The sequence below is a fragment of the Petromyzon marinus genome, chromosome 68, assembly GCF_048934315.1.
Source record: "Petromyzon marinus isolate PM22_M1 ecotype Great Lakes invasive population chromosome 68, UKy_Petmar_22M1.pri1.0, whole genome shotgun sequence".
NCBI lineage: Eukaryota > Metazoa > Chordata > Hyperoartia > Petromyzontiformes > Petromyzontidae > Petromyzon > Petromyzon marinus.
This window is the reverse complement of record NC_133734.1, coordinates 5,037,345-5,109,433: the sequence shown is the minus strand read 5'-3', so window position 1 is coordinate 5,109,433 and position 72,089 is coordinate 5,037,345. Positions and strand designations below refer to the sequence as shown.

Below are 72,089 nucleotides of genomic sequence, written 5' to 3'. Positions count from 1 at the left end.
CCCTACAGGACAGGGCGTGTGGGTGACGGCCGATGGATGAGGTGACGTGAAGCCATGGCACTCTGGTTGACCCGGGAGGACACCGTGACCGGTTAGGTTGACAAAGGGGCCCCAAGTGGGGGCTGGGGGGAGGGGGGGTGGTGTCACGTGATTAGGACCCAGATCCTTCCCGAAGATTCTGGAAGGTGGTCGTGGCCAAGGGTGGAGCTGGACACGTCAGAAAGAATCGAAGCCGGGTCCCGAGAGGGACCGGGGTTGTTGTTGTTGTTCATCCTGGAAGAAACTCTTCGTCAACGTGCTACGTTCAACGAGTCTCCGACACGTGGATCTGGAACCAAGCTGTTGGAGCCGCTCCGTAGTAGCTAGTTACGTTGTAACTAGTGTAGTAACTAGTGTAGTAACTAGTGTAGTAACTAGTGTAGAAGTGTAGTAACTAATGTAGTTACTAGTGTAGTAGTGTAGTAAGTAGTGTAGTTACTAGTGTAGTAGTGTAGTAACTAGTGTAGTAACTAGTGTAGTAACTAGTGTAGTAGTGTAGTAACTAGTGTAGTAACTAGTGTAGTAGCTAGTGTAATAGTGTAGTAACTAGTGTAGTAACTAGTTTAGTAACTAGTGTAGTAACTAGTGTAGTAACTAGTGTAGGAGTGTAGTAACTAGTGTAGTAGTGTAGTAACTAGTGTAGTGACTAGTGTAGTAACTAGTTTAGTAACTAGTGTAGTAGCTAGTGTAGTAACTAGTGTAGTAGTGTAGTAACTAGTGTAGTAACTAGTGTAGTAGTGTAGTAAGTAGTGTAGTTACTAGTGTAGTAGTGTAGTAACTAGTGTAGCAACTAGTTTATTAACTAGTGTAGTAACTAGTGTAGTAGTGTAGTAGCTAGGGTAGTGACTAGTGTAGTAGTGTAGTAACTAGTGTAGTAACTAGTGTAGTAACTAGTGTAATAATAGTGTAGTTACTAGTGTAGTAGTGTAGTAACTAGTGTAGCAACTAGTTTATTAACTAGTGTAGTAACTAATGTAGTAGTGTAGTAGCTAGGGTAGTAACTAGTGTAGTAACTAGTGTAGTAACTAGTGTAGTAGTGTAGTAACTAGTGTAGTAACTAGTTTAGTAACTATTGTAGTAACTAGTGTAGTAGTGTAGTAACTAGTGTAGTAGTGTAGTAACTAGTGTAGTAACTAGTGTAGTAGTGTAGTAGCTAGTGTAGTAACTAGTGTAGTAACAAGTGTAGTAGTGTAGTAGCTAGTGTAGTAACTAGTGTAGTAGTGTAGTATCTAGTGTAGTAACTAGTGTAGTAACTAGTGTAGTAACTAGTGTAGTAGTGTAGTAGCTAGTGTAGTAACTAGTGTAGTAACTAGTGTAGTAGTGTACTAGCTAGTGTAGTAACTAGTGTAGTAGTGTAGTAGCTAGTGTAGTAACTAGTGTAGTAGTGTAGTAACTAGTGTAGTAACTAGTTTAATAACTAGTGTAGTAACTAGTGTAGTAGTGTAGTAACTAGTGTAGTAACTAGTGTAGTAGTGTAGTAACTAGTGTAGTAACTAGTTTAGTAACTATTGTAGTAACTAGTGTAGTAACTAGTTTAGTAACTAGTGTAGTAACTAGTGTAGTAGTGTAGTAACTAGTGTAGTAGCTAGTGTAGTAGTGTAGTAACTAGTGTAGTAACTAGTGTAGTAACTATTGTAGTGACTAGTGTAATAACTAGTGTAGTAGTGTAATAACTAGTGTAGTAGCTAGTGTAGTAGATAGTGTAGTAGCTAGTGTAGTAACTAGTGTAGTAACTAGTGTAATAGTGTAGTAACTAGTGTAGTAGTGTAGTAACTAGTGTAGTAACTAGTGTAGTAGTGTAGTAACTAGTGTAGTAGTGTAGTAACTAGTGTAGTAACTAGTGTAGTAACTAGTGTAGTAGTGTAGTAACTAGTGTAGTAGTGTAGTAACTAGTGTAGTAACTAGTGTAGTAACTAGTGTAGTAGTGTAGTAACTAATGTAGTAACTAGTGTAGTAGTGTAGTAACTAGTGTAGTAACTAGTGTAGTAGTGTAGTAGCTAGTGTAGTAACTAATGTAGTAACTAGTGTAGTAGTGTAGTAACTAGTGTAGTAACTAGTGTAGTAGTGTAGTAACTAGTGTAGTAACTAGTGTAGTAGTGTAGTAACTAGTGTAGTTAGCCTGGTGGTCACCACCCGGTTATCTACACTAGCTACGTTGTGTCTGTGTAGGTGTATATCTGTGTGTTATGGCACAGTAGGGGGCACAGGTGGTGCATCAGCCAGTCATCTCAGTCATCTCAGTCAGTCGACCCGTGGTGGCACCTGGGTCTGCCCCGTGACCTCCTGTCAGCGGGCGTTCGACACTTCACGTGGCCTCAAGGTGCACATGGCCTGGCACAAGCGTCGTGGTGACGTCACCGCCACTTAGTGGCTATGGCGGTTGTTGTTGTTGTTTACTCTTTGGTTCTATTCGGCAAAGTCACGTAGGTTAAAATTAAAACAACAAAAATCACGACGTTTCGGCCACAACACAAGCGGCCTTCATCAGGTGAAGGGACGAGACTGTCTCCTCGACTGTCTCCTCGAGACAGTCTGGTCCCTTCACCTGATGAAGGCCGCTTGTGTTGTGGCCGAAACGTCGTGATTTTTGTTGTTTTATTTTTTTACCTACGTGACTTTACCCAATAGAACCAAAGAGTATGGATCCTTGCAGTCACGAAAGCTTCAAATCTAGGGTTGTTGTTATGTAGTAACTAGTGTAGTTAGCCTGGTGGTCACCACCACAGGTTGTTATGCTGTGAAGGGGAAAGCTACCCCGTGTGTTGGAACTTAATAAACGAGTTGCCGCCAAGTCTACGTCTGCGACTCAGTTGAACCCATTACAAATGTAACTTTAAAAAAAAAAAGCCGGTGCCGTAAAAACAAAACGTACACGGACAAACATCACGGGTCGCGGATCTCCCCGGACGGCGAGGGCAGCGGGGGCCGGTTGGACATTGCGAGCTGGCTGGGGGTATTTTTTGTTTGTTTTGTTTTAATACAACAGTAAAAGGTCGAAGCTTAGCTATAGCTTCGACCTCAGGTTATCCAAATGTAACTCGAGAATAGGAAGCACGGATCCCTGGCGATACAGACGGGGAACGGAGGTTAAGAAAACCCTGAGAATACCATTGGGAACAACTGTGGTATAGCACAAATCTTGGTTAAGCATAAACCGAGTAACAATAATGATGAAAGTATTAGACCTACGGGCATTCAGCTGTGCCAGGCTAGGTGCAGGTGGAAGAGGTCACGGGACAGACTCTGTAGGTGCCATGGGTCGACTGCTGCTGTGCCAGGCTAGGTGCAGGTAGAAGAGGTCACGGGACAGACCCTGCAGGTGCCATGAGTCGACTGCTGCTGTGCCAGGCTAGGTGCAGGTGGAAGAGGTCACGGGACAGACTCTGTAGGTGCTATGGGTTCACATGCTGTTGTGCCAGGCTAGGTGCAGGTGGAAGAGGTCACGGGACAGACCCTGTAGGTGCCATGCACCACCTGTGCCCCCTACTGTGCCAACTCGCTGTGTTTTAGCCGCCCGGCGATCCGCTCGTTGTTGTAGCTGAACGACGGCTGCCTCCAACTGCCCAGTGGCATCCTTCACGAGCCTCCTCCACAGAGGCCGATCTTGACACCGCTGGTACCAGTCATCGGCAAGTCCACTCAGCTCCACGTCCTCCTGTACCACATCACTCCATCTCTTCTCTAGCCCGTGCCGCGCCCGCTAAGCCCCCTCAATCCGGCCGAACAAAAGCTGTTTCGGCATGCGGTGGCTGGGCATGCGGGCTACATGACCCATGTAAGCAAACACCAATTGCCCGTAACGTAACACTATTGAATACCGGCCATACTTATACACTTAGTAACAAACAAAAAAATGTTCCTGGGTAGTAGGTTTTAGTTTCTAATCGCTTATGCCTCAAAAGTGCGTAAAATGGCTCTTTATTCACCACAAAATTTACTTTTGCGACCAGGACAGTGATATTTTGAAATGTTCCTATTTTCAATGAGGAAACGTGGTGTGCATTTGCGTCATTCCTTCACGTAAAGTCCTGGTCACAAAAGTAAAGTTTGTGGGGAATTATAGCCAATTAAAAAAATTACATTTACTACCCAGGAACAGAAATCGTGTTACATAGTGAATTATTTAACGGTTTGCTCAAAACGTGGAAACACAAACCAGGGCAACACGGATTTTTATTCGTCTTTACGAACGTTGGACTTCTTTAGCACCGTACATATCCAACCGTGGCTAATCGGAGGTGCAGTCTTAGTCTATGGGCAGTGTTGAATCTAATTGGGCAGTGTTGTCCTATGGGCAGTGTTGAATCTATATGGGTGGTGTTGGTCTATGCAAAGTGTTGAATCTATATGGGTGGTGTTAGTCTATGGGCAGTGTTGAATCTATATGGGTGGTGTTGGTCTATGCAAAGTGTTGAATCTATATGGGCAGTGTTAGTCTATGGTCAGTGTTGAATCTATATGGGTAGTGTTAATATATGGGCACACACTCACCCCTTCACACATTTATTCACTCGCTCACTCAAGCACTCACCCACTCACTCACCCAACTCATCCACTCATCTTTGTGGGTGTGTGAGCGGGATAGTGGGTGGGTGAGTTGGAGAGTGACAGACACACACACAGACACACATATACACACACACGCGTCTCACCCGTGCCACTTGAATGACGACTCACCGTCTTCACCACGCTCAGCCTGGTCCAGACAGACACAGAGACAGCCTCACACAGACACAAAGACACAGAGACAGCCTCAGACAGACACAGACACAGCCTCACACAGACACAGAGACAGCCTCACACAGACACAGAGGCAGCCTCAGACAGACACAGAGACAGCCTCACACAGACACAGACACAGAGACAGCTTCACACAGACACAGAGAGACAGCCTCACACAGACACAGACACACCCTCATACAGACACAGAGACAGTCTCACGCAGACACAGACACAGAGACAGCTTCACACAGACACAGACACAGAGACAGCTTCACACAGACACAGGGAGACAGCCTCACACAGACACAGACACAGAGACAGCTTCACACAGACACAGAGAGACAGCCTCAGACAGACACATACACAGAGACAGCCTCAGACAGACACAGACACAGACACAGCCTCAGACAGACACAGAGACAGCCTCACACAGACACAGAAACAGCCTCACACAGACACAGACACAGAGACAGCCTCAGACAGACACAGAGACAGCCTCACACAGACACAGAGAGACAGCCTCACACAGACACAGCCTCACGCAGACACAGAAACAGCCTCACACAGACACAGACACAGAGACAGCCTCACACAGACACAGAGACAGCTTCACACAGACACAGAGACAGCCTCAGACAGACACAGAAACAGCCTCACACGGACACAGAGACAGCCTCACACAGACACAGAAACAGCCTCACACAGACACAGACAGAGACAGCCTCACACAGACACAGAGACAGCTTCAGACAGACACAGACACAGAGACAGCCTCAGACAGACACAGAAACAGCCTCACACAGACACAGACACAGCTTCACACAGACACAAAGAGACAGCCTCACACAGACACAGAGAGACAGCCACAGACAGACATAGACACAGAGACAGCCTCACACAGACACAGAGAGACTGCCTCAGACACAGAGAGACAGCCACAGACAGACACAGACACAGAGACTGCCTCACACAGACACAGAGAGACTGCCTCACACAGACACAGAGAGACTGCCTCACACAGACACAGAGAGACTGCCTCAGACAGACACAGAGACTGCCTCGGTGTGTCTCTTAACAACCCCCAGAGGGCACCGAGCTCCATGCTCCCCGTTCGTGCAGGTCTCGAGATTTCCCTCTTCTGCGGCATCGGTTTAATGATCGCTGCTGATTCTCATCACTCTTGCTGCGAGCCTCTAGCCGGCAGGCGGTGACACTGATTGCCTTTTCGTGAGAGGAAGGATGTGGAAATGGCCCGAATGTTAACTCCCCCGCCAGGTCCACAGGAGGTCGTGGGTGCGATCCCGACCCTGACGATGCCTGTTTGTCTATGTGTAGAAGACGTAAAATGTTGTCTCTTTGTCTTTGTTTGTCCCTTGCGATGGGACTTTTGTAGCCTGAACGTTGAGATTTACAGTGAGGGGCACAGGCTGACCAATGACGTCTGAATTGGTCTGTAATAAGGTAGGGGCGCTGATAAGGGGTTGACAGGAATGCAAACCACACGCAGACCACAGACTCAACACACATGGACCCACAGACTCACCACACAGAGACCCATAGACTCACCCCAAAGAGACCCGCATACTCACCACACAGAGACCCATAGACTCAACACACAGAGACCCACAGACTCACCACACAGAGACACATAGACTCACCATACAGAGACCCATAGACTCACCACACAGAGACCCTTAGACTCACCACACAGACACCCACAGACTCACCACACAGAGACCCACAGACTCACCACACAGAGACCCATAGACTCACCACACAGAGACCCACAGACTCACCACACAGACACCCACAGACTCACCATACAGAGACCCATAGACTCACCACACAGAGACCCATAGACTCACCACACAAAGACCCACAGACTCACCACACAGACACCCACAGACTCACCATAGAGAGACCCATAGACTCACCACACAGAGGCCCACAGACTCACCATACAAAGACCCATAGACTCACCACACAGAGACCCATAGACTCACCACACAGAGACCCACAGACTCACCACACAGACACCCACAGACTCACCATACAGAGACCCATAGACTCACCACACAGAGACCCATAGACTCACCACACAGAGACCCACAGACTCACCACACAGACACCCACAGACTCACCATAGAGAGACACATAGACTCACCACACAGAGGCCCATAGACTCACCACATAGACACCCACAGACTCACCACACAAAGACCCATAGACTCACCACACAGAGACCCACAGACTCACCACACAGAGATCCACAGACTCACCACCCATGTTGTAGGGTGAATGCATCATGGTGGACGATGTTTATAACAATTGGTCGCGTGATGGAATCGTGTGAAGTGCGTACACAGAAGTATAGGGATCGATCGGTTGCCAGGCTGAGCCATAGACTCACCACACAGAGACCCATAGACTCACCACACAGAGACCCATAGACTCATCACACAGGCACCCATAGACTCACCACACACAGACTTACCACACAGAGACCCATAAACTCAACACACAGAGACTCACAGACTCACCACCCATGTGGTAGCGTGAATGCGTGATGTTGGATGATACTATTTGGTTCGATTGCTTGTGTTGCGGTTGAAACGTCATAATTAATTTTATTTCTACCTACGCGACTTTACCGAAAGAACCAAAGAGTATGGATTCCTGCAGTCACGAAAGCTTCAAATCAAGATGGTGGATGACGTTTAAAACAAACAATTGGTCGCGTGATGGAATCGTGTGAAGTGAGTACACAGAAGTATAGGGATCGATCGGTTGCCAGGCTGAGCCGTGAGAGGTAGCCAGGGGCGGTGGTGTCGTGGCCGGGCCACGTAGCATCTGGGTACACCAACTGCAACACTGGAGCAGTAAAGATTGCGGTGTGCGCTAGGCCACGTTGCTTCCATTCTGTAGGCTGGGGACACCACCACCACCACGACCACGTGGGCATAGCACTATACTGCCTTCAACTTTTATGAACAACCGGGTGTTTAAGGTTAGCGATTTGTCGTCTTATCTGGCCGTATAGCGAATGAAAAAAATACAATTACTATGCTTTGCAAGTTAAAAATGAGTGTTTTAATATTAATGTTTTTTTTTATATTTAGAGCTCCTTTTTAATAAATGCTATAGGCCACGCTCTAGCTTATTACTATAGTACTTTACTGCCTTCACTTTTACGAACTACCGCGTGTTTAAGGTTAGCTATTTGTCGTATTATATTATCTGGCCATATAGCAAATTAAAAAATACGATCACTTTACGATGCAAGTAAATAAAGAAATGTTTCAATATTCACGTGTTTCATTTTGTTATTAATACCCCTTCATAACAAATGCTGCAGGCCCCGCACCAGCTTCATCCGGCACTGTCGGGGGGGAGTCCTCGACGTGCGGCCCACGTGTTGGTTTCCCCGAGTACCCAGATCGCGACAACAAACAAACAACAACAAACAACAACAACAAACAACAACAACAAACAAACAACAACAAACAACAACAACAACAACGACGACGACGATTCACCGCCACGTACGAAAGGCCCAAATGCACGGCGCACATCAGTGAAAAGTTGCGGCCTTTGAACGGAAAGACGGGAGGGCGTTGTTTGAGGGGCTCGCGCGCGAGAGGAAATGTCGAAGACCTTCATGTGTAGGTCTACAGCGACTGACTCGAAGGCGCTAGGAGTAGGAGGCACCCTCTTTATTAACACGGCCTTCACAGTTCACGAGAGGCGACTACACCTCCCAGTCAGGACAGCCGGCAGACCCGGCTGACTGACGACGCCGAGAAGGTGAAGACGGTGGCGGTGACGAAGACCCCAGCCGCACGACGAGGGGATCCCACTCCGGACAACAGCTCCGAATCTTCGCTCGGGGGTGGGGGTCCCCTTCTATCTTCCCCGGCGTGGCCTCACTCCACCCCCCGGCCACGTCCCCCTTCTAGAACCTACTAAAACCTACTAGTAGCCCCCCCCCCCCCCCTTCTATCACCTTTGCCCTACATCCCTCTCTCTGGATTGTCACGTGGCCTGCTGACAGACAGGGCCGCTGCAACCGCGAGCAGCAGCAGCATCTGCATGCAAGACCACGTGACAGGTTGCTTCATTGACACCGATTGTTAACACTGATACATGAAACAGTTTTATTGTCTTGTGACATACTTTTTGCCTGTTTGTTTGTGCTTCTCCCTCGTGATGGGACTTTGTAGGATGAACGTTGAGATTTACAAGGGCACGGGGTGACCAGTAAGGTCTGAATTGGTCTGTAATAAGTTAGGGAGGGCACTGATAAGGGCTTAATAGGTTTGTGACTTTCCCGTACTTCGCACTCTAATCTCAAAGACTCTGCATCATGGGGTGATGGTGCGCAGCAGCACTACTACGGTTTCGACGCCTATGCATTTGAGAATTGGCGGACTGCTGAAGCCTTCAGGCCGGTGAATTACACGGTCCTTTCGCCAGATGGCACTGTGTATGTTTTCTGTTTTATTACCATAATTATTAGTCATGAAAAACGTATATATGTGCAAGATTTTCATTGTTCAAGTTGTCGTAATGTTGTATGTATAGGTCTTTTTCCAAAATTGATATTAAGAATAATTCTGCCAGTATTTTTTTTAATCAATCGTGGTGTCACACTCGGAACCAGGCAGCCGGAGACAAGCCATAAAAGATCATAAAAACCAAAACAAAAGAGAAGGGGGGGAATTACTAATGAGACTCGGGGGAAATCTACGTAGCTCAAAAGCCCCCGTTTTAATGCTACTCGGGGGAAATCTACGTAGCCTCAAAAGCCCCCGTTTTAATGAGACTCACGGGAAATCTACGTAGCCTCAAAGGTCCCCGTTTTAAGAGCACAGACAGCCAAGCGCCACAAAGGAACAGACGAATTCTACAATAATTTTCCTTTTCGTTTCTCTTAATGCAACGGTTAAAGTTCAAAACTTAGCGACAAAAATGAGTGTACATCATAGACTGCCAACACACTCACTCCGATTAAAAAACCAGACTACAATCTACATAGTGGGCTATTACTTCCCATTCATAGTATTAATACTAATGTTATTCACCTTAAATTCTATTCCATCTTGCCATCTACGTGACTTTACAAAAACCAAGGAATATGAATTCCTGCAGTCAAGAAGCTTAACTGAAACTTAGCTATACACAGAATCTGCCCGCGAATTCATTGAAGCCTTAGCCAATTGTTGAGTATTTGCTGAAGCAGGCATACTGCCACACACCATTGTTCCAAACATTTGGTCAATTACGTAATCTTGCCCATGAATTCATTGCCGTATACTTTTTGCCTTCGGGACATGTTTCTTTATTGCCTTCGTATGAATATCGTTGCATGAATGTTTAAGGACTTTTTTCCTTAAACGAGATCCCAGGTTCCCGTTAAAGATGACGTCACGGACGAAGGGAAAGAGAGGGCGGGGCATGAGAGAGAGGGAACGCCCACGAGGGGAGCCGTGACGTCACCGGATGAGGCGGGGCGATCGGGGGTGGCTTCCGGGTGGGATTTGGAGTGGAGTGGTCCACACGTGGTGTGACCTCGTGCGGAAAACAAAGAGGAGCTGTGCCGTCTCAACCTTCGTCTGGTGGACTCATTACACATGGAATGTTTTATCATTGCCTACTTTTAGAGGACAATTAGCCTTTGTTGTTATCGTGAATATCCTTTAAAAAAAAAGACAAAGGTTGAGCCAAATTGTACGGTTGAATTTTCGTCTATAATCAAAGCACTCGGAATATCTTCACGCGAGCATCTTTCCCGTCACGGTGTGTTCAGTGATGATGGAGCTGTGCCACGCAAGTGGCAGCTGATCACTTTGTGTGTTTGACCAGTGGCTCTCGAAACTTGATAATATAAAACAGCATGCCATGTGGTAGTTACTATACACAGCAGCAATGTAAGATCAGCGTTTACCAAAACGTTTGGAACGAAAAACGAATCCTATGTCTTAAAAAATGTACATAAGTCGTGCGTAATGACCGAGAATGGTGGAGGGGCAGGGGGGGAAGAGACGAGGCAGGGTTGCCATGAGACAGTTCCGGTATGGGAGTGGGGGCAGGCTGGAAGTGTGGGGTGGGCGTGGACGAGGCAGGAGGACAAGGAGGGTTACAAGGCTCGAGAATGGAGGAGGAGGACAGAGAGAGAGAGAGACGTGGCTGCATCTTTTGCTACGTTATTGATGAAAGTTGATGTGTTGATACGGGCAGCTGGGGCAACAATTGAGTACTTGAATCGAGTGAGAAAAGTCGAGCGACCGGCTGTGATCAAAATCAATGCTCACGTGATATTACCGAGGAGTAAGACGGGGTGACTGCTACATGTAGACTGTATGTTCATTATGAAGTGCCTTGATTGAAAAAGAAAAGTTCATATTTTTTGTTTATCATCATGTACTCCCCCCCTCTATTCATATGCTAGCAGCTGGTGAGAGATGATTTGCCAGGCATTAATGTCTACGTTCATGATGAAGTGAATGTAAGTCATTCCACGTTACTAAGTCTATCCCACACTCTTCTTGTTGTTGTGTTTTTCATTATTGTGGTAAGCGTGCAAGCCCCGACACAACGGGTCCATGGTTTTCTGGAGGAAAGTGGAAGGGGGGGGGTACAGAAAGACCGTGCTGGAAGGGAGGGAAGGAGGGGGACTTTAGGTGCTTGAAGTGTTGTCTAGGCGCGGGGATGGAATTCGCCGTGTCCACCCTTGAAGGTATTTTCTGAAGTTGGTGTAGAGTCGTAACTTTTATATATGGATGGGGGCGGAGAGGAAGTGTCCAGCATTCTAGGGGGAGATCAGTTGTGGAGAGAGTGGAGAGGTTTTCCGTACCTGGGCATTCCATGGCTGTACCAGAGGAATTCCCATCTGGTAAAGGTAAAATAGGAGATTGTCGACGGATGGCTCCCTATTGGTCAGCCGTGTTGTGCGTGATGATGATGATGATCTGGCGATTGTTGCTCACTCACTTGCCGTGCCTTTACTCTAGCAAAGCATAGAGGATTTCATCGGTCAAATGATCGCGCAAGGCAGAGAAGGCAACTGGAAGGACGTCGAGAGGGAGTTGCCAGAGTTGCGAGAGTGGATCGGCAAAACTCCCTCCCTTTTCCTGCACGAGCTGAAGAGGAGGAATGTGGTTACAGAAGAGGAGTACTGGAAGGCGTTTACAATTCCCCTTGCCGCCAAACGTGCGGACTCAATCCTGTTGCACGTCATGATACGAGGGGAAGGCAAACGCCGAAAGCTGCTGGAGACACTCGAACAACAGCAGAGCAGGGAACGGCATTTCCTGGACATGCTGAAGACGAGCCGTGCGTACACTTTACACTCTCGTCAGCGTTGCAATCCATTAAACGTAGACTTTTTTTCACTTTTTTCATGTCGGAGCACTTCGTAATAATAATTTAATTTAATATCGCGACGTTCATGTTAATTATATCCCACAGCACTGTACAAAACCAATTATATATAGCAATTACCGAGCATATGAACACCCTCAGAAAATTAAATAATGATCAAATATATAAATGTCACCAAAACTAAAGAGACACACAACGGAGAAATGAGAGTGGCTGTGGGCACATTGATGGCTGTTGGTGACAGAGACGGAGATGGAGTGATATCAGCTTACATGTCAAACTATTTTATGACAGTGAAATTGATTTCAGCGCAGGACCATAATAAATGATAGTGGCTTGGGGAGACCTCCCAGTGATGACTTAAAATGAATGTATCATGATGACAATAATAATCGTGACGAAGGCATTAAACAATTGCAAAGTTAGAACTCAAATTTTGTTTTGTTTATTCTTACAAATATTTTAACAGCTCAATCATTCAAGAACCTGAATGTGGATGAGAGCAGAGAAGACATTCCGATTTGTCATCACTTTGCAAACAGCGGAGATCATCGCACAAACAACACCGATGCAGAGAAGGGTGACAGGAAAGTTATACGGCTCAGAACGACGATGGAGGAACCTTCGGTGGCACGAGAGTTGATCGCTAGGATCCCTGCAATGCTACATCACGAGTTGCTCGTCCAGGATCTCATCACGCAATCCGAGTTCTCAGAAGTCTATTCGAAGCCCAGCGCGTCAGATCGAGTTAAGTTCATGATAAGCCGCCTCAATCGCAAGAAGAGAAAGAAGCCGAAACTCCAAGACATTCTGCGTGAACATCGTGAAAAGCAAGAGGTATTCCCGAACATGAGGAGCGAGTCGAGTAAGTGATATGCTGTACACGCCACACAACGTGCATTGCTGAGTTCATTAATGCATCATCTTTGTCACTCAACTCTAATGCTGATGTCCGATGAAGAAAGATATTCGTATGAGATATGAACTCTTAGTACGGTGCAATAAGTCATCGTTTAGTGCGGTTGATGCGTTGCTGAAAAGCGTCGCGTTAAGTGAAATGCGTTCATGCATTGTGGCAGTAAACTTGAGTACGTGGAGAAAAACCCACGCCTATCAGAATCTTTATCCTGAATGAGGAATCCGATGAGCTATTAAGCTCTTTTTCACAGATGTCCAGTAGGGACACGGGGACAGCGAGTTACTTCAACACCAAACAATAAGTATGAAGTGGCTAACACGTCATCCCCGAATAGATGGATTCCAGATTGAGATTAATCCACTTGTACTTCTTACTGACATGTATTGCCAACTAGCAGGGAAGTACCCGGCGTTGCCCCAGGGGGGAAAATACATTTCAAAACTTCTCTTAAAAACATACCTATACATACACAAATACGAAGCTATTATGAAAACCCGGCATTCCGTTAGTCTTTCCATTTGTCCGTCAACAAAATTATAAGAGGCTTGCAGAAGTCCTGAATCAAAATGTGATAGAAAGTGGTGGGGTAAATAGTTAATCTAAAAGGTTTCTGGCTCTAGACTAGTATCTACTGAGTCTAAATTAGCATCTACCGACTCTATAGTAGTTACCAATGACTCTATTGTAGTATCTACTGACTCTATAGTAGTATCCACTGACTATTGTAATAACTACTAACGCTACAGTAGTGTCTACTGACTATAGTAATATCTACTGACTGTAGAAGTATTTACTGACGGTAGTGGTATCTCCTGACTGCAGTAGTATCTACTGACTCCATAGTAGTATCTACCGACTCTATAGCGGTTTACTACTATCTTAACAGAGTGCCGTGGTGAGGCCTAGTCCCGTGCAGAGCCCCCGGCCTCGCCTAGCTTACCCAGTCGGCAGAGGTGGCGCCTTGGCCGCCTGGGGCTGGGCCACTACCCCCCCCACCCCTCCCTCCGCAACATTTAACTACTTTAAACTTGACAGATGTGAAATACGAACGGCGCTTTTTTGTCCCGGGGGATATCGCATGGTATCCATGTACTTTTTTGACACATAATCCCCACAGTTTGTCAGGTAAAAACGTCACCAGGTAACCACGCAGACAGACAGACGCACAGACAGACAAAAACTGACTTTTATGGGTAAGATTGCAAAGTGTATTTCTCAAAAGTAAACAATGTTCGCTTAACACAATATTTGCATTATTATTGTTTACAGGCACTTGCTCGCCGACTCTGAACCCAAACACGGCACATTGGAACCTCCAGATTTCTGCCGACTTTAAAACCGTCAGGACGTCCACACACACCCAACCATACCGTGACAACTCAGACAGATTCGACCACTACCAACCGGTCATTTGCTCTGAGAAATTCTCTTTGGGTCGCCACTTCTGGAAGGTGGACGTGAGAGGTTGTGAGACATTCATCATTGGTGTCACGTATGGCGCGATACCACGGAAAGGTGACGACGATGCCTGCAACATTGGGTGCAATGAAGTTTCGTGGAGCCTTAAGAAACGGGGCAATGACTACACGGCGGTACATAATGAGACGGAAACAAAACTGTCGGTGCGAGATGCTCCCAAAAGAGTCGGGGTTCACCTGGACTGGGAGGCGGGCGTCTTGTCATTCTACAGCGCCGACTCCATGTCGCTGCTGCATCGATTTCACGGACGTTTTGATCGAGAGCCTTACCCTGCGATGTGTACTCCATTGTAGTATATAGTCGTACAGTGCATAGTAATATTTATGTATGTAGAACTTCTTTCACACCGTACGTAGCCGAGTGTGCGAATCGGAGGCGCGGGGGGATGGACAACAAACTAAACATGAAAAGCGGCTTCAAGGATCTTGATTTGAATCTTTCGTAACTGCAAGAATCCACACTCTTTGGTTCTTTCGGTAAAGTCACGTGGGTAGAAAAATAAATCACGACGTTTCGGGCGCAACACAAGCGTCCGCCCGAAACGTCGTGATTTATTTTATATTATACCTACGTGACTTTACCGAAAGCACCAAAGAGTACAGCTTCAAGGAAATTCGTTTTGAATTTGAATTATTTAAGAGTGCATAGCTCCAGTGTGTTCCAAATATCGACACAGTGCAACCATCTTCACCGTAACGGCAACCTGCAGCCTCCCGTTCCTCCCTTAGAACAACTTCGTTTTGCTCGGTGTTGCAATTGACTTTGCTCAGACTGTGTGTGCCGCTGGGGTCGTGACGGCTTTCTCTGTTAATTTCTGGCGCTCCGTGCCTCCTGTACTGCTTCCATTCCGTTGTAATGTGAGTCGATGCCTACTTTATTGATTGACGATATTGGCACTTAAAAATAAAGATTGATTAATTGACCGTCACAGACAGTGAGCATTGAAATCTCAGAATCAATTAGAATCTTTATTTAGGCTGGAGAAGGAATCCGAGGAGCTATCAAACTCTTTTTCACAGATGTCCAGCAGGGAGGATGGGGGTTTAGAAAGTCACAACAACAAACAATACACAAATAATAAGAATAATAAGAATAATAACAATAGGAGTGCAAAATATGGAGAAGCGAAGCAAGGCACTAAATGACGACGCAATAAGAATCGGCCCTTTAACCCGTTCTGACAAATGAAGAGGGATTTCGATTTAAAGCTTTCGTGACTGCAAGGATTAATCTTCTTTGGTTCTTTCGGTAAAGTCACGTAGAATGAGAATAAAATAATAAATTGATAAAATAAAATAACACAATAAAATTCTTACGCCGTTTTGGCCACAACACAAGCGGCCTTCATCAGGTGAAGGGACGAGACTGTCTGGAGGACAGCATCCCTTCACCTGATGAAGGCCGCTTGTGTTGTGGCCGAAACGTCGTGAGAATATTATTGTGTTATTTTATTTTATAAATTTCTTATTTTATTCTCATTCTACGTGACTTTACCGAAAGAACAAAGAAAATGAAGAGGGAATTATGGTCAAGACGTTCAAATTACCAATTGGTCACACACACCCATTGCAAGGCATCAAATCCGCATTAACCACGCATACTTGTGGCAAAAGATGTGACACAAACGTGCTCCGATAATAATCTATGCATCGTCTTTGAAACTGACTGGCCTACACCAGAGACAGCTTTCTTCATGGGCTTCTCTCTGCACCGGTGTTAGACCAGGGAATGCCAAAAGGCGAAAGTGCAAAGGCAATGCAAGTTTAGTGTCGGCGATTCGGAGACAAAGGTTCGTAGGGGGCACCTTATTTATTAAACAACTTCCTACGGTCTCGTCCGCACACTCTCCACAGTAGCTTAGCCTAGCCTGTGCACAACACCAGACGTCTATCACTGACGATGCTGACTGAGATATCCAACTGCAATCCTTCGTAGTGCAATATCTAGCGGAGACGTTTAGCGACGACGGCAATGGGACGACAGCAACAACGAGACGAGTCCACTCCCAGAACCGGCAGCCTCGAGCCCCCCACGCTCTGGGCTCCTTTTATGCTACCAGGCTCCGCCCTGACTGCGCCTCCCTTCTCTCGAACCTACTAGCAGCTTCCAGGGGACTCCAGATGGGGTCCTCCGTGACCCTTGCCCCAGTTCCTCCGCTCTGCCAACACGCACCGTGCTCACGCCCTCAACCGGCGTGTGCGCTGTCTGTCCACCACAGTTGCCGCTGCTGTCCACCAGCCGGCGCCATTACGCTACGCGAGTATCAGTGCATTTATAGCTCTGGTTGCGCCACTTATAGCATGTCGGATACATTATTGCCGGTATAAAAAATAAAAATGTTCAACAATAAGAATAGGCACTCTATGGTGCTTTCGGTAAAGTCGCGTAGGTAGAAATAAAATAAAATGAATCACGACGTTTCGAACGCATCACAAGCCTTCGTCTTCAGGCGACTTTATCGAAAAGAACCAAAGAGTATGGATTCCTGCAGTCACTAAAGCTTCAAATCACAGATTAAGAATAGGTTTCACTCTTCGTGGCAATAATGCAAGAAGTGTTGGGATGTTCAAATGCCAAACAGATACCTTTTCAAAGGCATCGAGTCTGCATTATTCACCACTTGCCGCATTGCAGATCCGTACAGGTGGGGGTCTAAAACACCTATTTTATTGCCAGAAAAGGGTGAAACCGGCTATTCTAATTGATTCATCGTTTTTGAGACTGCCAAAAAAAAGGTCCCACAAATAAGGCACTAAATACGAATACACGGAATGAATTATAATAATAGAGGGGCGAAGCACAGAACCGCAATAGCGCCTGAGATGCATACGCAGACTGAGCAAAGCTTGAAGTGCGTGGTGGGTAGCATCTAGAAGAATCCAGCAGCATCCCAATGCCTCGTTCGATGATGATGATGATGATGGCGCTATTGCTCTATGAAGCTATTACTCGATCGCGTTGTATCATCCAAGTTGTGTTATGAAAACTCTGCGGCGGTATAGGTAGAACAGACCGTAACTATAATGGAAGAAAATTTTGACTTAAAACTTTCGCGACTGCAGGAATTCATATTCATAAGTCACGTAGATAAAAAAAGTCAATGAAATGAAAATAAAAGCTACGACGTTTCGATCACAACACAAGCGATCGTCATCATGAGGAGGGAAAAAAATGTCTGGATTTTTTGGGGGGTGGCTGTAGGAGGCCTTCGCCCAGCAGAGGCACCGGCCGCTCATGATGAATGAAGGGCATTCATACTTCACAGATAATGAGGGACCCAATGATGTTCGTGATCAGGAGGAGGTGCGTGCCGTTCGCTCCGACAAACTGCACAGGAGTTGGAAAGTTCACCACTTGCCACGTCGCAGAGCCGTACACGTGGGGTCTGCAATGACAAACACAACAAGAATTATAATTCATCGGAATCATTCGCTTTATCTATACCGGGAGAGGAACATCGATGAGCTTGCTACATGAGGATCTTTTTGTTCACGGATGTTTCAGGAGGGGGTCGCGGGGTCTGAACGTCGCAACAACGACAAACACATCACAGGCCCTCCATGACATAGGCAATGACAGATGCGTTCCTGGAAAAAGTCGCGTATCTCGAAATCGCGACGTCAAGAACGAATTGCACGTAGAAAATAATGGTAAAGGAGGGGGTTAGGGGATTTGACTTACACCAATATTATCCTAGCCTGCCTATATCATTACAATAAATGTACAGTACACGCAATATAATACTCGGTCCTTAATTCCTAATTATTTTGTTACATCCACCCCTCTCATCCATTATCACTTCACCTGCTGAGTCATCTCGCTACATAACCCCCCTCATCCATTATCACTTTACCACCTGAGTAATCTCGCTACATCACCCCCCTCATCCATTATCACTTTACCACCTGAGTAATCTCGCTACATCACCCCCCTCATCCATTATTACTTCACCTGCTGAGTCATCTCGCTACATCACCCCCTCATCCATTATCACTTCACCTGCTGAATCATCTCGCTACATCACCCCCCTCATCCATTATCACTTCACCTGCTGAGTCATCTCGCTAGATCACCCCCCTCATCCATTATCACTTCAGCTGCTGGGTCATCTCGCTACATCACCCCCCTCATCCATTATCACTTCACCTGCTGAGTTATCTCGCTACATCACCCCCCTCATCCATTATCACTTCACCTGCTGAGTCATCTCGCTAGATCACCCCCCTCATCGATTATCACTTCACCTGCTGTGTCATCTCGCTACATCACCCCCCTCATCCATTATCACTTCACCTGCTGTGTCATCTCGCTACATCACCCCCCTCATCCATTATTACTTCACCTGCTGAGTCATCTCGCTACATCACCCCCCTCATCCATTATCACTTCACCTGCTGAGTCATCTCGCTACATCACCCCCCTCATCCATTATCACTTCACCTGCTGTGTCATCTCGCTACATCACCCCCCTCATCCATTATCACTTCACCTGCTGAGTCATCTCGCTACATCACCCCCCTCATCCATTATCAATTCACCTGCTGAGTCATCTCGCTAGATCACCCCCCTCATCCATTATCACTTCACCTGCTGTGTCATCTCGCTAGATCACCCCCCTCATCCATTATCACTTCACCTGCTGAGTCATCTCGCTACATCACCCCCATCATCCATTATTACTTCACCTGCTGAGTCATCTCGCTACATCACCCCCCTCATCCATTATCACTTCACCTGCTGAGTCATCTCGCTACATCACCCCCCTCATCCATTATCACTTCACCTGCTGAGTCATCTCGCTAGATCACCCCCCTCATCGATTATCACTTCACCTGCTGTGTCATCTCGCTACATCACCCCCCTCATCCATTATCACTTCACCTGCTGTGTCATCTCGCTAGATCACCCCCATCATCCATTATTACTTCACCTGCTGAGTCATCTCGCTACATCACCCCCCTCATCCATTATCACTTCACCTGCTGAGTCATCTCGCTACATCACCCCCCTCATCCATTATCACTTCACCTGCTGTGTCATCTCGCTACATCACCCCCCTCATCCATTATCACTTCACCTGCTGGGTCATCTCGCTACATCACCCCCCTCATCCATTATCACTTCACCTGCTGAGTCATCTCGCTACATCACCCCCCTCATCCATTATCACTTCACCTGCTGGGTCATCTCGCTACATCACCCCCCTCATCCATTATCACTTCACCTGCTGAGTCATCTCGCTACATCACCCCCCTCATCCATTATCACTTCACCTGCTGAGTCATCTCGCTACATCATCCCCCTCATCCATTATTACTTCACCTGCTGAGTCATCTCGCAAGATCACCCCCCTCATCCATTATCACTTCACCTGCTGAGTCATCTCGCTACATCACCCCCCTCATCCATTATCACTTCACCTGCTGAGTCATCTCGCTACATCACCCTCCTCATCCATTATCACTTCACCTGCTGCAACATCTCGCTACATCACCCCCCTCATCCATTATCACTTCACCTGCTGAGTCATCTCGCTACATCACCCCCCTCATCCATTATCACTTCACCTGCTGTGTCTCACTACCTCTGTCACCACCCCCATCACTACCCCAACCCCTATCCCTACCCCTATCACTACCCCATCACTATCACTACCCCATCACGACCCCAACCCCATTCACTACCACATCACTACCCCAACGCCCATCACCACCCCATCACTTCCCCACAAACTCCTATCACCGGCGCACCCCCTCCCCCTCCCGTCGGCTTTCCCACCTCACGTAGATCTGGGTGGACGACTTCGAGTAGATGTCGCCGTTGTTGAGGATCGCCAGCAGGCTGACGGCGCCCCGCACGTCGGCGAAACCCTCCCAGCCGCCGCCGCCGCCGACGCCGCAGCCGGCCGTCCGCTTGACGTACGCGAGCCCGTCCGTGGCCCCGAGGGCCCAGCATTCGTCGCCGTTGCAGGCCGCGTGCTGGCACGTGGTCGGCAGGCCGTCGTCGGCGAGGACGACGGCAGCCAGCGGCCGGAGGGGGTCGCCGCGGCCGCACAGCAGCAGCTTGGCGGTGCTGATCGCGTAGATGTCGCCGGACGGTTGGGGGAAGACGTGAGCGATGTTGTCTGCGTCGAGGCATTGGAGGGACGGAGGGCGGTGGGTTAGATGACAATTCCCGCAACCTCGTCGCCGTGGTGGCTAGGAAGACGTTGACTGCCTTGCCTGGTCTGCAGGAGGTCGTGGGTTTATATTCACCGATCGTGACGATGCCTGCTGCTGTGTAGTTGGAGTCTGCGTCCCTCTCTCATCATCATCATCATCACGGTGGCTAGGAGATGTTAACTACCTCGCCTGGTATACAGGAAGTTCTGGTGGATTTCCATCCTGACTGACGTTGCCTGTCTGCTGTATGTTTGGAGTTTGCATGTCTCTTTTTCCTCGTGGTCGTGTGGATTTTTACTCCGGGTCCTCCGGTATTTCTCACCAGATTTTTAGCAACATGGTGAACACCACTAAATACTACGCTACTGTATACTACACTATCACTATGCTATACAATACTATACACTATTATACACGACACTATACACTACACCACTATGCATTACACTACAATACATTACACTACTATGCACTACACTACTATACACTACTATACACTACACTATACACTACACTATACACTACATTACACACTACACTATACACTACACTATACACTACACTATGCACTACACTATAAACTACACTATACACTACACTGTACACTACACTACTATACACTACACTATACTCTACTATACACTACACTATACACTGCACTATACACTACACTACTATACACTACACTACTATACACTACACTATACACTACACGTCATCAGGTGGGACAATCCACGTGACTTTACCGAAGGACCCAAAGAATATAGACACTAGGCAATAAAGAAATCTGTCTCTGTCACCTGATGACGATTGCTTGCGTTGCGATCGAAACGTCACGTGATCTATTATTTTTCTACCCTACGTGACTTTACCGAAAGAACCAAAGAGTATGGATTCCTGCAGTCTCGAAAGCTTCAAATCACGTAGTTAGGTTCAAAGAAAATATAAAAAAAACTGCGACGTTGCGATCGTAACACGAGCGGTCGTCGCCAATCTACCTGACTTAACCGAGAAAACCCAAAAAATACAAAGTCACTCGCTCAGTCACTCGCTCAATCACTCACTCGCTCAGTCACTCACTCGCTCAGTCACTCACTCGCTCAGTCACTCACTCGCTCAGTCAGTCACTCACTCGCTCAGTCACTCACTCGCTCAGTTACTCACTCAGTCACTCGCTCAGTTACTAACTCAGTCACTCGCTCAGTTACTCACTCAGTCAGTCGCTCAGTCAGTCGCTTAGTCAGTCGCTCAGTCAGTCACCCGGTCAGTCGCTCAGTTAGTCGCTCAGTCAGTCGCTCAGTCAGTTGCTCAGTCACTCAGTCAGTCGCTCAGTCGCCCGCGTCTCTCTCCCGCTGCAGGTGTGGACTCAGAAGCGGCGATGGAAGGATCATGCTGACATGCTGAAGCAGTACTTCTTGTATTCTTAGCTCTTTCGGTAAAGTCACGTTGAAGGGAAACAATAAAATAATAATATATATAAAACAATTAAAATTCTCACGACGTTTCGACTATAACACAAACGGTCATCATCAGGTGTGAAAAGCAACGGCAAGAAACATTTGAAAGAAGTGGCGGTTTCTTGCCGTTGCTTTGCACACCTGATGATGACCGTTTGTGTTATGGTCGAAACGTCGTGAGAATTTTTATTGTTTTATATATATTTTATTGTTTCCCTTCAACGTGACTTTACCGAAAGAGCTAAGAATATGAATTACTGCAGTCACGAAAGCTTTAAATCAAAATATAAAGACTAGGCTGTAAAGAAAGCTGTCTCTGGTGATTTCGAAAAGTTTTTTTGGTTTGGACATGTTTGTTTTGTTGTAGTACGGAGTTAGACTGATGGCTTTAATCTAAGTTTTCTTGTGGTTGTTGTTGTTTGACTTTGCATCCCACTGGGATTTTTTTGCACACAGCATTGGTGTACGATGCTTTTTTCAGGAATATTTTGCTGGTTTTTTTTCATGGATTTTCTGTTTGCACAGTCACACAAAGTCACTTTGAGATGTTTTTCCTGTTCGTGTTTTTTGTTTGTTTGTTGTGGTTGCACCCGATTCAAGAGCCGAATGGCTCACAGGGGGCTCTACCAAAATAAATAAAAAACTGAAAAAAAACCGGTGTGGACCAATCAGTTTCAAAGACAATGCACAGACCACCAGATCATGTTTTGTTTGCTTGTTCACCGCCAGTAAATGCGGTCAATGCAAGTAACACGATTCCATGCAAAAGGTCTCCGTTTGGTGTCTTAACATCTTAACACAACCTCTGTTTTCCCGCTGCCAGAAAGGGGTACAACTCCTATTCTTATATGTTGATACTGTCAAGGGAGAGCTTCATGATGTGTTCAGTGTTGCTCTTGACGACGTCGTCGTCCACCCCGCAGCTGCGATTGGCTGGTTCCGTGCGGTGCGAATGAGGTTCAACCTAAACACTTGCCACATCGGTCCGCAAAGGCTTTTTGCCTTCGAATCAAATTCCGGTCCTGGCCCAACGGACGGACCAACTGACGGGCACTGCAATGTGTGAAGTGTTGGCAAGCCGCAAAGGTCCCCCGTATAGCCCGTGACAGACTGTCGGGGCAAGTGCTGTTGGAGGGTACCACCGATGAAGACTGTCGGCACTCTGGCACACGAGGGGGTGCGTGGCCAGCACCACGCTCGGCCGCCTTTGTCTCCCTAGTGGCGATGTTTACTAAACACCGCACCAGCTACTCATTTGAAGGCTGAGTCGACCAACAACAACAACAACCGCCATTCATCACTAAAGTGGCGGTGACGTCACCACGGTGATTGTGCCAGGCCAGGTGTACGTTGAGGCCCGCGTGAAGTGTCGAACGCCCGCTGGCAGGAGGTCACGGGGGGCAGACCCAGCAGGTGCCACGGGTCGACTGACTGAGATGAGTGGCCGATGCACCACCTGTGCCCCCTAGTGTGCCAACTTAATGTGTTGTAGCCGCCCGGCGCTCCGCTCGTTGTTGTGAGCGTCGCTCCTCTGCCCTCCGCAGTTGTTGCTGGAGGGCGACTGCCTCCAACTTCCCAGTAGCTTCCTCAACGTGCACCTAGCCTGGCACTGCCCAGTGGAATCCTTCACGAGCCTCCTCCACAGAGGGCGCTCTTGACACCGCTGGTAACCAGTAATCCGGGACGGGTGACTATAAACAATCGATAAACTAATTACTAAGCTACTATTATTATGTTGATTTGAAGATTTAATGACTGCAGAAATCCATACTCTTTGGTTCTTTCGGCAAAGTCACGTGGGTACAAAATAAAATAACTCACGACGTTTCGGGCGCAACACAAGCATCCGTCATCAGGTGGGAAATCACGGTGACGGACGCTTGTGTTGCGCCCGGAACGTCGCGATTCATTTCATTTTATGCCTACGTCACTTTACCGAAAGAAACCAAAGAGCATTATGACGTTACCAGGCAAGAACCCACTGAGCTGCGTAGCTCTTTTTTTTCAAAATCGACCTGGCAGACTCCGCGAGAGCGACCGGCCGGCCGGCCGGCCGGAAACCGATGCACCGCCCCCGCGTCGCGCGGAGACACGCCCACCTGCCACGTGGTACCAGCGGTGGTCGACGACGCGGTAGAGCTTCTTGTCCAGGGTCACGCCCCACACGTGGGCTCCGCCGACACCGACCCTCCGCATCGAGCCGAGCAGCGGCCGCCAGCCGCGGCCGTCCCAGCCGACGAGCCCGTAGCCGCTCGTGACGGCCGCCGTGAGGCCTCCGCTCGACGAGGCGCTGATGAAGTTGGCGCCGGATTCGTTGGAGCATAGCAGGCCTTAGCGCCGTGAGCGCGCGAGAGAGCGCACAGCGACGGAATCGGAATCATCACGGGACCTCCTTTGCCAGTAGCAAAATGTGAGAATAGGTATTTTTCCCCCTTTTTTTCTGGCAAATTAAACAGCGGCGTTGAGATGTTAAAACGCCAAACTGACACCTTTAACGAGGAATCGTGTCTGCATTAACCGCAATACTTGTGGTCAGATTGCAAACAAAGGGCATACTCTGGTAATATATGCATTGGCTTTGAAACTGGTTGGTGGGGAAAGCCGGAGGACCCGGAGAAAAATCCCCGCCACCACGGGGAGAGGGAGAGACGCAGACTCTAAATATACAGCAGCAAGCATTGTCAGGGTCGGAATCGAACCCACGACCTCCTGTATACCAAGCGAGGTAGTTAACATCTCCTGGACACCGTGATGATGATATGAGAGAGAGAGAGAGAGACGCACACTCCAAATATACAGCAGCAGGCATCGTCAGGGTCGGCATCGAACCCACGACCTCCTGTATACCAGGCGAGGTAGTTAACATCTCCTGGACACCGTGATGATGATATGAGAGAGAGAGAGACGCACACTCCAAATATACAGCAGCAGCAGGCATCGTCAGGGTCGGCATCGAACCCACGACCTCTTGCATACCAGGCGAGGTAGTTAAAATCTCCTATCCACCACGATGTCCAATACAAACCCAAAATAACCTCCATCTGCGTACGTAGCCAACCGCGCCTCCTCGGATGTGCGGGGCTAAGGACAGGCCACTTAAACAACCACAACAACCACAGCAACAAGCAGCGGTCCTGAATAAATGGGCGTTCAACCTCGGCGACTTGAAAGTGTTCACGGCTCTAGCGGCGAGTGTCTCTGTTGGGAGTCGTTTTTTTCTGGGTTAGATCGCGTTTTTACTTGTAGTGTAGTAGTGTATAGTAGTATATAGTGTAGTAGTTTAGTGTATAGTAGTGTATAGTATATTGTATAGTGGCGTGTATAGTAGTGTATAGTAGTGTAGTGTATAGTGTAGTGTATAGTAGTATATAGTGTAGTAGTGTAGTGTATAGTAGTGGAGTGTATAGTGGAGTGTATAGCAGTGTAGTGTATTGTATAGTAGTGTAGTGAATAGTGGAGTGTATAGTAGTGGAGTGTATAAGTGTAGTGTATAGTGTAGTGTATAGTAGTGGAGTGTATAGTGTAGTAGTGTAGAGTATAGTGGAGTGTATAGTAGTGTAGTGTATTGTATAGTAGTGTAGTGAATAGTGGCGTGTATAGTAGTGTATAGTAGTATAGTGGAGTGTATAGTAGTGTAGTGTATAAGTGTAGTGTATAGTGTAGTGTATAGTAGTGGAGTGTATAGTGTAGTGTATAATAGTGTAGTGTATAGTGGAGTGTATAGTGTAGTGTATAGTGTAGTGTATAATAGTGTAGTGTATAGTGTAGTGCATATTGTAGTGTAGTGTATAGTAGAGTGTATTAGTATTTACATGATCTAACCCCAACAACAAAACACCTCTTATGGATGATATTGGTCGGGAAACCTCCCTATGTGGTAGTGGGTAGATCGCTTAAATATATAAATGTGTCGTTAAAACCCGTCACTCAGATTGTAAATGTTGTGGCTTGGCTCTCCAACACACCGGTGTGCTGTACTAGTATACTACACTATACACTACACTACACTATACACTACTATACACTACACTATACACTACCATATACTACACTATACACTACACTATACACTACACTACTATACACTCCACTACTATACACTCCACTACTATACACCTCACTACTATACACTACACTACTATACACTCCACTATACACTACACTATACACTACACACTACACACTCATGCTGTACTAGTATACTACACTATACACTACACGATACACTAAACTATACACTACATTATACACTACACTATACACTACACTACTACACTACACTATACACTACACTACTATACACTCCACTACTATACACTACACTCCTATACACTCCACTATACACTACGATACTATACACTACGATACTATACACTACTTTACACTACTATACACTACACTATACAATACACTACACACTACACTACACACTCGTGCTGTACTAGTATACTACACTACACGATACACTAAACTATACACTACACTATACACTACACTATACACTACACTATACACTACACTATACACTCCACTATACACTACACTATACACTACACTATACACTACACTATACACTCCACTATACACTACACTATACACTGCACCACTATACACTACACTATACACTACACTATACACTAGTGCTGTACTAGTGACGATTTGGCCACGTTCTGTTTACGTGACGCAACCCTTACTAGTTGGCTGTGTCGGGTGGTGGCGGGTTTAACGACGACACAACAACATCTATATATTTACGAGGATCCAAACCAACAAAAAAAACCTCTTATGGATGATATTGGTCGCGAAAGCGTCAACATCAGCACCAATATCACTATCATCAACCTATTGTTGTTTTAACGTAAAACTTTCGTTACTGCGGGAATTCATACTCAATGGTTCTTTCGGTAAAGTCACGTAGATAGAAAAAAAAGATTTAAAAATAATAAAAAAATTCGATGTCATCACAAGCGGCGGCCATTATCCGGGTGATGACCACCGTTTGCGTTGGGATCGAAACGTCGTGATATTTTTAATCACTTTAATTTTTTTATCGTTCTTTTATTTTCTTCTATCTACGTGACTTTACCGAAAGAACCACAGACTATTGTTGTTGTTGTTGTTTTGTAGTCGTGGTTGTCTTTGTTGTTATTGTTTCCCACTCACAAACACAGCCACGGACGCATCCGAGGATGGGCACCAGCAGTATTGGTAGTAACCAGAAGGCCGGGTCCATTGTCAGTGAAGCGGACTTCGGCGGGTTGGAACGAATGGAACGGGGAAGCGAGGTTTCGGATGAGCCACGGGGAGGGTCTGCAAAGTTCAGCCAAGAAGCGCGCTCCTATTTATCGTGGGCTCCTGATAAACCACCGATTGGGCAATTAGACGCCGAGACGCTATCGGCTTTCCCGTGGGCGTATTTACAGCTGCCGTTCGATTGATAATTTGTCTTCATATTTCTCTATCCGTCTAGACGCATGGGTGGAGAACAACGCACCCCGTCTAGAGGGCTGCGTTGTAGATCAAGCCTAGCAATTACCCGCGGTCAAAGGAGAGTCAGAACGTTCGGTCGTATTTAAATTGGGCTCGTGATAAACACCGAGACGTATTGGCTTTCACGTGGACCTCACTACAGCTGCCGTCTTTCTAGTATTGTTTAATTTATAAAACAATATTTATATATCTCTGTCTACGGGGGGGGGGGGGGGGGGGGGTTACATATTAGCTGTACGTCAAGCCTAGCAATTATGGATTCTAGCATTACCAGGTCTTTTTTTATAAGGCAACGATCAAACTGGGCAGGTGAGCTCACGTGTTTCACAAAAACTTCCGTACCGCTGAATAATTAACACGACGTAACACGATTTCTTTTGTTCTTGGGTATAATAAGTGTTATTTTCCAATTGCTAATGCCTCAAAAGTCTAGAAATTGCCTATTTATTCCCCCACAAACTTTACTTTTATTACCAGGACGCAAAAGCAAAGTGAATAATCCACTCCGTTAACACTGTGTAACACGATTTTTTGTTCCTGTGTATAATACGTGTTATTTTCCAATTGCTAATACCTCAAAAGTCTAGAAATTGCCTATTTATTCCCCCACAAACTTTACTTTTATTACCAGGACGCAAAAGCAAAGTGAATAATCCACTCCGTTAATAACACTTTGTAACACGATTTTTTGTTCCTGGGTATAATAAGTGTTATTTTCCAATTGCTAATGCCTCAAAAGTCTAGAAATTGCCTATTTATTCCCCCACAAACTTTACTTTTATTACCAGGACGCAAAAGCAAAGTGAATAATCCACTCCGTTAATAACACTTTGTAACACGATTTTTTGTTCCTGGGTATAATAAGTGTTATTTTCCAATTGCTAATGCCTCAAAAGTCTAGAAATTGCCTATTTATTCCCCCACAAACTTTACTTTTATTACCAGGACGCAAAAGCAAAGTGAATAATCCACTCCGTTAATAACACTTTGTAACACGATTTTTTGTTCCTGGGTATAATAAGTGTTATTTTCCAATTGTTAATACCTCAAAAGTCTAGAAAGTGCCTATTTATTCCCCCACAAACTTTACTTTTATTACCAGGACGCAAAAGCAAAGTGAATAATCCACTCCGTTAATAACACTGTGTAACACGATTTTTTGTTCCTGGGTATAATAAGTGTTATTTTTCCAATGACTCAAGCCTCAAAAGTCTAGAAAATTGGCTATTTATTTCCCCGCAAACTTTGCTTCTGTGACCCAGGACTTCACGTGAAAGGAATGGCACAAATTCGCCAGTTTTCTCATTGAAAATAGGTAAGTTTCAAAATACCACTGTCCTGGTCACAAAAGCATACTTTCCATACTTTTGAGGCATAAGCAATTAGAAAAGAACACTTACTACCCAGGAATATAAAAAATAGATTTACATGAATAATTATATGGGGTAGAGGGGGGGGTATAATTGGGGTAGTGTGTGTCTCGCTGTACGCGGGGGAAAATATCCGCTATAGGACAGCCGATGATCAAAGACAAAGATCCCCCGTATAGCCTTCACAGACTGCTGGGGCAAGTGCCGTTACACAAACACGGACAAAGATCCCCCCGGGTAGCCTCTAACAGGGCTGTAGAGTCAAGTGCTGTTAGCGAGTAGCAGCACCTATGAAGGCTGGCACGGCGCACGAGGGGGTGGGTGGCCACGCCCGGCCGCCTTTGTCTCCCCAGTGGCGATGTTCACTACTCACCACTACACCTGGTACTAATTTGAGGCTGAGTCGACCTAGCGGAGGCCTCTGGACCGGTTCAGATAATCGTCACTGGTGGTGTTGACCGTGAGTGGGAATCCAACTCGGCGCTCCGGGTTCGAACCACTAACCGCTGCACCACCGCTCCCCACGCCAAAGACAAAGATCCCCTGTGTAGCTTGTAACAGACTGTTGGGGAAAGTGCTGTTATCGAGTGCCTATGAGGGCGGTGGGTGGGTGGCCAACACCACTCCCGGCCGCCTTTGTCTCCCTCGTGGCGATGTTTACACACCGCACCAATTACTCATTTGAGGCTGAGTCAACTTAGGGGAGGCCCGGGACCGGTTCAGATAATTGTCACCGGTGTTGGCCGTGAGCGGGAATCGAACTTGGGTCGCTGGGTTCGTTGCGCAGCGTAGCGCTAACCGCTACGCTATCGCTCCCCACAACACACAGACACACACACACAGACACACAAACACACAGACACATACAGACAAGCACACACAGACAAGCACATTTCTTTTGCTGTGCTGTGCCGTGCGCCTCCCTACTTTTGTTTAAATCCTGCAGGGAATGATTCTCGTCCAGGCGAACGAGTGGCAATAATTATAATTACGTTAAACACATTTTTTTTGTTCCTGGGTAGTGTTTATTCCTAATTGTTTATGCCTCGAAAGTACAGAAAATGGCTATTATTCCCCACAAACTTTGCTTTTGTGACCAGGGCAGTGAGATTTTGAAATTTACCTATTTTCCAGAACATTCCAGATGGGTTCAGTGCTGAGTAAACTTAGAGTAACTTCTAGAATATTCTAGAACTTTCCAGTAATACCAAAAGTAGTATAAATACAGGGGCCTTAAGCCCACTAGTTTAGTTTAGTTCCAGCTGCCTAAATGGATACATTTCTGCATTTTTCTGAGATGCCATCAAGAGGCTGCAAGCATCCGGCAGACGCATTTTGCTATGTCTGCGGCCAATTTATAAAGACAAGAGCACAAACAGTACTCTGTGGAAGCATCTGCTAAGATGCGTGAGGCCTACAACAAGGCATATTTCGGCATGCCTGTCGGGGATCAAGACAAACCCTGGGCACCTCATTTCACCTGCGAGCAATGCGCCCGAAACGTCGTGATTTATTGTATACCTACGTGACTTTACCGAAAGAGCCAAAGACTTCCAGCCACTCCGTTGGAGCTGCTGTCGTCTATGATAGCCAGGTCGCTTCTTAAAAAAAATACACCGTTTAGGTCAGTGGGTCTTCGCTGGTGAGAATAAAAATTGGAAGGAAAAAAATGCGTGTTTCCGTTTAAAGCAAAGTTTCGATTTAAACGTCGTCTTTATTACAGCAGATTGATACATCGGGGACTCACAACTTTCGTGCAACCCACACGCGGTGCCTTCAGCCCCCTAAAAAAAAAACTCTCTCCTTAGTACTCCCTTCCACATCTTTTCCCAAACATTCCCGTGACTCTCCAAACCAAATCCCGCTCATGTCCCCATCCCCCCGCGCCATCCCCCATAGCGGCTTACCAAACGACCCACCGCTCATTTCTCACTTAGCGTTCCTCGACGAATAAAAAAACAAAATTCCGAATCCAATGTCCTCCTCCTCCTCCTTCACAAATCCCAATGGGCATGGCCTTAGGACCGTCGGCTGCTCCACCCACCACCCACCCATAACACCGTAAACCTCCACTTAAGTGTGGGGGGGGGGGGATATAAAAACATTATACACGACACTATACACTACACTACTAAACTGAAACACAAAGACAACACAACGACATTTGAGTAAAAAGCCACGAAGAAAATCGTGAGACTTGGGCCCCCCCCCCAACCAAAAAGACGCCGGGGGCTGGTAGCGTGCCGGATCACCGCCGGCAAAAATCGTTCCAGATCATCATCATGAGACCCCCTTTGCCAGTACCAAAATGTAATAATAGGGTTTTCCCCCTTTTTTTCTGGCAACAAAACTGAAACCTATTTACAAGGATTCCAAAAGGCGTACTTCTGGCGTCATCTGGTCGAGCACCAATTGGGCCGAGGCTCAAAAGAAAGCCGTCCCTTGGTGTGGACCAATCAGTTTCAAGGACAATGCACCATATATTATCACGGTGTGTTTTTTGGTTCTTTCGGTAAAGTCACGTAGAATGAGAATAAAATAATAAATTGATCAAATAAAATAACACAATAATAGAGAATAATAGAGAATATTATTGTGTTATTTTATTTTATCAATTTATTATTTTATTCTCATTCTACGTGACTTTACCGAAAGAACCAAAGAAGATGAATCCTTGCAGTCACGAAAGCTTTAAACCGAAATTTATCATGGTATGTTTTTTGTTTGCATTTTGACTGCAGGTATTGTGGTTAATGCAGTAAACATGAATCCTTTGTAAAAAGGTTTCAGTTTTGTTGCCAGAAGAAAGGGGAAAAACTCGTTCCAGATCCTTGGGGGGGGGGGGGGGCAACGCTTGAGAGGGGACCGACCCCATGGCCAGCGTCGAGCACTGAGAGCTCAGGCAGGGAGAGTCGTAGGGTCCCGCTATGAAGAGCGTGGCGTACGAACCCCAGTCGTATGACGGATCAGTTGGGGCCCCCGGGCACATTGACCCAAGGCCGTGCAGAGCCTCATGGGCCACCTTTGGTGCAGCGCACGGTCAGAAACTCAAACGAGCCGACCCAAGCGACTGGCTGAATGGTGCAAGTGAGATCGAAATGGACAAATAGCAGCGACAACCCCGCCACCTCTCTTCATGCCGGGCCTTGGCACAGGCAAATCCGAGTGGCCATTGGGGGGGACTACATTGGTTTTTTTTATAGCTTCATTTTGTTGATTTTGAAAACCTTTTGGTTGAGCCATGCTTGCTTGTTGTAGTACAGAGTCAGCCTGATAGCTTTAATCGACATTGTCTTAAGGTTGCTATCGTTTGACTTGCATCCCACTGGGATTTTTTTTGCACACAGCGTTGAAATGCGGTGTTTTTTTCCGGGAGACTTGGCTGTTTTTTCCCAGGATTTTTCTGTTGCGTGCGTAGTCACTTTAAGATGTTTCTTGTTCATGTTTTTGTTTTGTTTGCGGTTGCACCCGAGTCAAGAGCCGCATGGCTCACAGGGTTATACCTAATAAATGGAACTGAAAAAACATCAGCCAAAAGGGGGGGGGGGGGGGGGGGCTAGTCGCAAGCTCTAGCGCAGCCCACGTTTTTCAGGGATGAAAGCAAGGTGAGGACATCCCGAGGAAAATGTGTCGCGCAACTGATGGGGCACAATTCGGAACCGGCCTTGCACTCGGGAGCATCGCAGCGAGAACGGAGAGACTGTGGGTTAGCAGAACAGCACCGCGCTGAACATGAATGTTTGACCATAATAGAGGGTGGGTGTTTGTTGGGTTAGATCGCCGCGTACATATATAAATGTCGTTGTGTCATTAAAACCCGCCACCACCCAACACAGCCAACTTGTAAGGGGTTGTCACGTAAACAGAACGTGCCAATTCGTCACTAGTACAGCACTAGTTTATAGTGTAGTGTATAGTAGTGTAGTGTATAGTGGTGTGGTGTAGTGTATAGTAGTGTAGTGTATAGTGTAGTGGTGTAGTGTATAGTAGTGTAGTGTATAGTAGTGTAGTGTATAGCAGTGTAGTGTGTAGTAGTGTATAGTGTAGTGTATAGTGGCGTGTCTAGTAGTGTAGTGTATAGTGTAGTATACTAGTACAGCACTAGTGTAGTGTATAGTGGTATTGTGGTGTAGTGTATAGTGTAGTGTATAGTGTAGTAGTGTAGTGTATAGTGTAGTGTATGATGTAGTGTATAGTGTAGTAGTGTAGTGTATAGTGTAGTGTATAGTGTAGTGTATAGTGGTATAGTGGTGTAGTGTATAGTGTCGTGTCAAGTAGTGTAGTGTATAGTGTAGTGTCTAGTAGTGTAGTGTATAGTATAGTGTAAAGTGTAGTGTATAGTGTAGTGTATAGTAGTTTAGTGTCTTCAGGAAAAGACGACTTCTTGTGTTGCGATCAAAACGTCATAGTTTTTTTTTGTTTTTTTCTTTGCACCCATCTACGTGACTTTACTGACAGACCCTAGAATATGAATTCCCGCAGTCGCGAAAGCTTTAAGTCGAGATTGAATGCAAAATAAAGTACAAGAACGGAAGACTACGAGCCTGCGTCTCTTTGTGGGGGGACAAAGCTCAGTGCTCACTTGAGATGTGCTCTTCATGACTTAACCGCGCAAGGGAGTTTCAGGGCTCAAAATTGTAGTTAATTAATTAACTTTTAATCTTGATTTGACGCTTTCGTGACTGAAGACGGCCGCTTGTTGTTGCAACAACGAAACGTCGTGATCTATTATTATTATTATATTTTTTTTTTCCCACCTTGGTAACTTTACCGAAAGAACCACTTTTGGCGACTCTGTCCCACACCGCGCGACCACAAACGCCGCCACGACCCCACCAGAAGTCGACCCTCTCGTTCTTCAGCAAGCGCCCCGTCGTTGCCAAAATTGCCGTAGTCTCGAACAAAACGTGGAAATCTGTGAGTTTGAAGCTTTCGTGACCACAGGAATCCATGCTCTGTGGTTCTCTCGGCAAAGTCCACGTAGGGAGAAACATAAAATAAAATTACGTTTCGTTTCATTTTATTTTCCTACCTACGCGACTTTACCGAAAGAACCAAAGAGAACAAAACCCCGAAACTTCGATGGGCGCAGCATCGCGTGGAGCTCGTCGAGGGGACAGGAAGTCGATCGCCGTCTCCTTCGCCTTCGACGGACGTAAAACGACGTCGCGACGCAGTTCACGCGAGAAGCCTGAACAGCAGGCCTGGACAGCAGGCCTGGACAGCAGGCCTGGACAGCAGGCCTGGACAGCAGGCCTGGACAGCAGGCCTGGACAGCAGGCCTGGACAGCAGGCCTGGACAGCAGGCCTGGACAGCAGGCCTGGACAGCAGGCTTCCATCACCAGCACAGGTGCGCTGAAGACAGCAGCACCGATTAGCACGGTTGGCTACGTAGGAAGTTCAACAAACACGCATACTGCCATACGCGGCACTACAAAACACTATCCCGCTTACACTATACACTATACACTACTACGCTGCATTGAAAACTTTAGAACTGCTTCTTGTTGTTTTTGCGTTTAGTTTTCTTGTCCCCCCCCCCCACCACGTGCACACCTCCAATTAGCGCGGTTGGCTATGCACGGTGCCGAGCGAGAGAGGGAATGGCTGCTCAGGCGACTTCCTGAGAAGTCGTGACGCGAGAGGGAGAGAGAGAAACGAGGTGACGTAAGGGGGCTCATGCTAAGAAAGGGGGCGGGGGGGGGGGAGGCCACTTCCAGAGGCGCCAGCTCTCTCTCTCTCCCCCCTTGCCTCCTCCCCCCACTCTCTGACCTTCATAACCTCGTGCCACGGCAGCTCTCTCGCCCGCCTCGGCATCCCCTTGCTGTGGCTGCTCCACCCGGTGAGGATCGCCCGTGCCGCGATCGAAACGTCGCGATTCGCTTCACGTGATTTCATTTCATTCAACCCGCGTGACAACTTTACCGAAGGAACAAAAAAGGGTGCGGAGGATTTCCTGCAGTCACGGAGGCTTCAAATCAAGGCTGGGCCGGCGGAGACTTCACCGAAGCGAGAAGCCCGCCGCCCCGGACGACCTCTCAAACTCCCTCGCAGATGTCCCCAATCGTCACCTGCCCCTCGTAAACCGCCAGGGCGCAGTAAAGGGCGCCCGCGAAGCCGCCCTCGAAGCGGTGGAGCAGCCGCCGCGTCTCCGCATCGTAGAACTCCAGCCGGCCCTCCGCCTCCTCGCCCCCGGTGTCCAGCAGCAGGCCGACCCTGGCGGGCCCGCGACCTGCCCGTGCCCGCTCCGCCGACGCACCGAGCGGCGCCCGCAGGCCCCTGTGCCGCGTGTAGAAGTCGCCGTGCCACTTCCAGAGGCACCAGCTGCCCGCCCCGCCCCCGAGGCTGCAGGCGGCATGGAAGCCCTCGCGAGGGATGCTGCCGAGCGTGACGCCGACCTCGCACCAGCTGGAGCCCTTGAGGTCCACCTCCCAGTAGTGGCGTCCCGGCGGGATGCTCTCGGAGGACAGGACCTGGTACCAGCCCTGGAACCTTTTGTTGCATTCGTTGACCGGCTGATGCTGCTGCTGCTGCTGCTGCCGGTGGTAGTGGTGGTGGTGTTGGCGCTGGGGGAGGCGGTACCTCTCGACGGACCTGAGGTCTGCAGAGATCCGGAGCGTCGCGTGTGCGGTGTCTCGGTCGAGAGTTGGCGAGCAGGGTACTGAAACGGCAATGGGAAATCCAGCGGCAAAAATGAACTTCGGTTTAACACGCGGAAGGCTTTCGCAAGCAATATCATCCATAACAGCGTTTTTTGGGGGGTTAGATCGCTTCAATGTGTAAATGTTGTGTCGTTAAAACCCGCCACCACCCGACACAGCCAACTAATAAGGGTTGTGTCACGTAAACAGAACGTGGCCAAATCGTCACTAGTACAGCACACCGGTGTGTTGGAGAGCCAAATCTGGTTGTCGCCTGATGAGGCTGGTTGCAACGTCACGGTACTCGGATTGTAAATGTTGTGGCTTGGCTCTCCCAAGAGAGAGCGAGGGAGAACACGCAGACTCCAAATATACAAGAGGCATCGCGAGGGAGATAACACCTCGCCCCTCACAATATGTACCTATGTTGAACTTCTTTCGCACCGTAGGTAATCAACCGTGCGGGGGAAGGACAACAAACTGAACACAAAAAGCAGTTCTAGATAAAGGAGTTTTCCATCTGGATGATGTAAAAGTGCATAGCTGCAGTAGCATCATAATATCGGAAGGAAGAGCGTTTCAGAGGGCCGCAGAAGCGCATCTGAAAAGCGTGCGATGCAGTGACGATCCTTGTTCGATGGCTAGCCAGACATCTATAGTAGTGTAGTGTACAGTGTTGTGTAGAGTAGTGTAGTATATAGTGTAGCGAATAGTAGTATAGTTGCAGCGTAGTGTCTAGAGTAGTGTATAGTGTAGCATATAGTAGTGTAGTTTATAGTGTAGTGTATAGTGTAGTGTATAGTGTAGTGTATAGTGTATTGTATATAGCATCTGAAAGCGTGCGATGCGGTGATCAACTCTGTTTGATGCTTAGGCAGACGTCTATAGTAGTGTCATGCATAGTAGTGTAGTATATAGTGTAGAGTATAGTAGTGTTGTGAATAGTAGTGTTGTGAATAGTAGTATCGTGCATAGTATTGTAGTATATAGTGTAGTGGATAGTAGTATAGTGTATAGTTGCAGAGTAGTGTCAAGTGTGGTGTATAGTGTAGGGTATAGTAGTGTAGTGTATAGTAGTGTTGTGCATAGTAGTGTCGTGCATAGTAGTGTAGTATATAGTGCAGTGGATAGTAGTATAGTGTATAGTTGCAGTGTAGTGTATAGTGTAGTGTATAGTAGTGTAGTGTCTAGTGTAGTGTATAATAGTGTAGTGTCTAGTGTAGTGTATACTGTAGTAGTGTAGTGTATAGTAGCGTATAGTGTAGTGTCTAGTGTAGTGTATAGTATAGCAGTGTAGTGTATAGTAGTGGTGTCTAGTGTAGTGTAGAGTAGTGTAGTGTCTAGTGTAGTGTATAGTGTATTGTAGTGTAGTGTATAGTAGTGTAGTGTCTAGTGTAGTGTGTAGCATAGTATATAGAAGTGTAGTGTCTAGTGTAGTGTATAGTAGTGTAGTGTATAGTGTATTGTAGTGTAGTGTATAGTAGTGTAGTGTCTAGTGTAGTGTATAGCAGTGTAGTGTCTAGTGTAGTGTATAGTAGTGTAGTGTCTAGTGTAGTGTCTAGTGTAGTGTAGAGTAGTGTAGTGTCTAGTAGTGTATAGTAGTGTAGTGTCTAGTGTAGTGTAGTGTCTAGTGTAGTGTATAGTAGTGTAGTGTCTAGTGTAGTGTAGAGTAGTGTAGTGTCTAGTGTAGTGTATAGTAGTGCAGTGTATAGTGTAGTGTCTAGTGTAGTGTATAGTAGTGCAGTGTATAGTAGTGTAGTGTCTAGTGTAGTGTATATTAGTGTAGTGTATAGTAGTGTAGTGTATAGTAGTGTAGTGTCTAGTGTAGTGTATAGTAGTGTAGTGTATAGAAGAGTAGTGTCTAGTGTAGTGTATAATAGTGTAATGTCTAGTGTAGTGTCTAGTGTAGTGTAGAGTAGTGTAGTGTCTAGTAGTGTATAGTAGTGTAGTGTCTAGTATAGTGTATAGTAGTGTAGTGTATAGTGTAGTGTCTAGTGTAGTGTATAGTAGTGTACTGTCTAGTGTAGTTTATAGTGTAGTGTATAGTGTATAGTAGTGTAGTGTATAGTAGTGTAGTGTATAGTAGTGTAGTGTCTAGTGTAGTGTATGGTAGTGTCTAGTGTAGTGTAGCGTAGTGTCTAGTGTAGTGTAGAGTAGTGTAGTGTATAGTAGTGTAGTGTATTGTAGTGTAGTGTATAGTGTAGTGTATAGTAGTGTAGTGTATAGTGTAGTGTATATTAGTGTAGTGTATAGTAGTGTAGTCTATAGTAGTGTAGTGTATAGTGTAGGGTATAGTAGTGTAGTGTATAGTGTATAGTAGTGTAGTGTACCGTAGTGTAGTGTCTAGTGTAGTGTAGTGTCTAGTGTAGTGTAGAGTAGTGTAGTGTCTAGTGTAGTGTAGTGTCTAGTGTAGTGTAGAGTAGTGTCTAGTGTAGTGTAGAGTAGTGTAGTGTCTAGTGTAGTGTATAGTGTAGTGTAGTGTCTAGTGTAGTGTAGTGTCTAGTGTAGTGTACATAGCGTCTGATGGCTGCGAGGACGAGACGAGTTCGTACCAGCACGCAGCTCTGTCCAGAGATGTCTCTCCGGGGAAGGGGCCTGCGGCAGGACCAGAATGCTACACAGACAATGACAAAGATCCACCGTGTAGCCTTAAGAGTGCTGTAGGGGCAAGAGCTGTTAGTAGCGAGTAGGAGCGTCTATGAAGGCTCCCGGCACGGTGACTCACGAGGGAGTGGGTAGCCAGCACCACGCGCCGGCCGCCTTTGTCTCCCCCGGTGGTGATGTTTAAGCACAGGTACCTATTTTAGGCTGAGTCGACCTAGGGGAGGCCCGAGACCGGTTGTTCAGATAATCATCACCGGTGTTGGGCTTGAGCGGGAATCGAACTCGGGTCGCCGGATTCGTAGCCCAATGATCTAATCGCTACGACACTACCGCTACCCACTGCACACACAAACACAAATACACACACACACTACACACACACACTACACATACACACACTACACACATACCACACACTACACACACTACACCACACACACATTACACACACACACTACACACACACATTACACACACACACTACACACACACACATTACACACACACACACTACCGCTACCCACTGCACACACAAACACAAATACACACACACACTACACACACATACCACACACTACACACACCACACACACACTACACACATACCACACACTACACACACATACCACACACTACACACACACTACACACACACACCACACACACACTACACACACACATTACACACACTACACACACACACTACACACACACATTACACACACACTACACACACACTACACACCCCACCACACAACGTACACTACACACACCACAAACCTCACCACTACACACGCACTACACACACATTGCACACACACACACAACACACATACACTACACACACCACACACACATTACACACACACTACACACACACTACATACAGTACCACTACACACTACATACAGTACCACTACACACACTACAAACAGTACCACTACACACTACATACAGTACCACTACACACTACATACAGTACCACTACACACACTACATACAGTACCACTACACACACTACATACAGTACCACTACACACTACATACAGTACAACTACACACACTACATACAGTACCACTACACACTACATACAGTACCACTACACACTACATACAGTACCACTACACACACTACATACAGTACCACTACACACTACATACAGTACCACTACACACACTACATACAGTACCACTACACACTACATACAGTACCACTACACACACTACATACAGTACCACTACACACACTACATACAGTACCACTACACACTACATACAGTACCACTACACACACTACATACAGTACCACTACACACACTACATACAGTACCACTACACACTACATACAGTACCACTACACACACTACATACAGTACCACTACACACTACATACAGTACCACTACACACTACATACAGTACCACTACACACACTACATACAGTACCACTACACACACTACATACAGTACCACTACACACTACATACAGTACCACTACACACACTACATACAGTACCACTACACACACTACATACAGTACCACTACACACTACATACAGTACCACTACACACACTACATACAGTACCGCTACACACTACATACAGTACCACTACACACTACATACAGTACCACTACACTCACTACATACAGTACCACTACACACTACATACAGTACCACTACACACACTACATACAGTACCACTACACACACTACATACAGTACCACTACACACACTACATACAGTACTACTACACACACTACATACAGTACTACTACACACTACATACAGTACCACTACACACTACATACAGTACCACTACACACACTACATACAGTACCACTACACACTACATACAGTACCACTACACACTACATACAGTACCACTACACACTACATACAGTACCACTACACACACTACATACAGTACCACTACACACTACATACAGTACCACTACACACTACATACAGTACCACTACACACTACATACAGTACAACTACACACACTACATACAGTACCACTACACACTACATACAGTACCACTACACACTACATACAGTACCACTACACACACTACATACAGTACCACTACACACTACATACAGTACCACTACACACACTACATACAGTACCACTACACACACTACATACAGTACCACTACACACTACATACAGTACCACTACACACACTACATACAGTACCACTACACACACTACATACAGTACCACTACATACAGTACCACTACACACACTACATACAGTACCACTACACACTACATACAGTACCACTACACACTACATACAGTACCACTACACACTACATACAGTACCACTACACACACTACATACAGTACCACTACACACTACATACAGTACCACTACACACACTACATACAGTACCACTACACACACTACATACAGTACCACTACACACACTACATACAGTACCACTACACACTACATACAGTACTACACACACTACATACAGTACCACTACACACACTACATACAGTACCACTACACACACTACATACAGTACCACTACACACTACATACAGTACCACTACACACTACATACAGTACCACTACACACACTACATACAGTCCTATTACACACACTACATACAGTACTACTACACACACTACATACAGTACTACTACACACACTACATACAGTACCACTACACACACTACATACAGTACCACTACACACTACATACAGTACCACTACACACACTACATACAGTACTACTACGCACACTACATACAGTACTACTACACACACTACATACAGTACTACTACACACACTACATACAGTACTACTACACAAACTACATACAGTACCACTACACACTACATACAGTACCACTACACACACTACATACAGTCCTACTACACACACTACATACAGTACTACTACACACAGTACATACAGTACTACTACACACACTACATACAGTACCACTACACACACTACATACAGTACCACTACACACTACATACAGTACCACTACACACACTACATACAGTACTACTACACACACTACATACAGTACTACTACACACACTACATACAGTACTACTACACACACTACATGCAGTACTACTACACAAACTACATACAGTACCACTACACACACTACATACAGTACCACTACACACATTACATACAGTACCACTACGCACCCTACATACAGTACCACTACACACACTACATACAGTACTACCACACACACTACATACAGTACTACTACACACACTACATACAGTACTACTACACAAACTACATACAGTACCACTACACACTACATACAGTACCACTACACACACTACATACAGTACTACTACACACACTACATACAGTACCACTACATACAGTACCACTATACACTACATACAGTACCACTACACACTACATACAGTACCACTACACACGACATACAGTACTACACACACTACATACAGTACAACTACACACTACATACAGTACCACTACACACTACATACAGTACCAATACACACACCACATACAGTACTACTACACACACTACATACAGTACTACTACACACACTACATACAGTACCACTACACACTACATACAGTACCACTACACACACTACATACAGTACCACTACACACCCTACATACAGTACTACTACACACACTACATACAGTACCACTACACACTACAAACAGTACCACTACACACTACATACAGTACCACTACACACTACATACAGTACCACTACACACACTACATACAGTACTAGTACACACACTACATACAGTACCACTACACACACTACATACAGTACTACTACACACTACATACAGTACCACTACACACACTACATACAGTACCACTACACACACTACATACAGTAGCACTACACACACTACATACAGTACTACAGATACTACATACAGTACTACTACACACTACATACAGTACTACTACACACACTACATACAGTCCCACTACACACTACATACAGTACCACTACACACACTACATACAGTACCACTACACACACTACATACAGTACTAGTACACACACTACATACAGTACCACTACACACACTACATACAGTACTACTACACACTACATACAGTACCACTACACACACTACATACAGTACCACTACACACTACATACAGTACCACTACACACTACATACAGTACCACTACACACTACATACAGTACCACTACACACACTACATACAGTACCACTACACACTACATACAGTACCACTACACACTACATACAGTACCACTACACACTACATACAGTACCACTACACACTACATACAGTACCACTACACACACTACATACAGTACCACTACACACTACATACAGTACCACTACACACTACATACAGTACAACTACACACACTACATACAGTACCCCTACACACTACATACAGTACCACTACACACTACATACAGTACCACTACACACACTACATACAGTACCACTACACACTACATACAGTACCACTACACACACTACATACAGTACCACTACACACACTACATACAGTACCACTACACACACTACATACAGTACCACTACACACTACATACAGTACTACACACACTACATACAGTACCACTACACACACTACATACAGTACCACTACACACCCTACATACAGTACCACTACACACACTACATACAGTACTACCACACACACTACATACAGTACTACTACACACACTACATACAGTACTACTACACACACTACATACAGTACTACTACACAAACTACATACAGTACCACTACACACTACATACAGTACCACTACACACACTACATACAGTCCTACTACACACCCTACATACAGTACCACTACACACACTACATACAGTACTACCACACACACTACATACAGTACTACTACACACACTACATACAGTACCACTACATACAGTACCACTACACACTACATACAGTACCACTACACACACTACATACAGTACTACACACACTACATACAGTACCACTACACACTACATACAGTACCACTATACACTACATACAGTACCACTACACACTACATACAGTACCACTACACACGACATACAGTACTACACACACTACATACAGTACAACTACACACTACATACAGTACCACTACACACTACATACAGTACCAATACACACACCACATACAGTACTACTACACACACTACATACAGTACTACTACACACACTACATACAGTACCACTACACACTACATACAGTACCACTACACACACTACATACAGTACCACTACACACCCTACATACAGTACTACTACACACACTACATACAGTACCACTACACACTACAAACAGTACCACTACACACTACATACAGTACCACTACACACTACATACAGTACCACTACACACACTACATACAGTACTAGTACACACACTACATACAGTACCACTACACACACTACATACAGTACTACTACACACTACATACAGTACCACTACACACACTACATACAGTACCACTACACACACTACATACAGTAGCACTACACACACTACATACAGTACTACAGATACTACATACAGTACTACTACACACTACATACAGTACTACTACACACACTACATACAGTCCCACTACACACTACATACAGTACCACTACACACACTACATACAGTACCACTACACACACTACATACAGTACTAGTACACACACTACATACAGTACCACTACACACACTACATACAGTACTACTACACACTACATACAGTACCACTACACACACTACATACAGTACCACTACACACTACATACAGTACCACTACACACTACATACAGTACCACTACACACTACATACAGTACCACTACACACACTACATACAGTACCACTACACACTACATACAGTACCACTACACACTACATACAGTACCACTACACACTACATACAGTACCACTACACACTACATACAGTACCACTACACACACTACATACAGTACCACTACACACTACATACAGTACCACTACACACTACATACAGTACAACTACACACACTACATACAGTACCACTACACACTACATACAGTACCACTACACACTACATACAGTACCACTACACACACTACATACAGTACCACTACACACTACATACAGTACCACTACACACACTACATACAGTACCACTACACACACTACATACAGTACCACTACACACTACATACAGTACCACTACACACACTACATACAGTACCACTACACACACTACATACAGTACCACTACACACTACATACAGTACCACTACACACACTACATACAGTACCACTACACACTACATACAGTACCACTACACACTACATACAGTACCACTACACACTACATACAGTACCACTACACACACTACATACAGTACCACTACACACTACATACAGTACCACTACACACACTACATACAGTACCACTACACACACTGCATACAGTACCACTACACACACTACATACAGTACCACTACACACTACATACAGTACTACACACACTACATACAGTACCACTACACACACTACATACAGTACCACTACACACACTACATACAGTACCACTACACACTACATACAGTACCACTACACACTACATACAGTACCACTACACACACTACATACAGTACTACTACACACACTACATACAGTACTACTACACACACTACATACAGTACTACTACACACACTACATACAGTACCACTACACACACTACATGCAGTACCACTACACACACTACATACAGTACCACTACACACACTACATACAGTACTACTACACACACTACATACAGTACTACTACACACACTACATACAGTACTACTACTCACACACTACATACAGTACTACTACACAAACTACATACAGTACCACTACACACACTACATACAGTACCACTACACACATTACATACAGTACCACTACACACCCTACATACAGTACCACTACACACACTACATACAGTACTACTACACACACTACATACAGTACTACTACACACACTACGTACAGTACCACTACATACAGTACCACTACACACTACATACAGTACCACTACACACACTACATACAGTACTACTACACACACTACATACAGTACCACTACACACTACATACAGTACCACTATACACTACATACAGTACCACTACACACTACATACAGTACAACTACACACGACATACAGTACTACACACACTACATACAGTACCACTACACACTACATACAGTACCACTACACACTACATACAGTACCAATACACACACCACATACAGTACTACTACACACACTACATACAGTACTACTACACACACTACATACAGTACCACTACACACTACATACAGTACTACTACACACACTACATACAGTACCACTACACACCCTACATACAGTACTACTACACACACTACATACAGTACCACTACACACACTACATACAGTACTACTACACACTACATACAGTACCACTACACACACTACATACAGTACCACTACACACACTACATACAGTAGCACTACACACACTACATACAGTACTACAGACACTACATACAGTACTACTACACACTACATACAGTACTACTACACACACTACATACAGTCCCACTACACACTACATACAGTACCACTACACACACTACATACAGTACCACTACACACACTACATACAGTACTAGTACACACACTACATACAGTACCACTAGACACTACATACAGTACCACTACACACTGCATACAGTACCACTACACACTACATACAGTACCACTACACACTACATACAGTACCACTACACACTACATACAGTACCACTACACACTACATACAGTACTACTACACACACTACATACAGTACTACTACACATTACATCCAGTACCACTACACACTACATACAGTACTACTACACACCACATACAGTACCACTACACACACTACATACAGTACCACTACACACTACATACAGTACCACTACACACATTACATACAGTACCACTACACACTACATACAGTACCACTACACACGCTACATACAGTACCACTACACACACTACATACAGTACTACTACACACACTACATACAGTACCACTACACACTACATACAGTACCACTACATACAGTACCACTACACACTACATACAGTACCACTACACACTACATACAGTACCACTACACACACCACATACAGTACCACTACACACACTACATACAGTACCACTACACACACTACATATAGTACTACTACACACTACATACAGTACCACTACACACTACATACAGTACTACTACACACACTACATACAGTACCACTACACAATAAATACAGTACCACTACACACTGCATACAGTACCACTACACACACTACATACAGTACCACTACACACACTACATACAGTACCACTACACACACTACATACAGTACCACCACACACTACATACAGTACCACTACACACTACATACAGTACCACTACACACTACATACAGTACCACTACACACACTACATACAGTACCACTACACACTACATACAGTACCACTACACACACTACATACAGTACCACTACACACACTACATACAGTACTACTATACACACTACATACAGTACTAGTACACACACTACATACAGTACTACAACTACACACTACATACAGTACTACTACACACTACATACAGTACCACTACACACACTACATACAGTACTACTACACACACTACATACAGTACCACTACACACTACATACAGTACCACTACATACACTACATACAGTACCACTACACACTACATACAGTACCACTACACACACTACATACAGTACTACTACACACACTACATACAGTACTACTACACACTACATACAGTACTACTACACACACTACATACAGTACCACTACACACACTACATACAGTACCACTACACACTACATACAGTACCACTACACACACTACATACAGTACCACTACACACTGCATACAGTACCACTACACACACTACATACAGTACTACTACACACACTACATACTGTACTACTACACACACTACATACAGTACCACTACACACTACATACAGTACCACTACACACTACATACAGCACCACTACACACACTACATACAGTACTACTACACACACTACATACAGTACTACTACACACACTACATACAGTACCACTATACATACTACATACAGTACTACTACACACACTACATACAGTACCACTACACACACTACATACAGTACCACTACACACACCACATACAGTACCACTACACACTACATACAGTACTAGTACACACACTACATACAGTACCACTACACACTACATACAGTTCCACTACACACTACATACAGTACTACTACACACTACATACTGTACTACTACACACTGCATAGAGTACTACTACACACTACATACAGTACTAGTACACACACTACATACAGTACTACTACACACTACATACAGTACCACTACACACACTACATACAGTACTACTACACACACACTACACACACACTACACACACCACACACACACTACACACACACACTACACACACTACACACACACCACACACACTACACACACCACACACACACCACACTACACACACACACTACACACACCACACACACACTACATACACACACTACACACACACTACACACACACCACACTACACACACTACACACCACGCTACACACACCACACTACACACACTACACACACTACACACACACACCACACACACACACTACACACACACCACACACACTACACACACACTACACACACCACACACACACTACACACATACTACACACACTACACACACACACTACACTACACACACTACACACACCACACACACACACCACACACACTACACACACTACACACACACTCTACACACACACTACACACACACCACACACACACTACACACACACTACACACACTACACGCATACACTGCACTACACACACTACACACACACACTACACACACCACACACACACACACCACACACACACTACACTACACACACCACACCCACCAAACCACACACACACTACACACACACTACACACACCACACACATACTACACACACACACACTGCACACACACCACACACACTACACACACTGCACACACTACACACACACACTACACACACACACTACACACACACTACACACACACTACACACACTACACACACACACTACACACACACACCACACACACACTACACACGCTACACACACACTACATACACACCACACAAACACCACACACACACCACACACACACACCACACACACACTACACACACACCACACACACCACACACACCACACACACACACACTACACACACACTACACACACACACACTACACACACACACCACACCACACACACCACACACACACACTACACACACACTACACACACTACACACACACACTACACACACACTACACACACACAGTACACACACACACTACACACACACTACACACACACTACACACACCACACACACACTACACACACCACACACACACCACACACACACCATACACACACTACACACACACCACACACACACTACACACACACACTACACACACCACGCACACTACACACACTATACTACACACCACACACACTACACACACACCACACACACTACACACACCACACACACACACATCACCCACACACTACACACACACCACACACACACTACACACACACTACACACACACTACACACACCACACACACTACACACACACCACACACACACTACACACACACTACACACACCACACACACACTACACACACACTACACTACACACACCACACACACACACTACACACACACTACACACACCACACACACACTACACACACACTACACACACTACACACACACTACACCACACACACACTACACACACCACACACACACTACACACACACTACACACACACCACACACACTACACACACCACACACACACTACACACACACACCACACTACACACACTACACACACCACACACACACACTACACACACACCACACACACCACACACTACACACTACACACACTACACACACTACACACCACACTACACACACTACACACACACTACACACATACTACCCACACACCACACCACACTACACACACCACACACACTACACACACACCACACACACTACACACACACACCACACACACTACACTACACACACACTACACACACACTACACACACACTACACACACACGACACACACACACTACACACACACCACACACACCACACACACACACTACACACACTACACACACCACACACACTACACACACACCACACACACTACACACACACACCACACACACTACACACACACTACACACACACTACACACTACACTACACACACACTACACACACACCACACACACTACACACACACTACACACACACCACACACACTACACACACACCACACACACACACTACACACACACCACACACACACCACACACACACTACACACACTACACACACCACACACACTACACACACCACACACACTACACACACACACACCACACACTACACACACACACACACTACACACACACTACACACACACCACACACACTACACACACTACACACACACTACACACACACTACACACACACCACACACACACACACCACACACACCACACACACACTACACACACCACACACACTACACACACACCACACACACACTACACACACACTACACACACACCACACACACACTACACACACTACACACACTACACACTACACTACACACACACTACACACACACCACACACACTACACACACACCACACACACTACACACACACACTACACACACACCACACACACCACACACACACTACACACACACTACACACACCACACACACACTACACACACACTACACACACTACACACACCACACACACCACACACACACCACACACACTACACACACACTACACACACCACACACACTACACACACACACACTACACACATACTACACACACACTACACACACCACACACACACTACACACACACTACACACACACACTACACACACACTACACACACACACACTACACACACCACACACACACTACACACACACTACACACACCACACACACCATACACACTACACACACACTACACACACACTACGCACACCACACACACACACTACACACACACCACACACACACACTACGCACACCACACACACACTACACACATACCACACACACACTACACTACACACACACTACACACACACCACACACACACTACACACTACACTACACACACACTACACACACACTACACTACACACACCACACACACACCACACACACACACCACACCACACTACACACACTACACACACACCACACACACTACACACACACACCACACACACTACACACACACACCATACACACACCACACACACCACACACACACCACACACACTACACACTACACTACACACACCACACACACACTACACACACACTACACACACACACCACATACACACACTACACACACTACACACACACCACACACACACTACACACACTACACACACCACACTACACACACTACACACACACCACACACACACACACTACACACTACACTACACCACACACACACCACACACACACTACACACACACTACACACACACACCACACACACACTACACACACACCACACACACACTACACACACCACACACACTACACACACACCACACACACACACCACACCACACTACACACACTACACACACACCACACACACTACACACACACACCACACACACTACACACACACACCATACACACACCACACACACCACACACACACCACACACACTACACACTACACTACACACACCACACACACACTACACACACACTACACACACACACCACATACACACACTACACACACTACACACACACCACACACACACTACACACACTACACACACCACACTACACACACTACACACACACCACACACACACACACTACACACTACACTACACCACACACACACCACACACACACTACACACACACTACACACACACACCACACACACACTACACACACACACCACACACACTACACACACTGTGGCGCTAACCCATTGTTGCCTGCAAGCTCTGAATCACAATCGGCAATCTCTGGTCTCGTCTTGGGGTGGGGTCGTAAATCCGATGAGCTATGAAGCTCTTTGTGTCCCCCCCCCCCCCCCCCCACAAGTCTCAGGGACTTTACTCACCTTGGCCCTCTGCTGCCATCCTTCAGAGACACACAGAGACACGCGCGCACACACAACACGCGCATTTAATCGATATGATCGATGTGAACTCACGACGGCATATTCACATCCCCTTCAGAGAGTCACAGAGCGAAGCGAAACAATACCAAGACGGCACCAACCCACCCACTCGTCCACTCGTCCACCCACTCGTCCACTCGTCCACCCACTCATCCACTCACTCACTCACCCACTCGTCCACTCGTCCACCCACTCGTCCACCCACTCATCCACTCACTCACTCACCCACTCGTCCACTCGTCCACCCACTCGTCCACTCGTCCACCCACTCATCCACTCACTCAATCACCCACTCGTCCACCCACTCATCCACTCACTCACTCACCCACTCGTCCACCCACTCATCCACTCACTCACTCACCCACTCGTCCACTCGTCCACCCACTCGTCCACCCACTCATCCACTCACTCACTCACCCACTCGTCCATTCGTCCACCCACTCGTCCACCCACTCATCCACTCACTCACTCACCCACTCGTCCACCCACTCATCCACTCGTCCACCCACTCATCCACTCACTCAATCACCCACTCGTCCACCCACTCATCCACTCACTCACTCACCCACTCGTCCACCCACTCATCCACTCACTCACTCACCCACTCGTCCACCCACTCGTCCACCCACTCATCCACTCACTCACTCACCCACTCGTCCACTCGTCCACCCACTCGTCCACCCACTCATCCACTCACTCACTCATCCACCCACCCACTCGTCCAGCCACTCATCCACTCGTCCACCCACTCATCCACTCACTCACTCATCCACCCACCCACTCGTCCAGCCACTCATCCACTCGTCCACCCACTCATCCACTCACTCACTCACCCACTCGTCCACCCACTCATCCACTCACCCACCCACTCGTCCACCCACTCGTCCACTCGTCCACCCACTCGTCCACTCGTCCACCCACTCGTCCACCCACTCATCCACTCACTCACTCACCCACTCGTCCACTCGTCCACCCACTCGTCCACCCACTCATCCACTCACTCACTCACCCACTCGTCCACTCGTCCACCCACTCGTCCACCCACTCATCCACTCACTCACTCATCCACCCACCCACTCGTCCAGCCACTCATCCACTCGTCCACCCACTCATCCACTCACTCACTCACCCACTCGTCCACCCACTCATCCACTCGTCCACCCACTCGTCCACCCACTCATCCACTCGTCCACCCACTCATCCACTCGTCCACCCACTCATCCACTCACTCACTCACTCACCCACTCGTCCACCCACTCACCCACCCACTCATCCACTCGTCCACCCACTCATCCACTCGTCCACCCACTCGTCCACCCACTCATCCACTCGTCCACCCACCCACTCGTCCACCCACTCACCCACCCACTCGTCCGCCCACTCATCCACTCACCCACCCACTCGTCCACGCACTCACTCGTCCACCCACTCATCCACTCGTCCACCCACTCATCCTCTCACTCACTCACCCACTCGTCCACCCACCCACTCGTCCACCCACGCATCCACTCACTCACCCACCAACTCGTCCATCCACTCACTCGTCCACCCACTCATCCACTCGTCCACCCACTCATCCACTCATCAACCCACTCGTCCACCCACTCATTCACTCGTCCACCCACTCATCCACTCACTCACCCACCCACTCGTCCACCCACCCACTCGTCCAACCACCCACTCATCCACTCACCCACTCATCCACTCATTCACCAACTCACTCATCCACCCACTCACTCATCCACCCACTCACTCATCCACTCACCCACTCAACCTCCCACCCACTCATCCACTCACTCATCCACTCACTCACTCATCCACCCACCCATCTACTCACTCATCCACAGACTTAACCACCCACTCACTCACTCATCCACCCACTCACTCACTCATCCACCCACTCACTCATGTCTCTGTGTCTCTATGGGTCTCTGTGTATCTCTGTGTCTCTATGGGTCTCTGTGTATCTCTCTGGGTCTCTATGTGTCTCTCTGTATCTCTATGGGTCTCTGTGTATCTCTATGGGTCTCTGTGTGTCTCTATGAGTCTCTGTGTGTCTCTATGGGTCTCTATGTATCTCTGAGGGTCTCTGTGTATGTCTATGGGTCTCTGTGTGTCTCTATGGGTCTCTGTGTGTATCTATGGGTCTCTGTGTATCTCTATGGGTCTCTGTGTGTCTCTGTGTGTCTATGTGTCTCTCTATAGGTCTCTGTGTGTCTCTATGGGTCTCTGTGTCTCTATGGGTCTCTGTGTCTCTATGGGTCTCTGTGTGTCTCTATGGGTCTCTGTGTATCTCTCTGGGTCTCTATGGGTCTCTCTGTATCTCTATCGGTCTCTGTGTGTCTCTATGGGTCTCTGTGTATCTCTCTGGGTCTCTATGGGCCTCTGTGTATCTCTATGGGTCTCTGTGTGTCTCTATGAGTCTCTGTGTGTCTCTATGGGTCTCTATGTATCTCTGAGGGTCTCTGTGTATGTCTATGGGTCTCTGTGTGTCTCTATGGGTCTCTGTGTATCTCTATGGGTCTCTGTGTGTCTCTATGGATCTCTGTGTCTCTATGGGTCTCTATGTATCTCTATGGGTATCTGTGTGTCTCTGTATGTCTGTGTGTCTCTCTGGGTCTCTGTGTGTCTCTGTGTGTCTATGTGTCTCTCTATAGGTCTCTGTGTGTCTCTATGGGTCTCTGTGTCTCTATGGGTCTCTGTGTCTCTATGGGTCTCTGTGTGTCTCTATGGGTCTCTGTGTATCTCTCTGGGTCTCTATGGGTCTCTCTGTATCTCTATCCATCTCTGTGTGTCTCTATGGGTCTCTGTGTATCTCTCTGGGTCTCTATGGGCCTCTGTGTATCTCTATGGGTCTCTGTGTGTCTCTATGAGTCTCTGTGTGTCTCTATGGGTCTCTATGTATCTCTGAGGGTCTCTGTGTATGTCTATGGGTCTCTGTGTGTCTCTATGGGTCTCTGTGTATCTCTATGGGTCTCTGTGTGTCTCTATGGATCTCTGTGTCTCTATGGGTCTCTATGTATCTCTATGGGTATCTGTGTGTCTCTGTATGTCTGTGTGTCTCTCTGGGTCTCTGTGTGTCTCTGTGTGTCTCTGTGTGTCTCTATGGGTCTCTGTGTGTCTCTATGAGTCTCTGTGTATCTCTATGAGTCTCTATGGGTATTTGTGTGTTTCTATGAGTCTCTGTGTGTCTCTGTGTGTCTCTATGGGTCTCTGTGTATCTCTATGAGTCTCTATGGGTCTCTGTGTATCTCTATAGGTATCTGTGTGTCTCTGTGTGTCTCTATGGGTCTCTGTGCATCTCTATGAGTCTCTGTGTATCTCTATGTCTCTGTGTGTCTCCATGGGTCTCTATGAGCCTCTGTGTATCTCTCTGGGTCTCTATGGGTCTCTGTGTCTCTGTGTGTCTCTGTGTCTGTGTGTCTCTATGGGTCTCTGTGTGTCTCTATGCGTCTCTATGGGTCACTGTGTGGGTCTCTGTGTGTCTCTATGGGTCTCTGTGTATGTCTATGGGTCTCTGTGTATCTCTCTGGGTCTCTGTGTGTCTCTATGGGTCTCTGTGTCTCTATGGGTCTCTGTGTCTCTCTATGGGTCTGTGTGTCTCTATGGATATCTGTGTATCTCTATGGGTCTCTGTGTATCTCTGAGGGTCTCTGTGTATCTCTATGGGTCTCTGTGTATCTCTCTGGGTCTCTGTGTCTCTCTATGGGTCTGTGTGTCTCTATGGGTCTCTTTGTGTCTCTGTGGGTCTCTGTGTGTCTCCATGGGTCTCTGTGTATCTCTATGGGTCTGTGTATCTCTATGAGTCTCTGTGTCTCTATGGGTCTGTGTGTCTCTGTGTGTTTCTGTGTCTCTCTATAGGTCTCTGTATCTATAGGTCTCTGTGTGTCTCTTTGCGTCTCTATGGGTCACTGTGTGGGTCTCTATGGGTCTCTGTCTGTCTCTATGGGTCTCTGTGTATCTCTGTGGGTATGTCTATTGATCTCTGTATATCTCTCTGGGTCTCTGTGTCTCTATGGGTCTCTGTGTGTCTCTATGGGTCTCTGTGTATCTCTGTGGGTCTCTGTGTATGTCTATGGGTCTCTGTGTATCTCTCTGGGTCTCTGTGTCTCTATGGGTCTCTGTGTGTCTCTATGGGTCTCTGTGTGTCTCTATGGGTCTCTGTGTGTCTCTGTGTGTCTCTATAGGGCTCTGTGAGTATCTATGGGTCTCTATGGGTCTCTGTGTGTCTATATGGGTCTCTGTGTGTCTCTATGGGTCTGTGTGTGTCTCTATGGGTCTCTGTGTATCTCTATGGGTCTCTGTGTATCTCTATGAGTCCCTATGGGTCTCTGTGTGTCTCTATGGGTCTCTGTGTGTCTCTGTGTCTCTCTTTAGGTCTCTGTGTGTATCTATGGGTCTCTGTGTGTCTCTATGCGTCTCTATGGGTCACTGTGTGGGTCTCTATGGGTCTCTGTGTGTCTCTATGGGTCTCTGTGTATCTCTGTGGGTATGTCTATGGATCTCTGTATATCTCTCTGGGTCTCTGTGTGTCTCTATGGGTCTCTGTGTGTATCTATGGGTCTCTGTGTATCTCTATGGGTCTCTGTGTGTCTCTGTGTGTCTGTGTCTCTCTATAGGTCTCTGTGTGTCTCTATGGGTCTCTGTGTGTCTCTATGGGTCTCTGTGTGTCTCTATGGGCCTGTGTGTCTCTATGGGTCTCTGTGTGTCTCTATGGGTCTCTGTGTGTCTCTATGGGTATCTGTGTGTCTCTATGGGTCTCTGTGTGTCTCTATGGGTCTCTGTGTGTCTCTGTGTGTCTCTGTGTCTCTCTATAGGGCTCTGTGTGTATCTATGGGTCTCTATGGGTCTCTATGGGTCTCTGTGTGTCTCTATGGGTCTCTGTGTGTCTTTATGGGTCTGTGTGTGTCTCTATCGGTCTCTGTGTATCTCTATTGGTCTCTGTGTATCTCTATGAGTCTCTATGGGTCTCTGTGTGTCTCTATGGGTCTCTGTGTCTCTGTGTCTCTGTCTCTCTCTTTAGGTCTCTGTGTGTATCTATGGGTCTCTGTGTGTCTGTATGCGTCTCTATGGGTCACTGTGTGGGTCTCTATGGGTCTCTGTGTGTCTCTATGGGTCTCTGTGTATCTCTGTGGGTATGTCTATGGATCTCTGTATATCTCTCTGGGTCTGTGTGTCTCTATGGGTCTCTGTGTGTATCTATGGGTCTCTGTGTATCTCTATGGGTCTCTGTGTGTCTCTGTGTGTCTCTGTGTCTGTGTGTCTCTATGGGTCTCTGTGTGTCTCTATGCGTCTCTATGGGTCACTGTGTGGGTCTCTGTGTGTCTCTATGGGTCTCTGTGTATGTCTATGGGTCTCTGTGTATCTCTCTGGGTCTCTGTGTGTCTCTATGGGTCTCTGTGTCTCTATGGGTCTCTGTGTCTCTCTATGGGTCTGTGTGTCTCTATGGATATCTGTGTATCTCTATGGGTCTCTGTGTATCTCTGAGGGTCTCTGTGTATCTCTATGGGTCTCTGTGTATCTCTCTGGGTCTCTGTGTCTCTCTATGGGTCTGTGTGTCTCTATGGGTCTCTTTGTGTCTCTGTGGGTCTCTGTGTGTCTCCATGGGTCTCTGTGTATCTCTATGGGTCTGTGTATCTCTATGAGTCTCTGTGTCTCTATGGGTCTGTGTGTCTCTGTGTGTTTCTGTGTCTCTCTATAGGTCTCTGTATCTATAGGTCTCTGTGTGTCTCTTTGCGTCTCTATGGGTCACTGTGTGGGTCTCTATGGGTCTCTGTCTGTCTCTATGGGTCTCTGTGTATCTCTGTGGGTATGTCTATTGATCTCTGTATATCTCTCTGGGTCTCTGTGTCTCTATGGGTCTCTGTGTGTCTCTATGGGTCTCTGTGTATCTCTGTGGGTCTCTGTGTATGTCTATGGGTCTCTGTGTATCTCTCTGGGTCTCTGTGTCTCTATGGGTCTCTGTGTGTCTCTATGGGTCTCTGTGTGTCTCTATGGGTCTCTGTGTGTCTCTGTGTGTCTCTATAGGGCTCTGTGAGTATCTATGGGTCTCTATGGGTCTCTGTGTGTCTATATGGGTCTCTGTGTGTCTCTATGGGTCTGTGTGTGTCTCTATGGGTCTCTGTGTATCTCTATGGGTCTCTGTGTATCTCTATGAGTCCCTATGGGTCTCTGTGTGTCTCTATGGGTCTCTGTGTGTCTCTGTGTCTCTCTTTAGGTCTCTGTGTGTATCTATGGGTCTCTGTGTGTCTCTATGCGTCTCTATGGGTCACTGTGTGGGTCTCTATGGGTCTCTGTGTGTCTCTATGGGTCTCTGTGTATCTCTGTGGGTATGTCTATGGATCTCTGTATATCTCTCTGGGTCTCTGTGTGTCTCTATGGGTCTCTGTGTGTATCTATGGGTCTCTGTGTATCTCTATGGGTCTCTGTGTGTCTCTGTGTGTCTGTGTCTCTCTATAGGTCTCTGTGTGTCTCTATGGGTCTCTGTGTGTCTCTATGGGTCTCTGTGTGTCTCTATGAGCCTGTGTGTCTCTATGGGTCTCTGTGTGTCTCTATGGGTCTCTGTGTGTCTCTATGGGTATCTGTGTGTCTCTATGGGTCTCTGTGTGTCTCTATGGGTCTCTGTGTGTCTCTGTGTGTCTCTGTGTCTCTCTATAGGGCTCTGTGTGTATCTATGGGTCTCTATGGGTCTCTATGGGTCTCTGTGTGTCTCTATGGGTCTCTGTGTGTCTTTATGGGTCTGTGTGTGTCTCTATCGGTCTCTGTGTATCTCTATTGGTCTCTGTGTATCTCTATGAGTCTCTATGGGTCTCTGTGTGTCTCTATGGGTCTCTGTGTCTCTGTGTCTCTGTCTCTCTCTTTAGGTCTCTGTGTGTATCTATGGGTCTCTGTGTGTCTCTATGCGTCTCTATGGGTCACTGTGTGGGTCTCTATGGGTCTCTGTGTGTCTCTATGGGTCTCTGTGTATCTCTGTGGGTATGTCTATGGATCTCTGTATATCTCTCTGGGTCTGTGTGTCTCTATGGGTCTCTGTGTGTATCTATGGGTCTCTGTGTATCTCTATGGGTCTCTGTGTGTCTCTGTGTGTCTATGTGTCTCTCTATAGGTCTCTGTGTGTCTCTATGGGTCTCTGTGTCTCTATGGGTCTCTGTGTATCTCTATGGGTCTCTGTGTGTCTCTATGGGTCTCTGTGTATCTCTATGGGTCTCTGTGTGTCTCTGTGTGTCTCTATGGGTCGCTGTGTGTCTCTATGGGTATCTGTGTGTCTCTATGGGTCTCTGTGTATCTCTATGGGTCTCTGTGTATCTCTATGGGTCGCTGTGTGTCTCTATGGGTCTCTGTGTGTCTCTATGGGTCTCTGTGTATCTCTATGGGTCTCTGTGTGTCTCTGTGTGTCTGTGTCTCTCTATAGGTCTCTGTGTGTCTCTATGGGTCTCTATGGGTCTCTGTGTGTCTCTATAGGTCTCTATGTCTCTATGGGTATCTGTGAGTCTCTATGGGTCTCTGTATGTCTCTATGAGTCTCTGTGTATCTCTATGGGTCTCTGTGTGTCTCTATGGGCCTGTGTGTCTCTATGGGTCTCTGTGTGTCTCTATGGGTCTCTGTGTGTCTCTATGGGTATCTGTGTGTCTCTATGGGTCTCTGTGTGTCTCTATGGGTCTCTGTGTGTCTCTGTGTGTCTCTGTGTGTCTCTATAGGGCTCTGTGTGTGTCTATGGGTCTCTATGGGTCTCTATGGGTCTCTGTGTCTCTATGGGTCTCTGTGTGTCTTTATGGGTCTGTGTGTGTCTCTATCGGTCTCTGTGTATCTCTATTGGTCTCTGTGTATCTCTATGAGTCTCTATGGGTCTCTGTGTCTCTGTCTCTCTCTTTAGGTCTCTGTGTGTATCTATGGGTCTCTGTGTGTCTCTATGCGTCTCTATGGGTCACTGTGTGGGTCTCTATGGGTCTCTGTGTGTCTCTATGGGTCTCTGTGTATCTCTGTGGGTATGTCTATGGATCTCTGTATATCTCTCTGGGTCTGTGTGTCTCTATGGGTCTCTGTGTGTATCTATGGGTCTCTGTGTATCTCTATGGGTCTCTGTGTGTCTCTGTGTGTCTATGTGTCTCTCTATAGGTCTCTGTGTGTCTCTATGGGTCTCTGTGTCTCTATGGGTCTCTGTGTCTCTATGGGTCTCTGTGTGTCTCTATGGGTCTCTGTGTATCTCTATGGGTCTCTGTGTGTCTCTGTGTGTCTCTATGGGTCGCTGTGTGTCTCTATGGGTCTCTGTGTGTCTCTATGGGTCTCTGTGTATCTGTATGGGTCTCTGTGTATCTCTATGTGTCGCTGTGTGTCTCTATGGGTCTCTGTGTGTCTCTATGGGTCTCTGTGTATCTCTATGGGTCTCTGTGTATCTCTATGGGTCGCTGTGTGTCTCTATGGGTCTCTGTGTGTCTCTATGGGTCTCTGTGTATCTCTATGGGGTTCTGTATGTCTCTGTGTGTCTCTATACAGGTCTCTGTGTATGGGTCTCTGTGGATCTCTATGGGTCTCTATGTTTCTCTGTGTATGGGTCTCTATGGGTCTCTACGGGTCTCTGTGGGTCTCTATGGGTCTCTATCGGTCTCTGTGGGCCTCTATGTATCTCTATGTATCTCTACGGGTCTCTGTGGGTCTCTATGTATATCTGTGTGTAGGTCTCTATGTATCTCTATGGGTCTCTGTGTATCTCTGTGTGTCTCTATGTATCTCTGTGTGTGGGTCTCTATGGGTCTCTATGTATCTCTGTGTATGGGTCTCTATGGGTCTCTATGTATCTCTGTGTATGGGTCTCTATGGGTATCTCTACGGGCCGCTGTGTATGGATTTCCATGGGTGTCTCTATGGGTCTCTGTGTATGGTCTCTATGGGTGTCTCTATGGGTCTGTGAATGGGTCTCAATGTGTCTCTGTATGTAGGTCTCTATGGTAATTTTTTTAAAGCAAAATCGTTTAATAGTTGAACAGATTTCACTCACCACGGCGCTGACGGGCGGTGAGGTGTCTGGTGCTTCGTCAGCACTATCACCAACATCATCATCATCACCACCATCACCAACATCACCACCATCACCAACATCATCACCACCAGCATCAGCAGTCACATTCTCGTCCTGATGACCACGTGGCTTGCCCAGCTGATCCTCAACGATGGCCTTGCAGTCCCCACGTGGTGGTGGTGGTGGCTGTTGTTGTGGTGGTGGCTGTTGTTGTTGTGGTGGTGGTGACTGTTGTGGTGGTGGTGGTGGCTGTTGTTGTGGTGGTGGTGGTGGTGGCTGTTGTTGTGGTGGTGGTGACTGTTGTGGTGGTGGCTGTTGTTCTGGTGGTGGTGGCTGTTGTTGTTGTGGTGGTGGTGGCTGTTGTTGTGGTGGTGGTGGTGGCTGTTGTTGTGGTGGTGGTGGCTGTTGTTGTGGTGGTGACTGTTGTTGTGGTGGTAGCTGTTGTTGTTGTGGTGGTGGTGGCTGTTGTTGTGGTGGTGGTGACTGTTGTGGTGGTGGTGGTCGTTCCATGGTGGTGGTGGAGGTGGTGGTGGTGGTAGTGGTGGTGGTGGAGGAGGTGGACGAGGTGGAGGAGGTGGACGAGGTGGAGGTGGACGAGGAAGCGGTGGACGAGGTGGACGAGGACGAGGTGGTGGACGAGGTGGTGGAGGAGGTGGACGAGGACGAGGTGGTGGACGAGGTGGTGGACGAGGTGGTTGAGGTGTTCGAGGTTTGCGTGCAGGCGAGGGGAGCAAACTCGGAGAGGAACGAGGAAGTGGCCGCGTCACGCGGTCACGTGGGGGGAGGACACGCGCGTTGTTTATTTTTCGGGAAACATCGTCATCATCATCATCAACATCATCATCAACATCATCATCAACATCATCATCATCATCACCATCATCATCAACATCATCATCATCAACATCATCATCATGAACATCATCATCATCAACATCATCATCATCAACATCATCATCATCAACATCATCAACATCATCATCATCAACATCATCATCAACATCATCATCAACATCATCATCATCACCATCATCATCAACATCATCAACATCATCAACATCATCATCAACATCATCATCATCAACATCATCAACATCATCATCATCAACATCATCATCAACATTATCATCATTAACATCATCATCAACATCATCATCAACATCATCAACATCATCATCATCAACATCATCATCAACATCATCATCAACATCATCATCACCATCAATTTAATCATCATCATCATCAACATCATCAACATCATCAACATCATCACCATCAACATCGTCAACATCATCATCATCATCTTCATCGATCCTCGTTCACGGCCACTAAGTGAGGGGTGATTTTCTGAACTGGTCCTGGGGCCTCCCCTAGGTCGACTCAGCCTCAAATGAGTTGTAGCTGGTGCAGTGATGGTGGTGATGGTGATGGTGGTGTAGTGGTGGTGATGGTGGTGGTGATGGTGGTGGTGGTGATGGTGATGGTGGTGATGGTGGTGGTGATGATGGTGGTGGTGATGATGGTGGTTGTGATGGTGGTGGTGATGGTGGTGGTGGTTGTGATGGTGGTGGTGATGGTGGTGATGGTGGTGGTGGTGATGGTGGTGGTGATGGTGGTGGTGGTGATGGTGGTTGTGATGGTGGTGGTGATGGTGGTGGTGGTTGTGATGGTGGTGACGGTGGTGGTGATGATGGTGGTGATGGTGGTGATGGTTGTGATGGTGGTGTTGATGGTGATGTTTTGTGTAGTGGTGATAGTGGTGTAGTGGTGGTGATGGTGGTGTAGTGGTGGTGATGGTGGTGGTGATGGTGGTGGTGATGATGTTGGTGGTGTAGTGGTGGTTATGGTGGTGATGGTGGTGTAGTGGTGGTGATGGTGGTGGTGATGGTGGTGTAATGGTGGTGATGGTGATGGTGGTGATTGTGGTGGTGATGGTGGTGTAGTGGTGGTGCTGTAGTGGTGATGGTGGTGTAGTGGTGATGGTGGTGGTGTAGTGGTGGTGGTGATGATGGTGGTGGTGATGGCGATGGTGGTGTAGTGGTGGTGATGGTGGTGTAGTGGTGATGGTGGTGGTTTAGTGGTGGTGGTGATGATGGTGGTGGTGATGGCGATGGTGGTGTAGTGGTGGTGATGGTGGTGTAGTGGTGGTGGTGTAGCGGTGATGGTGGTGCAGTGAACATCGCTGACACTGGGGGAGAGACAAAGACGGCCGGGCGTGGTGGTGCTGGTAGCCACCCACCCCCTCTGTGTAGCCACAGTGCCGGTAGCCCTCATAGGTGATGCTTGTTAACAGCACTTGCCCCTACAGCCTTGCTAGAGGCTACCTGGGGGATCTTTGTCTGTGTGACAGCACTTGCCCCTACAGCCCTGCTAGTTTACCTGGGGGATCTTTGTGTGTGACTGCACTTGCCCCGACAGCCCTGCTAGAGGCTACCTGGGGGCTCTTTGTCTGTGTTTGTGTAACAACACTTGCCCCTACAGCCCTGCTAGAGGCTACCTGGGGGATCTTTGTCTTTGGTAGGGGGGGTCACAGGTGGCGCATCTCCCACTCATCTCACGCAGTCGACCCCTGGGCACCTTCAGGGTCTGCCCCCCGTGACCTCCCCCTGCTGGCGGGGGTTCGACGTTCCACGTGGGGGCCTCGACGCCGTGGTGACATCACCGCCACCTAGTGGAGAATGGCGGTTGTTGTTATTGTTGTGTGTGTGTCTCTCTCTCTCTCTCTGTGTCTCTGTGTGTATCCGTGTGTGTCTCTCTCTGTGTGTGTCTCTGTGTGTCTCTGTGTGTGTCTTTCTGTGTGTCTCTCTCTCTGTGTGTCTCTGTGTGTCTCTCTCTGTGTGTGTCTCTCTGTGTGTGTCTTTCTCTCTGTGTCGCTGTGTGTGTCTCTGTGCGTGTCTCTGTGTGTGTGTGTGTCTGTGTGTCTCTGTGTGTGTGTCTCTGTGTGTCTCTGTGTGTGTCTCTCCCTCTCTCTCTCTGTGTCTCTGTGTGTGTCTCTCTCTGTGCCTCTGTGTGTCTGTGTCTCTGTGTGTGTGTGTCTCTCTCTCTCTGTGACTCTGTGTGTGTCTCTCTGTGACTCTGTGTGTCTCTGTGTGTGTCTCTCTGTGTGTTTCTCTCCCTCTCTCTGTGTGTCTCTGTGTGTCTCTCTCTGTGTGTGTCTCTCTCTGTGCCTCTGTGTGTCTCTCTGTGTGTCTCTCTGTGTGTGCCTCTCTCTCTGTGACTCTGTGTGTCTCTCTGTGACTCTGTGTGTCTCGCTGTGTCTGTGTGTCTCTATGTGTCTCTCTCTGTGTGTGTCTCTTTCTGTGCCTCTGTGTGTCTCTCTCTGTGTCTCTCTCTCTGACTCTGTGTGTCTCTTTGTGACTCTGTGTGTCTCTCTCTGTGTGTCTCTCCCTCTCTCTGTGTGTGTCTCTGTGTGTGACTCTGTGTGTCTCTCTCTGTGACTCTGTGTGTGTCTCTCTCTGTGTGTCTCTCTGTGTCTCCCTCTGTGCGTCTGTGTGTCTCTCTGTGTGTCTCTCTCTCTGTGACTCTGTGTGTGTGTCTCTCTCTCTGTGTGTTTCTCTGTGTGACTCTGTGTGTCTCTCTCTGTGTGTCTCTGTGTGTGTCTCTGTGTGTGTGTCTCTCTGTGTCTCTGTGTGTGTCTCTCTATGTGTGTCTCTCTGTGACTCTGTGTGTCTCCCTCTTTGTGTCTCTGTGTGTCTGTGTGTGTGTCTCTGTGTGATTCTGTGTGTGTCTCTCTCTGTCTCTGTGTGTGTGTCTCTCTCTCTCTGTGTCTCTGTGTGTGTCTCTCTGTGTGTGTCTCTCTCTGTGACTATGTGTGTGTCTCTCTCTGTGCATCTGTGTGTCTCTGTGTGTGTGTCTCTCTCTCTGTGACTCTGTGTGTGTCTCTCTGTGACTCTGTGTGTGTCTCTCTCTGTGTGTCTCTGTGTGTGTCTCTGTGTGTGTCTCTCTGTGTGTGTCTCTCTCTGTGTCTCTGTGTGTGTCTCTCTATGTGTGTCTCTCTGTGACTCTGTGTGTCTCTCTCTTTGTGTCTCTGTGTGTGTGTCTCTGTGTGTGTCGCTCTCTGTGACTCTGTGTGTGTCTCTCTCTCTGTCTCTGTGTGTGTGTCTCTCTCTCTCTGTGTCTCTGTGTGTGTCTCTCTCTGTGTGTGTCTGTGTGTCTCTGTGTGTGTGTGTGTCTGTGTGTCTCTGTGTGTGTCTCTCTGTGTGTGTCTCTCCCTCTCTCTCTGTGTCTCTGTGTGTCTCTCTCTATGTGACTCTGTGTCTCTGTGTGTGTCTGTGTGTCTCTCTGTGTCTCTCTGTGTGTGTCTCTCTCTCTGTGCCTCTGTGTGTCTCTCTGTGTGTCTCTCTCTGTGACTCTGTGTGTGTCTCTTTGTGACTCTGTGTGTCTCTCTGTGTTTGTCTCTCTGTGTATTTCTCTCCCTCTCTCTCTGTGTCTCTGTGTCTCTCTCTGTGTGTCTCTGTGTGTGTTTGTGTGTCTCTCTATGTCTCTCTCTGTGTGTGTCTCTCTCTGTGCCTCTGTGTGTCTCTCTCTGTGTCTCTCTCTGACTCTGTGTGTCTCTCTGTGACTCTGTGTGTCTCTCTGTGTGTGTCTCTCCCTCTCTCTGTGTGTCTGTGTGTGTGTCTCTCTGTCTGTGTCTCTCTCTGTAACTCTGTGTGTCTCTCTCTCTGTGTCTCTGTGTGTGTCTCTCTGTGTCTCTCTCTCTGTGCCTCTGTGTGTCTCTCTGTCTGTGTCTCTCTCTCTGTGACTCCGTGTGTGTGTCTCTGTGACTGTGTGTGTCTCTGTGTGTCTCTGTGTGTCTCTCTATGTGTGTCTCTCTGTGTGTGTCTCTCTGTGTCTCTGTGTGTGTCTCTCTATGTGTGTCTCTCTGTGACTCTGTGTGTCTCTCTCTTTGTGTCTCTGTGTGTGTCTCTCTGTGTGTGTCTCTCTCTGTGACTCTGTGTGTGTCTCTCTCTCTGTCTCTTAGTGTGTCTCTCTCTCTCTGTGTCTCTGTGTGTGTCTCTGTGTGTGTGTCTCTGTGACTCTGTGTGTGTCTCTGTGTGTGTGTCTCTGTGTGTGTCTCTCTGTGTGTGTCTCTTTTTGACTCTTTGTGTCTCTGTGTGGGTCTCTCTGTGTGTCTCTCTCTGTGACTCTGTGTGTGTCTCTCTCTGTCTCTGTGTGTGTGTCTCTCTCTGCGTCTCTGTGTGTGTCTCTCTGGGTGTGTCTCTCTCTGTGACTCTGTGTGTGTGTCTCTCTCTCTCTCTGTGTCTCTGTGTGTCTCTCTCTGTGTGTGTCTCTGTGTGTCTCTGTGTCTCTCTCTGTGTCTCTCTCTGTGCCTCTGTGTGTCTCTCTGTGTGTGTCTCTCAAAAAAGTAACCTGCAGCGCCACACCTATTATCATCATTAGGGGAAAAACGGTAATCTAATCTCCGACCCCCAGGAACAGGTTTACAGATTTGCTGAGCATTTCTGTGAGGTCCTGGGGGAGGGAAAATCTACACTACACTACTACATACCTGTCCACCCCCTATCAGTGCCCTCCCTAACATATTTACGGCCAATTCAGACGGCATTGCTCACCCCGTGCCCTTGTAAAAATCAACATTCATCCTATACACTACATTATACACTACGCTATACACTACACTATACACTACATTACACTATACACTACACTATACACTACTACACTACACTATACACTACACTACGCTATACACTACACTATACACTACATTACACTATACACTACACTATACACTACTACACTACACTATACACTACACTATACACTACGCTATACACTACACTATACACTACACTATACACTACACTTTACACTACACTACAATATACACTACACTACTATACACTACACTATACACTACACTATACTACTACACTACACTATACGCTGCACTATACACTACACTTTACACTACACCACTATAGACTACACTATACACTACTACACGATACACTACACTATACACTACACTATACACTACACTATACACTACATTACACTATACACTACACTATACACTACACTATACACTACACTATACACTGCACTAGACTACACTACACTATACACTACACTACAATATACACTACACTACTATACACTACACTATACACTACGCTATACACTATACTACTACACTACACTATACGCTGCACTATACACTACACTTTACACTACACCACTATAGACTACACTATACACTACTACACTATACACTACACTATACACTACACTATACACTATTACACTACACTATACGCTACACTATACACTACACTATACACTACACCACTATAGACTACACTATACACTACACTATACACTGCACTATACACTACACTACTATACACCACACTATACACTACACTATACAGTACACTACTATACACTACACTACTATACACTGCACTATACACTACTACACTTTACACTACACTATACACTACACTATACACTACACCACTATAGACTACACTATACACTACTACATTGTACACTACACTATACACTACACTATACACTACACCATACATTACACCACTATAGACTGCACTATACACTACTACATTGTACACTACACTATACACTACAGCACTATACACTACACGATACACTACACTGTACACTAGTGCTGTACTAGTGACGATTTGGCCACGTTCTGTTGACGTGACACAACCCTTCACTAGTTGTGCTGTGTCGGGTGGTGGCGGGGTTCTAACGACGACACAACAACATTTATACATTTACATGGCGATCGACACCCAAATAAAAACTCCATTATTGGCGATTCTCGTGTCGTGGGTTCTGGAGACATTTCGGATAGGCAACTTCTTTATTACAATACAGCACTCCAACAAGGGCTGATGCACTGTTACAGCCTAGGGACACGGCCTACTCCCAGCATGCCGTGACACCGGCAACGCTCCCGGGTCCCCCGCTAGAATCGCCCTAGGGCAGACGTGGACACAGCACGGCCCCCCGGGCTGTACAAGGCCGTTGGGCTTTTAATCCGGCCCGCTGAACTTGTCCAAGTATTATTATTATTAAATTAAATTTTATCCTTCTCCTGTGATGCCCCCGTTTCCCCATTAGATGGCGCACTTTGACCGGGAGTTGCGACACGTTTTTGTATCGTCCATGTTCGTGCAATCTATTAAATTGCCTTTGGCAAATAAATGCTGTGCTACCTGTTAAAGGCCAAATCCTTTCACGTAATGATGTTTACATGTCATTTATAATTAGTTCACACAAACACTCCGTCCATCTGTTCCTGGCCCGGCCCCCCTGTCAAATTTTAGAACCCATTGTGGCCCGCGAGTCAAAACATTTGCCCCCCCCCCTGCCCTAGGGGAGGCTACCCTGACCCGACCCAGCCAAGGTGCGGGTCTAGACTCTGGGACGCCCTCACAAAGGCGCGGTGCCGGGAGTCCCAGAGTCCCACCACCGGCCCGCCCAGCGTCCTCGCCGTGGTGCCGGGAGTCCCAGAGTCCCACCACCGGCCCGCCCAGCGTCCTCGCCGTGGTGCCGGGAGTCCCAGAGTCCCACCAGCGGCCCGCCCAGCGTCCTCGCCGTGGTGCCGGGAGTCCCAGAGTCCCACCACCGGCCCGCACAGTGTCCCGGCCCTTTTTCATTTTTTTCATTTTTTTTCATTCATTAGGTACAGCCCTGTGAGCCATGCAGCTCTTAAGCCGGGTGCAACCGCAACAAACTAAATTTGAACACAGAACATCCCAAAGCGACGACGCGCAACAGAAACATCCTGGAATTCAACGAGCAAATATTCCACGCGAAAAAAAAACCGTATTCAAACGCTGTGTGCAAAAGTCACGAATGTGGTGCAAGCCAACAACAACAACAAATAACAACCACAAGACAATTTAGATTAACCATGTTTTCGAATCACCTGACAAGGACAGCGGGTCGAGGGGGTCCAGGGTCCTATCTAGCTGCTGGACTTCGGCTTCGGTCTTCAGCTGGTCCCAGATCGACTGGGCAGGTCCCCTTCTATGCCCCTTGCCCATTGAGGGGTTGGGGCTGCGAGGGATCCCAGAAGCCCCGCAGACAGCCAAGGGGCTCCCCTCTTGGGCTGGCTCTACAGCCCCTCCAATGACGGCACGAGGCACCGCTCTATCTATGGCGCTACACCTCCACTCAAAACCACACGGGACTGTGAGGGGGTTTTTTTGTTTTTGCGGGTTGCAAGTGCGACCCGCCCCCACGGTTCCCCGATCTGTGGGCGGCCGCGACCGCTATCAGGCAGTGGTCGGCAATGAATGGCGAAATAAAATAAATAAATAAATATAGCGCGTAGGTTGTAATTAAGTAAATAATGCGGCAAATAATAAATACAGCGGGTGGATATATATATAAATAATAAGCATTTAATGCCTGTGAAATAAATAATAAATAGATTTCATACGGTTGATAAATGGATAAATTGAGTAAAATAAGTGATAAATTATGCTGGTAAGATCAATGATAAACAACATGAATAAAAGTGCTTTTGTCAGCGCTCCTTGCGTACGGGAGGAGCGCTGACATTGGCTCCGCTTGCCAGCTGCGACACGACTCTCGCTGCCAACACACGGCCACGTGCGCACACAAACACGGAGGACTTTATGAGCGGTTGAAGCCTATGGCCGGACCACCCCCCCCCCTCCCGCCCCGCCCCCCGGGAGGGTCCCGAATGAACGGAAGTGAAAATCGTAAATTAATGAATTAATTTATTCTCGGCGACTCCGTCCCACGCCGCGCGGATCATTCTGTCGTCAAGTCGTCCGAGCGCAGCAGCGAGGGCGAATGCCGCGGAAGAGAACAGAACCCGGAAACTTCGATGGGCGCAGCATCGCGTGGAGCTCGTCGAGGGGACAGGAAGTCGATCGCCGTCTCCTTCGCCTTCGACGGACGTGAAACGACGTCGTGACGCAGTTCACGCGAGAAGCCTGGACAGCAGGCCTGGACAGCAGGCCTGGACAGCAGGCCTGGACAGCAGGCCTGGACAGCAGGCCTGGACAGCAGGCCTGGACAGCAGGCCTGGACAGCAGGCCTGGACAGCAGGCTTCCATCACCAGCACAGGTGCGCTGAAGACAGCAGCACCGATTAGCACGGTTGGCTACGTAGGAAGTTCAACAAACACGCATACTGCCATACGCGGCACTACAAAACACTATCCCGCTTACACTATACACTATACACTACACTACTGTACTGTACACTACTACGCTGCAAATGACGTCGCGACGCAGTTCGTGCGAGAGCCGCCGCCGGGGCTTGTGGGACCCCGGGGTCGCGCCATGAGGCTCATTTGACGAAATGGACGTTTCATTGGTAGCTGTCGGGGGGGGGGCGTTGTCCCCCGACTCCTCCGTCATAGTCGAGCAACTGCTCCCCGACTGCTCTGTCGGGTTCGGGACTACCGCCCCCCCCCCCCCCCCCCAATTCCTCGCTCGCCCCTGTGCCCCCGACTTTGTTGCTGTCCCCCTCCCCCCCCCCGCGTATTCGTGATTCAATTGGTGGGACCGACCGCCTTAGGCTTACGACGCGCTACGCGGGCTCAGTGGCGGACGCGCTGCGGTGAACGCGTCCGCGAAGTGAAACCCCGTCTCGTGCGTAAACGAAAGGGTACAGCGGCCGCACCGAGCGCCCACGCACGGGACTCGAGGTCGGGGGTCAGAAGTCAGGGGGCGTCCACCGTGCGCGCCGCCGCCGATTGGAGGGAGCCACTCCTCCCCGATTTAAAGGCCGTTTAAACAGCCGCGCGTGCACGCGAACACCTTGACGCTCGCTCCGCCCTCCTCTTCACACTCGCAGAGACCACACGACACAGTTCATCCTCAACTGGCGATTGTATTCCCCGCGAATAACCCGCTAAACTACGCGTGTTTGTGCGGGTCAGCAGACACTAGCTAGCGTATCCCTTCGGGGATCCTGGACTCAATTTATCCTGCCTGTTGCTCCACTTTCTACCCTCTGATTAATGAGCCCAAACTCACCTCTCCCTTACTTACGCTTACTCCCAATCTGATGCGCCTGGAGCTGTGGAAGGGCGATGCTGCGGGTCGTCTCCGTGGAGAGTTGGGACCTGGCTGCGTTGAACCTCGTCACACGGACGACTCGAACGGGTGGCTCCAACACCCCGCTGATCTCGATGCCTTGAAGGACGCCGGTCTTTACTGCCTGAATCACCCTCTTTTATCGTCCCCGCTCCCATCAAATGGCACCGCGGTGCCCCGCCCCCCTGGCCTCCCGTCCAATCAGGGGTCCGGATTTTCCCGCTATTTTGATGGTCGGATCCAACACCGCAGTGGTCCCCTCGACGTCCGCTTTCTGCTCTCCCCACTACCGGGATTTTCCCGCTCTTTTGAACAGTTGGATCCTAGCTCTGGTGACGTCGCCGCAGTGGTCCCCTCGACGTCCGCAGACACACACACACAGACACACACACAGACACACACAGTCACACATACAGACACACATACAGACACACACACAGACACACACAGACACACACAGTCACACATACAGACACACATACAGACACACACACACAGACACACACACACACAGACACACACAGTCACACATACAGACACACACAGACACACACACACACAGACACACACACAGACACACACACACAGACACACACACACAGACACACACAGTCACACATACAGACACACACACAGACACACACACACACAGACACACACAGTCACACACACAGACACACACAGTCACACATACAGACACACACACAGACACACACAGTCACACATACAGACACACACACAGACACACACACAGTCACACACACAGACACACACAGTCACACATACATACAGACACACACACAGTCACACACACACACAGACACACACAGACACACAGTCACACATACAAACACACACACAGACACACACACACAGACACACACAGTCACACATACAAACACACACACAGACACACACACAGACACACACACCGAGGACTTGATGAGCAGTTGACCAGGGTCCAAAACGGCATCTGTTTATTCGTGTCCGGCTCCCAGCACACAGGTACATCAACGGACCCATATGATATCGACGGGCTGGCATCACGATAGCACACCTGTCAACCCCTAATCAGTGTCGAACCTTTTCACAGACCCATTCAGACCCCATTGGTCAACGCGGGCCCCTTATACATCTCAACGTTCATCCTATGCACAAAATACTACACCATACAATACACTACCAGATGCCTGTCAACCCCTAATCAGTGTCGTATCTTATCACAGACCCATTCAGACCCCATTGGTCAACGCGGGCCCCTTATAA

The 72,089-nt window shown here is 47.2% G+C and overlaps 2 protein-coding genes across 3 annotated transcripts; one reads left to right on the top strand and one right to left on the bottom strand.

The window, feature by feature from the left end:
• Positions 1–10,812: 10,812 nt before the first annotated feature.
• LOC142906625 (uncharacterized) lies at positions 10,813–15,467 on the top strand. 2 transcript variants are annotated; one of them, XM_076054829.1, is made up of 4 exons: positions 10,813–11,266; positions 11,772–12,093; positions 12,611–13,006; positions 14,330–15,467. In XM_076054829.1, exons 2-4 carry the CDS (start codon positions 11,799–11,801, stop codon positions 14,830–14,832), a joined length of 1,194 nt encoding a protein of 397 aa, XP_075910944.1. In that variant the 5' UTR covers positions 10,813–11,266; positions 11,772–11,798; the 3' UTR covers positions 14,833–15,467. The 2 variants fall into 2 exon arrangements, with proteins under 2 accessions (XP_075910944.1, XP_075910945.1); XM_076054830.1 differs by having other exon boundaries at positions 10,817–11,266; positions 12,611–12,978; positions 14,330–14,405.
• Positions 15,468–30,689: 15,222 nt separating this feature from the next.
• Positions 30,690–61,619, bottom strand: LOC142906623 (uncharacterized). The gene is made up of 4 exons (XM_076054828.1): positions 60,750–61,619; positions 51,695–51,714; positions 38,212–38,273; positions 30,690–35,679 (listed from the first exon to the last, which is right to left on the bottom strand). The coding sequence occupies exons 1-4, from the start codon at positions 61,278–61,280 to the stop codon at positions 35,057–35,059; spliced, it is 1,236 nt and encodes a 411-aa protein (XP_075910943.1). The 5' UTR covers positions 61,281–61,619; the 3' UTR covers positions 30,690–35,056.
• Between the last annotated feature and the right edge of the window lie 10,470 nt (positions 61,620–72,089).

Coding starts and splice junctions, on each gene's coding strand:
- LOC142906625 (XM_076054829.1), top strand. CDS start 11,799: ATGATCGCGCAAGGCAGAGAAGGCAACTGGAAGGACGTCGAGAGGGAG. Junction 12,094..12,610: donor GGACATGCTGAAGACGAGCC/GTGCGTACACTT, acceptor ATATTTTAACAG/CTCAATCATTCAAGAACCTG. Junction 13,007..14,329: donor GAACATGAGGAGCGAGTCGA/GTAAGTGATATG, acceptor TATTGTTTACAG/GCACTTGCTCGCCGACTCTG.
- LOC142906623 (XM_076054828.1), bottom strand. CDS start 61,280: ATGGAACGACCACCACCACCACAACAGTCACCACCACCACAACAACAG. Junction 51,715..60,749: donor CACCGCCCGTCAGCGCCGTG/GTGAGTGAAATC, acceptor GTGTCTCTGAAG/GATGGCAGCAGAGGGCCAAG. Junction 35,680..38,211: donor CTGGACAGAGCTGCGTGCTG/GTACGAACTCGT, acceptor TTGCCGTTTCAG/TACCCTGCTCGCCAACTCTC.